At 46.8% G+C, this 63,735-nt stretch overlaps 1 protein-coding gene across 1 annotated transcript; it reads right to left on the bottom strand.

The window, feature by feature from the left end:
* Window positions 1–5,139: 5,139 nt before the first annotated feature.
* TFAP2E (transcription factor AP-2 epsilon) lies at window positions 5,140–50,313 on the bottom strand. The gene is made up of 7 exons (XM_065421746.1): window positions 50,287–50,313; window positions 49,346–49,792; window positions 47,210–47,261; window positions 13,706–13,934; window positions 11,041–11,159; window positions 6,363–6,504; window positions 5,140–5,428 (listed from the first exon to the last, which is right to left on the bottom strand). Exons 1-7 carry the CDS (start codon window positions 50,311–50,313, stop codon window positions 5,140–5,142), a joined length of 1,305 nt encoding a protein of 434 aa, XP_065277818.1.
* Window positions 50,314–63,735: the final 13,422 nt, after the last annotated feature.

A 63,735-nucleotide genomic window follows, 5' to 3' on the forward strand; every position in this document is an offset into this window, starting at 1 on the left:
AACTTGAGATGCTGCAACAGAATTGGCTGAAGTCTATCTAATACGCATGGAATAATGAGCAGGAGCACACACGTCAGCTGAAATTTTGGACATGGAAAAAAATTGGCAGAGAAGCCATTCTATCTGTTTGCAGAATATGGGTCCCTAGACAACTGAATCATGGCAAGAAAACTTTGCCTCTTGAAGATTCCCAAGTCAGTTTCAGACTGTGCAGTAGATGGTACGCTGGGCACACTCCAGTTGTTACCTGTTTGATTTGGAGCAATACTTTGATCTCATTTGACCTCCGCCCTACCATCAAAAGGGAGTGGATAGTTATCTGCATTCAAACAGGCCTTTTTGTATGATGTCTGCTATGCCCTATGCTGCTAAACTGAACGTCATTTTTAAGGGCACACTTCTATATTCCAGGATATGTCTTCAGACTCCTGCTTGCTAGGAAAGATCGAGCAGAAATATCCTGGAGGCATCAGAATAAATACGCTAAGGCTCAGTTTACAGCAAGGAGCTATCAGCTTCATTGAACACCTCCACCCTGGTTGTATGTCTGTGTACCACTAAGTGGCTCACTGGCTCTTTCAGGGCCAGAGGTTGTCGGTTCAAATGTGGGGGATGCCCTACTAGTGGGGGATAAAGTCTAGGGGTTGGTTTAAAGATATTATTCTCACTTCCAGCACCAAGAGTCCCTGGTGCCCCAAGTGATAATGTTTGTGGTATGTAGGAAGTCAAACTAGATGATCATAACGGTGCGTCCTGGCTTTAAAATCTATTAAATCGAACTAAACTTCCCCAAAGAGTCCTGATCCTGTGTAGTAAAGGATGAATTCTTCAGGTTTGGTTCTCCAAAAATCTGGGTCAGGAACAAATACAACTGGGGTGGGACTGTGTCTAGGACATTGTGCTGTCTAGGCCACTTCCTCCAATTACTTTCCCCCTGAGTTTATTGGTTATATTTGTTTATTTTGTTACCACTGGAAGGAGATTTTGGTCCTGCAATTTCACCACATGGATTTGAAGGTGATTCACTCCCCCCCCCCCCCCCCATGTCTGATTCAAATCCCATTAAAGTCAACAGAAAGACTCCCATTGATTACTGACTGTCTGACTCCTTTGTGCTCTATCTGTTAAATTGGAACTTTAAAGACTCTCTTGTAAATGAAAGAACACACCAGGCACAAGTCAGCAACTTGCAAAAGTCTATTTATTGTGTTGTTGTACTACAGAATGAGATTACCATCCTGTCATGTTTGAGGTATCCTATTAAGGTGAATTATTCATTCTATTCAAAGCCATGCAGAATAGCAACACATAACTACCGCCTCTTCTTTATGTTAATGATAAAATACAGAGTTGCAGTTCAATGTTAACCATAGTTAACCCGTGAGATATCTCAGTATTAGGGAACTTCGAGTCTTAGTCTACATGTCACTTTCGCTTTTCATGTCAGGGACTGTCTTGTGGTTTCCCTAGATTTGTTGTTTGTACAAAATTAATTCAAACAAGATTTTAGATTGAAATTCCAAAGTGTCCCATAACGGGTAGAAATCATGAGCCGGAATCTATTTTGAAATACGCTTTGCCAACAGTAATGTCACATATTTTCCCACGATGATATATGTAGTCAGCGTGGGAACTTATACAAGGGGAGGTCCTGGATTGTGGAAAGGACCCTCATGGCTTCTCATGATGGGAAGGTGGAGAAAATAACTAGGAGCCCTACAGGACAGGAGTCCTGGCAGGTGAATTCTAGCACTAATGGGATACTGAATAAATAGCATCCTCCTTACAAACACTTATCTTTTGGCAAAGAGAACAGGAGTACTTGTGGCACCCTAGAGACTAACAAATTTATTAGAGCATAAGCTTTCGTGGGCTACAACCCATCCGAAGAAGTGGGTTGTAGCCCACGAAAGCTTATGCTCTAATAAATTTGTTAGTCTCTAAGGTGCCACAAGTACTCCTGTTCTTTTTGCGGATACAGACTAACACGGCTGCTACTCTGAAACTTATCTTTTGGATTGCTCTGATTTGCTGCACTTGCCTGGGAAAGACATGCAGATGGAGTGAAGCAAAAAGAGAGAAGCCAACAATAAGCACCCAACTGTCACATGTTTTGGGGTGAACACCTTGATTTTATTAGCAAGGTTTAATAGCATAAGGGAGAGGCATCTTTCTCTGTTCTGTGGAGATCAATGAGTTAAAACAGTATTTTCTGTATATCTAGATATTTATATGGCCCCATCACCAAGTATTTATGGGTTTATCCTCACCCCCCACTTCACCCCCAAAGAGGCTGAGAGGTATTATTACACCCAGTTTCCTGATGTGCCACTGAAGCGCAGAAATATTACAAGCCAGTTTTTTCAGAGGCGTTGAGCGCCCACCTGTCCCATTGATTTCTGCTGCAATTGTGGGACTCAGGCCTGACTTTTCACAAGTGGTTACTGATTTTAGGTGCCTCCATTTCTGGGTGCCCAACTTGAGGCCATCTTAGGGGCCCTATTTGAAGACTGTGCTGGACACCTGCCTTTTATAAACCTGGCTCTTTTTTGGGTGTCAAGCTGGGCACCCAAAATCACTAGTCCCTTTTAAAAATGTAGGTCTGGGTGCTTCTGAAAACCAGACCTTTACCCAAAGGCAGCCAGGAAGTCTGGGGCAGAGCCCACAACCTCCCACCCACTTCACAAAGAAGCAGTTCCCACCTGAGACATTAGGGAGCCAGGCTTTGGCTCATGAAACTTTCAGGGGACTTACCAGCAGCCCAAAGGGGAAAACAGTGGGGGAGGTAGTTTTTCTCCCTGACAAATTGAATAATTACTGTACATTATACCCTGATGTTCATGCTGTCTAATGTGTCTCTCGGTTGCATTTCAAGAACACACCAGAATTAGTTGGTCTATGCAAAGAGTGGCCTATTCATGCAAGCAACCCCTGTATAACTTATGACTATGAAATGACTTCTCACTCCCCCTATACTCGCCTTTTCATGTTTATAGATTATAATTATATATCAGCATCCATATTATATTGTTCTGATACCATGCAGCACATGTGCCTCCAGTACCCCCAACCAGGTCTTGTATATAAGTCTCTCTCTTAACATGGGCAAGATGATGCTAAGAATGGGGCAAAGTCAGGACTCTTTTGGTTTTGCAAAGCATTGTCATTTAGGGATTAGTTTTGCAAACTACAAACTCAGTGCTGTTTCTTCTCCAGTTTCCATTTGATATGAATGCCGAACGTTTTGGAGGGATGAGGATTTGGATAAATGGTTCCAGTTTTGGCCCATCTCTAGAGGATTTCAATATAAAAAAATTCACGTTTCCTTTTAAATTGCCAAACATCTCCCTTTCAAGGGCGTTTATGTTGGGATCATTTGAGGGTTTCCCTACGCTTTCCATCAGCCTCTGCTCTACTCCTAAGGGAAAACTATATCTACAAAGCAGACATAGGCCTGAACCAAGACACCTGAGCCAAAACTCCAGATCTGAACACCCTAGAATTTTGCAAGTGTGTGCGTAAACTCTGAACCCCAATTCCAGTCTGAATTTCACAATGGTCTTTGTCTCCTGAATCCAAAACCTGGCTCCAAACACCCCAGAACTTTGAGGGGTTCTGGATCCAGATCCTCATTTTGTGAACCCATCTCTGCTCTATTGTCTTCAGTAAAATCAGAGACTTCAGTCCTGCAACTGGCTCTGTGCTCTTTGCTATTTGCAGGATCAGGGCATTAATCCTAACTCCAGTAACTCTCAGCTCATTTCTATTAATCCATAGCTTATTTCAGTCAAATGTCAGCTACACAAACAAAACAAAAGGGGGTGGGGGACTTCCCCCCACCCCCCGCCCCGGATTTGTAGAACTTTTCCTTCTGGCAGCCACAGAAACAGAAGAATCCGAGTGTCACAGAGAACATGAAGGTGTTTTCTTCAAATAAAAAGAGGTTTATTAAGATAATGAGAATGACACTGTGGTGTGTTGTACATCGATTGCAGCTTTCAGAGAAACAACAGCAAGTACAAAACCCTGCAGAACTTCTATAGTCATTATCATCACAGCCTGTTGCCCATGCTACAGTTTTGTGACTCCAAAACTTCATTCCCATTTCTAATGGCAGAAAATCCAAAGACTTTCCTCTTTCCAAAAAAAAAAAAAAAAAAAAAAAAATCCCAATTCAATTAGATATAAATAACTTGCACTGGACATTTTAAAACTTTCAGATTTAATTACACATAAATAAATATGTACAGATTTAGAACAGTTCAGTTCAATTTGGCCTGGTTCAAGTTCTGCTCCTTGTGCTTTATTAATTATTATTAATTTTATAAACCTGTGTGCTGTTATTTGTAGATCGTGGCGTTTTATTTAGTCCCAGGTGTAACTTAACCTGCTTGACCCCATTGGCTTGCATGTAACATTCCAGAAGGTTCTCGTTGATCAATTCCCATCTTGGAAAGAAGTCTGAGTGTAAGATTGTTCTCCTGACATGGCTCAGGGTTCCATAGGCCCTAGAGAAAATCTGTAGTGAGTGTCAGTTTGTTGCAAACTGTAAACAAAGTCTTGAAACCTCTTGAAAATCAAGGCAGGAACGCTGGTGATTTTCCTCTTGTCTTGGGCATAGGACTATTGTGTAGGTGGCATCATTGGAAGATTCCCTGTCTGCCTGTTGAAGGCAGGTTATACATCCAGATCTGCCCGCAATACAAAAAATCCCACCTGACTTACTTCTGCCTCAGTTTCAAAAACATCTTGAGTGGCTGAGGCCTTTCCTCTCTATTGATTTTTCGGTGTTTCAGTTTGAACAGACTCCTGGAGCACTTCAGTATTTCGTTGTGGGTTAAAAAAACAAAATAAAATTGCACATGACTTGGCTTCCTGCATCCACAATTAAAATAAACAAAAGCCATCAACCTGTCTTATTCTCTCGATCTCAGTGATGTCCATTAAGGTTCTTTTCTTCTTCTTCTTCTTTCTTTAAATCTTCTTATTTGTTTGCTTTAAGAGTTGCGTCCCAAGTTCAAACATCGGAAAACATGTTGCACTGGGTCTTAATATTTTTTTTCCAAAACCAATAAGATCAGACCTCCTATCATGAGCTGGGAAGAGCTCCCCCCAGGGGAGGGGTAGGGAGACAGCATGTTATTTCCGATGCTTCACTTCTTTCTCTGACGCTTTAGAGTCTCCGGCTGCATGCCCATTCCCTGTGCTGTTCATGAACATTTTATCCAACCCCTTGAGGGACTCCACCAGGTAGTTCTGGAAGGCTGTGAGTGCTGCACAGATAGCTGGGCCCCCGAAGCCGTGGGTTATCAGGCTGAAGTGAGTCAAGCAGCTTTGGACACCTGGCTCTAAGATGAGAGACGGGCGGCTGTTCCCAAGCGGAGAACGATCCTGGGCCATCAAGTCTGCAAACTCTTTACAAATTTGCCTACAAGAGAAAGGAAGCCATTATGTTTTTAAAGAGCTGGAAATCTATGGTCCTACATTTCTGTTTGTGCTCTGTTTCTGTAATTCATTTAATCTGTTATCACTGGGGGGACTGGCTGAGCCAAGAGACTCAAAGTGTTTCCCTTCCAGGACACTGATCTGAATTCAGCCCTGAGCTGGTGGGGATTGAAGGTCATTTCCATTGGATAGCTGTTTGCTAGCCTGGATGAGATGAGTTTGATGGGTCTCTGATTCGATTCCCTGTGCATCATTATGAAGCCCCAATAAGAATCATGTTTGCACAGGTGTCACTGAGGGCATGATTTGAAGGCAGTGGGGTTGCACAGGTATTACTTAGGGCATAATTTAGCCTGCAGAATCTTTATGATTGGTGATGATGTCCGAGAAGGAAAGAACCTGGCTCAAAGCTCAGATCCCAGGATGAGTTTGCAGGACTGGCAGTTAAATAAAACCCTCTTTTACTTGTAAACTAAGTGAAATGATCTGAAAGTCTCTGAGGCCCAAGAAGCAAGGAACCCCATGCAGCTATTTTTAAGGAATCACTGTTCAGAGCAGAACACCACTTGAAAACAGTTAGCTTAAAACAATCCAACAACAAACAATCAGAGGAAAGTGTTCGGTGAAGTGATGCATTATCCCCATGGGAGATGTCATGAAAGGCAAACATAAGCCAAAAGCGTGCAGTGTCAATGAGCATGTCCTTTGAATGTTCATGTTCGTCCTTCCAATGTGAGTGCCTGAGGCATTTCTCTGTGTTGTGTGTCCGTTGGATATGAGCGTGTGCAGCACATTCCCGTGAGTGTGTCCTCCGTGCGGGACTGAGAGCTCTTTGGGGCAGGGACTCTCTCTCCGTGATACATATATGCAGTGCCTAGCATGAGGGGGCCTCGATGCTGCTGGGGGTGCATACTCACTTGGTAGCCAGAAGCATGTTTTTCCGGGTGTGGAGTTCGCTGGGATCGGAGTGCTGACGGCACAGGTATTCCGCTGCTGCCTTCGCTGGGAACTCCGTTTCACACACGTAACCAAAATCCCGGGCGAGGTGAACGGCTTCGCCTAGATGAAGGACAAATGAATGAGCTGGGTCTGTACTTGTGTAACAACAAGGGAGCATTTTCTGCAGAAATCTCCACATATCTTATTGGGAAGCCTTGCTCATTTCTGTTGGGGCTGGATGCCCTTTTCCTCAGATCTCGAGGCAAGGGGAGGAAAACTCTGGACTCTCCATGGTTGGCTCTAGCATTCCGGGGGTAGCTGTGTCACAGGGTGGCTAACCCCTGTGAAGTAGGTCCAGCTCTCCTGTGCCAGGACAAGTGCTCCCATTTTGCCAGTTAAGAGGACAGGGCACCACTGGGGGCTATAAAGGACCAGGGAGGATCAGAGCCAGGAGGAGAGTGAGGGATGCTCCCCTGGTAAAGGTGATCTCCCAGCAGAGAGGCTGTGGGGCCCCTGCTGGGAAGAGTGGAGCTGTTCTCTGGATGTGGAAGGGCTGGGCTGGCTGTCGTGGTCCAAGGACAGGCGAGGACTGGGCTGGAGAGCTGGGGCATGAGGAGGGATGCTAGGACAGTACGCTGTGGGTACTGTTTTGGATTATGCTGGGGAAGTTCTAGACTAAGGTTGTGGCACTTGGTCAAAGTTTACATGCATGGGACTTCTGTAATAAATGGAACCCACAAGGGCTATGTTTATACTTGGGAAGATGCTTTGGACTCTTTCTGGAGATGCTCCAGGAGGGAAACTGAGGCAGACAGGCCTGTCGTGTTGCACCTGCCACAGGGGGGCCCTTCTGGAGGTGCTGCGCTAGGTCAAGCTCCCACCGAAAGCAATGGGAGTTTCTCGTACCCTGCTGTGGGAGAATCATGCCCCAGGAGTCCTGATTGACAGTGCCTGGCTCTAAGAACAAAATCCCTCCCTCCCTCCCTCCTTTGCTGGCTCATAAAATAACACACCAAAGTCAATGTGGCTGAAGTTACATCTGGGTGGAATTTGGCCCATTGTGCTGTGTTCTTGCAGGAGGAAGAGTAACAGAGACATCTCTGTCCCTCCCACCTCTCCCATCATCTCTCTCTTTCTCTCACCTGTTTTCTCCTCCTATCTTTTCCTACTAGCCCTCCTATTTCAGAATCAGAGTATGATCCCATTGCGTTAGGCAACCATGCTGCCTTACCACAAACCCAGACTATCCAAGGGGACTGACTTCTTTTTTGGCGGGGGGACCCCCTAAGATGGTGATTTACTCCAGAACAGGGGAAGGGGGGAAGCACAGGAGGAATAGAAGGAAGATCGGTTCTTGTTTGTATCCTTCCTCGCTGAACAGAAAGGCCTAAGGGGAGAGTGCTTAGCCTGGGTATCCATCATTCCAGGGAACTGCCCTCTCATTGATGAAATTGATCCATCTTCAGGCATCCCCATGGAAATAATCAGAGCTGATGGCAATTGATCATGCCCAAACCCCCGGTTAGGCAGACAGAGCTCATTTGACTTGCCCCCCGCTGTTCATACGTATTAGGCCATCCATCCTAATAGCATTAACCTAGTTCCCATCGCTGCCACCCCAGCTCCGAGAATCGTGCGTGTGAAGCCACTTTTGGGCAGAGTGTTTGGCTTCCCGTATGAAGCTTCTCAATTTCCTTTCCCTCCTCACTCCCACGGCCATAACTATATAATGAAATACTAGACAATTAGAGTTGGGGCAATTTTGTGTGTGGGGGCGCATGTGCGCAATATGAATGAAAATATAGTCACTGCTGTGGAACAGGGAGACGGTGGCTATAAAAGTGGGGTTACAGCAAAGGACTGGAAGTTGGGACTTCTTGGCTCTGTCCTGGGTGCTTGGTGGAAGCATGTGCTAGTGGCTAAAGCTAAGCGTTTTGAAGGTGACTAGTGATTTGGGTGCCCAACTTGAGATATTGTAAAGGGGCTTGACTCGAGGGTCAGTACTCATAACATTCTTAACATGTTCTTAAAGTGCTTTGCTGAATCAGGGCCTGGTGGAGCAGGGGTTTCCTTACCTGCTGTAATGAAATAGATTGGGGCACCAGCAGGCCAGTGTGGCACAGGAGGGCACATGGCAGAGATGGCCATGAAGGAGAGCTGTCAAGTGACTTTATACAGGTAATGCCCTAATTCAGCCGACATTTCACCCCACGTGTTTCTTTAAGCGCCTGAGCAATCCCAGTAAAGTCTTTGGGCCAGAAGCCTACATTAGCCACATTCTTTTCACACATCTCTTTTCTGGAGTGTTTTGAAAGTTGGAACGTAACCTGGTATCTTGTGCAGAATTAAGGCCAAATTCATCCCTGGTGTAACCCCAGTGAAACCTGCACCCAACATGCCAGGGAGCAGACCGCCAAAAATCCCATGAAAAATTCCAAACACAAATTTCTATTTCTGCTGATTTGCCCATGTGACTCTCTTAGATATTTCCAACGTGTCTATCATTGCAGTATCTAAATACTGTCATTGGGATTTGCATAGTATATTCATGGAGGACATGACGGTAGCTTCTGCTCTTCCCTTCCCCCTGGTTCTAGCATGCCTTGCTTCCTTTTTATAAGAAGATAATGAGACTGGCACATGAGAATCAAAAGAGACAAATCTTAGACTCAAAACTGGCTGAACCTTAGCACAGGAGAAGCAGCGGGTGAGTTCTTCTGGAAGCAAAGCTCTGGAAGCAAGCAAATTGTCCACTAAGCACAGGAGACATCCCTCTAGTACAGCCTTATGTGTTTAATGTTCTTCTTTTGCTATTTTAGGTGATGCTTTTTATTCCCCTGTCTCATTTACCCACGGACACCGGTTCTCCCTCCATCTATATTTATGAACAGCTGTGCATCAATATAAAAATATAATTAACGCTAAAAAACACCCAGTAATAAATAAAAAAATGAATAAATAAAAAGTACAGAGGTTGAAGAGGCAGAGGGGAGCAAACAGATTAAAATAAGACAGCAAATGTCCAAGCAAAAAGGGCCTGAGGCATAGCAGGGCAACCTAGTTTCTGTCTGCTGAAAAATGGCAAAGCAATAGCACCTTCCCCTGGGTGAACCATCTTCCAAGACCATAACACTGCGTTGCAAGAGGAAATCGTACCCATCAAGCACACATGGGGCCACTCTTTTATTTACTATGAGCCGTTAAGCAGTAACCAAAAAGTCAGCAGCCTCATGAAATCAAAATGTATATTTCTTCCTTTCTTTCATTCTTTTCTTTCTTTTCTTTTAATGGAAATCAGCCTGTCATTCAGCACGCACCGACGGCCCTTGGTAACAACCTCCGCCTAATGAAGCGGGTCATTTAATTTGCTGGCAACAATGGAGACGATTTTCTATTCAAAAACTGCAGGCAGCTGCCTCCAACACGCTGGGCGCAAATACAATGGATTCCGAAGCTGGAAGGGAGTTGAAGCCACCATTTCATTTGTCTCCTTCCTGTGTCCTTTGGTCCATAGATGCGGTAGCGACATCATCATTTCCACAGTGTGAAGGCTGGGAGGAGAACTACTAAACATGCAGCTTTAAGCAAGGGGACTTCATGCTTAAAGGGCAAGTTATATGTTGACTATGGAGGCCCTACATAGCATGTTTCCCATAGCCTCACTCAGCACCCACCACCACGCTCAAAGATCAGCCACTACAGACTATCTCCCTCTACACTCCCTTGAAGGCTGTGTTTCCCCCAGTTTCTCTTTTGGGAATTGAACCTTTCTGTCCCACGTGGCAGTGCCACTGAGCCAACCTCAAGCATATTTTTACGGAGTGTGCAGAGCACTAGTGTATCACGGATCCAGACATGGGGGCAGCTAGGATTGGAAGTGCATTTGACCTATTTCAAAGGCAAGACAAGGGAACGTGTGGAGATCTACACAAGTCTGAGTCCCAACAAAACAGGTCTGTTTGGGCCAAGGACACAACATTTTCAGTAATCCAGTAAATTTGCAATAGAAGTGAGTGCATATTTGTGAATAGGTTGGTGAATATTTGTGATAATTTCTTAATGAGTTTGCTTTGGCCGTGTTCCTGCTCCTTTTGTGTTTGCTTTCTGTGAATCTTCATGTGACTGAGTTTTACTTGTAGTCATTCACAAAAGTGAATTTTAAGCTCGAATAGTCGTTGATAGCACATTTCAAACTTGTGCCACAAATTTGATCAGGAGAGTTAAGCTCATGCAGTGAGGGAGCAGAAAGAATAAAATGTGACTTATGTGAACCAGACATAGCTAAGCAACACAGGTTGGGTTTCAATTTTCAGTGGTTCTAAATTCTAGATCCCATGATGTTCTAAGGGACCCCAAAAGCATTGGTTGCCACGTGTAAACACTGCTACATTTGGTCTGACAGGTCTGCAGCTACCTCGTTCCAATTGTGAGGACTTTCTCCAAACTGTGCTCTTGTTAGCCCAGCAGAAATCTGTTAGTTCAGAAGACGTGCTTGGGTGAAGATGGAGAATTACATGCAGACCCCACTCTGGATTAATGATGGCTGCTGCTTAATCTGTTCTGTTTTAGGCCCTCTGACAAATTGCAAATGGAGGACTTAGACTGGGCAAAGATTGGGCACCCCAGTGTGATGTTAAATCACAGAACGACTCTTACCTTCCACCAACGACGTCAGCAAAGTGACATTGGCAGCTTTACGCCTTCCTGCAGGTAGATTTAAGCCTATTTTCTCTAATCTTTCCCTTAAACACCTTCCACCATTTTTTGATTTTGCCCTGCAAGAGGGAAACAAGGAGGGAAAAAATTTTAGTTGAAAGGAAAGAAAAAGAAACACACAAACTGCTGTTTCCCAGCCTGTTGTAACTGAGTAGTCTCTTGATCTGGCATAAAATATACAATGAGCTTCACGAATCTCAATTGTAAGGACTACTGATAACAGAATATAAAGTGTGCTAAAATCAATTTCTATATTCCAAACGACATGGTAGTCCTGGATTCTTTTATAGTCATGAAAAGAACTGCTGTTCAGTGAATGAAACAGATATGAGAATAAAAAGAACCTTCATCCCATCACTAGTTTTATTGTTTCAAATTCTCAACAATAGCAATCCTCAGTGATGCCTTTGTTCCAACAAACAGCAGCTCATCTAAGTTTGTGCAGGACACTCGCAGATTCATTAACAAAGAAGCATTTGGGCTGCAAGCTTGTAGGAACTTGCAAAGCGATGCGCTGTATTGCAAAAATACCCATGTGCCCAGGAGCGCACAGAGACCTGTTGGGCTTTAATGTTGTTCTTAGAAAAAAGAACAGGAGTACTTGTGGCACCTTAGAGACTAACAAATTTATTAGAGCATAAGCTTTCGTGGGGTACAACTCACTTCTTCGGATGCATATAGAGTGAAACATATATTGAGGAGATATATATACACACATACAGAGAGCATGAACAGGTGGGAGTTGTCTTACCAACTCTGAGAGGCCAATTAAGTAAGAGAAAAAAAACTTTTGAAGTGTTCTGTGACAGAACAGTGTTCTGTTATTTTCTTTATTTTCTTGTACAAGACAGGCCCAACAAAGAAAATAACAGAACACCACTAGCTGTCACCTTCAGCCCCCAACTAAAACCTCTCCAGCGCATCATCAGAGATCTACAACCTATCCTGAAAGATGATCCTTTACTCTCACAGATCTTGGGAGACAGACCTGTCCTCGCTTACAGACAACCCCCCAACCTAAAGCAAATACTCACCAGCAACCACACATCACTGAACAAAAACACTGACCCAGGAACCTATCCTTGTAACAAAGCCCGATGCCAACTCTGTCCACATATCTATTCAAGTGACATCATCATAGGGCCTAATCACATCAGCCATACCATCAGGGGCTCGTTCACCTGCACATCTACCAATGTGATATATGCCATCATGTGCCAGCAATGCCCCTCTGCCATGTACATTGGCCAAACCGGACAGTCTCTACGCAAAAGAATTAATGGACACAAATCTGACATCAGGAATCATAATACTCAAAAACCAGTGGGAGAACACTTTAACCTGTCTGGCCATTCTATGACAGACCTGCGGGTGGCTATCTTAAAACAGAAAAACTTCAAAAACAGACTCCAACGAGAGACTGCTGAGCTGGAATTGATATGCAAACTAGACACAATCAACTCAGGATTAAATAAAGACTGGGAATGGCTGAGCCATTACAAACATTGAATCTATCTCCCCTTGTAAGTATTTTCACACTTGCTTCTTATCAAACTGTCTGTACTGAGCTATCTTGATTATCACTTCAAAAGTTTTTTTTCTCTTACTTAATTGGCCTCTCAGAGTTGGTAAGACAACTCCCACCTGTTCATGCTCTCTGTATGTGTGTATATATATCTCCTCAATATATGTTTCACTCTATATGCATCCGAATAAGTGGGTTGTAGCCCACGAAAGCTTATGCTCTAATAAATTTGTTAGTCTCTAAGGTGCCACAAGTACTCCTGTTCTTTTTGCGGATACAGACTAACACGGCTGCTACTCTGAAACCTGTTGTTCTTAGAGAGTCCCACCTCCAAAAGGTGGGTCTTACTGGAGTGACAATAGCAACAGCCAACCAGTAAGCTTCCTATGCAGAAAACATCATTGCAGGTTTGGGGCAGAATCTCTGTGAAAAGTAATAAAATTGACTATCACCCAGAGCAGCAGCAAAACACGTGGCCTGTTACTGGAATAATTTAATCCAACACCTTTGCAGCCTTTGCTATTCTGAGATAAAAAGAGTCCTGGACTGGGACTTCTCTATCCGATGACAAGGTATAAGAATAACCACTTGGTAGAGCTGAACAAAGCACTCGCAGTGGATCCCAGAACTAGGGCACAAGCTGCAAAATTCATACTTGGATCCAGATATTGAGCACCCCTGAAGTTTGGCAAGGTGTTTGGGACAGGGCTTTGGCTTGGCCTGTTATAGACTTAGGGGGCAGTTGCACAATGTGGATCAGGAGATGTGAACTTTTCCAGATTCAGATCTAGGGTGTTGAAATTGTAACCAGACCTGTACATCACCCCAAATCGGAAGGACCCGCAGGTGCCGCCTGAAGTCAGTGGGACAGTCTCAAGGGCATTCCCTAGACTGTAAGCTGTTTGGGGCAGGGTTTAGCTTTTTGTTCTGTGTTTGACTGGGGCGCCTAGGCTCTACTGCATGCAAATAATTAATAATGACCGGCCAGCGTTCATCACTGGAAATAGCTCAGACACTTTGACCTGAAGGAAGCAGAGGAGAGACAAAATCAGAGGAAGATAAGTATGGTGTGATGCTTACCTCCTGAGGACTCCCCCGAGAAGAGAGGCATTGAGACACTCTGGTGGGGAAAGCCTTCTCTGCACCTCCCCGACGGTCACCTTGTACTTAGAGGTGGAGCTGAGAAGGGAGAGCCGGCCAGGCACGGAGCAGAAGACCTCGTTGGGATTTGTCACCCCCCCAATCAAACTGTCTTTGTTCATCGACAGTGCAGAGATGGTGGTGCCGTTCGCCTTCGAGGGGATGGGCACTGGAAGGAAAAGCAGCAAGAGAGAAAGAATGTCACTGGAAAGGGTCTAAAGCAGAGGAAACAGAAACTTGGTGACGCTCGGGGCCCCTCAGGCAGCATTCCAGGAGCTCAATGCACAGGCATTTCCATCGTAAGAAGTAAACAGACATGACCATGGGGTTTTCCTTGGTCTTGTATGTTTCTTAATGGAGAAAGAGAAACTGCCTGAGGGGTGGTTTGAAAACCAGGCAAAATGCAGATCTGTAACTTATCCCTCCAAATTCAGGGGTGCTAGGACCTGGGGTTCTTGTTTGGCCTCTAGGAAAGGACCAGGTGCATAATTTTGACCAGATCCCCAATCCCGCCTTCCTCTGTCTGCCTTAGGGGTGCTTAGGGATCCAAGATTTTGGTTTGGCCTGTCACAGAGAAAGGGGCCATTTGCAAAACTCAGATCTGGATCCTGTTTCAAGATTTCCAGTACTGCTGATTTTTGGAGGGGTTTTGGATTTGGGATTTTCATTGGGGCCCATGTTCACACAGCACCATTAAGGAGGAACAGAAGACCTGGACTCTGTCCCTAGCACCTCCGTTATCTGAGACTCAGCAAACCCCAGGGGAGCTAAGGGCTGTGTGTGTGGACATGGGAAGACTTCCATTTACTTCATCTGGCTTTGGATCAGGCCCACAGCAAGCGGGAGCCCCGCACTTGGGTCACCCTGGTCTAAAGTTAACTGAAAAGATCAGTTCACCAAACAACCCAGAACAAGCTGCCTTGTACTTAATGGGGAAAATGCCAATTAAAAGCAGAAAGGCAGACGGATGGTGGTGAACAGCAGACACCACACAGGGCCCATGGCCTTACACCAAGAGTGAAACTGGCCTATTTTCCCCAGACATCACTTCAGTAAGAAACCTCTTTAGACACAATAAAGGTTTCTCGGTTAGAGCCATGGCAGAGGCTTGTGCCAAGTGACTTTGGGTTTTATATTTTAAATTAATACCCAATTTAACTCTGAATCCACTGTTTTCAAAGACTCCACAGCTAACTGCAAATGCAATCACTCCAGATTGTTTAAACCCTGGCATTCTTTGTGGTTACTGAGTAATGGTCACTCCATGATGTACATTCAAACAGTACACATGCCTAATACTTAGAGCAACAAATAACAGGGTGAGATCCAGGTTTATAAAGGAAATACACATGCCCAAAATGAAACAGCAAACCCGAAATTTAATCGGAAAGGGCAAGTACACTAAGCCCATTAAGGGGGCCTTACAATCAGCATATTGTAAATACAGCTCAACAACTTGTTAGCATGGCAATAAAAGAGCAGCACATGTTACATAAAACTGGCTAATGTTTTAGGGCTAAAAGATGAATGGAAATAAGCTAAGGTCTATTAAGTTCCCTCTCAGTGTGAAACTCCGACAGCGTCGGGGGACTGAAGGACAGGTTGCATGGGGTTTCCCTTCGGAACTGACTAGCAAAGGGTAAAGTTCTGACAGTTGTGACACTTGGGATTGTGGCTGATTAAGCAGTTCTAAGGGAAGAACAGAGGCTAAAAGATTCAAGAACATCACCGTATGGGCTAGGAAAGCAGAGCTGCTTCCAGACAGCAGCGACGTCAGGGCTTTCTTTCACATTCCCAGGATGGTTAATATTTATCCCTTGGCACATTCCTAAAATAAAAAGCCAGAGCATGTTTTAAAAATGTCCACGTATCACTGCAAAGATGTGTCTCACTGCAGATCCATGCATTCCTACGTTTTTGGACTTCATTGAGACATGCATCATCATGCATCCATGCAGTCCCATGCATCCCTGGAGAGTTGTGTATGTCTTGTGGTTTCATGTGTTTTGTGCATCACTGTGTATCCATGTGTTTCCATGCATTCATGTGTCCGCGAAGAGCTGTGCATTACTTGTAGGTTCATACTTCATCACGCATTTGGGCATCCCTGTGGATTCATGCATCAATGTGTATTCATGCTTCCACGCACCACTTGGCACCTACGTATCTGTGTGTCTGTCTACATAACCATGCAGCCCGGTAGAACCATGCAGCACCACTCATCCACATGTCACAGCATTTGTTTTCCCCTGGTCCTGGATGAGAGGGCGAATCCATTTGGACTTGGGGCGGTGTAATGCTGGACGCTATTGGAAAGCTCACCTTGCAGAGCAAAAAGGTAAAATGCAGACGTGTGTTTGGGAGGCATTCCATGCCGTGACAGAGTGCTGGGCAGCAACGCCGGGCGCTGCGGTGCATAGCAGCAGAGTGATGGGCGGATGAACAGGGCATGATGAGGCACTGACACATGATGTGTCACTATCACAGTTTTAAAACATGTGCTGACTTTTTTTTAGGAATATGCACACTGCAGAAAACCAATCCACCTAGAGAAGACTAAACTAGTCCCTGCCACTCCCACAGCCACAGTCCAGAACCAGTTAGGCAGTCTCTGTTACATGCAATGACTTTCTGAATTGTATAGGCGCTGTGACAAGGAGAACCCATAGGAGACAATTAATTTGAATAATGATCTGGATTTCAGTAGTGCCTAGAAACCCCAACTGAGACCAGGGCCCCATTGTGCTAGGTGCTGTATATACACAGAAGGAGAGAGAGTCCTGTCCCAAAGTGTTTGCAATCTAAATAGACAAGAAGGTGGAAGGGGAAACAGAGGCACAGAGAGGGGAAGTAACTTGTCCAAGGTCACAGAGCAGGCCATTGGTAGCACTGGGAATAGACTCCAAATCTCCTGACTCCAAGATCACTACCCTATCCACTAGACCAGGCTTCCTCAATCCAATCAGACAGTCAAACATAACTACATGAACTATTTTCTTTTTGGCATCGCTTTCTGTTTGCCTGGTCTGATCTGCAGCTTTTTTTACCAATAAACCTGCTGCAGGTGAGAGACAAAACTACCATCAGAGACTGGAAGTTTGGTTTCTTTGGCTTTTTCGGAACCAAAATTGGCTCTTGTCACAAGCAAACCAAAATGTCCCCCGATCTGCAGAACAGCTGCTTTCCTGTTCCCTCAAGACGCAGGTGATCAGAACACCTGAGCCAGCCTGCAGACAAGAAGGAAGCACACGACTATCGGAGGTTTGCCCAATACTCAGCAGGCAAAACGAAACCCTCACTGCGCTAGCGCTGGGTTCGCTTTGTTTCCGATGCAGTTTGAAAGAGCAGAGTCTCACTTGCCAAGCCAGGTTGGTGCTTCCAGACGACTGACCCTCTGAGAGTCATAGAATCATAGAATATCAGGGTTGGAAGGGACCTCAGGAGGTCATCTAGTCCAACCCCCTGCTCAAAGGAGGACCAATTCCCAACTAAATCAGTGCTGAGTTGGTCTAAGCAAAGAACATTTCTGAGATTTAGACCTGGGCCCCAGTGCAGCAGGAGGAACCACTGTAACAAGATTTAAAATTACATACGGGGACAAGGTTTTCATGGCAAAATGGCTGGGCTTCAGGCCATTGGATGGTTCTCACCAGGAAACGTTCCGTTACACCATGTGCTAAGCAGAGGCGGCACTGGGAAGGGATGCATGGTTTGGATACAAGTCTAGATCGGAACATTCCCAGTGTTCAGGGGTGTTTGCCTCCAGCGTTATGGCTGTGATATAAAAATTAAGCAGGCTGCATTGTACTGGGGCTTTCTCCTCTAAAGTCTCCTTGGTTTAGACCACCTGAGATGTCCTGTCTGGGGTTTGATCCACCTTTGAACACTGGGGGTATTGCCTTCCCATCAGTGGGCTTATTCTTCCATTAGACTCGATGAGAAATAGGTGTGTATCAGGGCTGCTCAGAGGGGGGGCAAGTGGGGCAATTTGCCCCGGGCCCCACAGGGACCCCCACAAGAATATAGTATTCTATAGTATTGCAACTTTTTTTTATGGAAGGGGCCCCCAAAATTGCTTTGCCCCAGGCCCCCTGAATCCTCTGGGCAGCCCTGGTGTGTCTATCAAAGGATGAATTGACCCCACTGCAGATGGATAACCCTAGAAATATAGGACCCTAGTTAGGAATTTTGGTGAGCTGAGCCATCTGTCCTTGTATTATACAGAGACTGTATTGCCAGCGTGAATGTTACAGGGACACGCCCAAGGTACTGCTCCTCTGTGTAACGGTGAATATAAACCCAGTCACTGGGTGGCAAGGAAGGAGTTAAAATGCTCTCCTGGACACAGAACTCACCCCAGGTGTTTCTCTCCTCACTGAGGGATTGCCAGACAGCCAGGCTTGGGAGGAGAGGTAATTGGATAGGGCTCAGCTGGAGGGAGTTACTCCAGGAGGACGGCTACAAAGGGATGCAGCAGCGGTAGATTTCTCTTTCTCTCTGTTTGTGTTGAGCTGAGCTAGGGGACTGGCAATGGATCTGATTTAAGTTAGTGAGCATCGCCTCTACCTGCCAGAGCATCCAAAGCTACCAAACTCAATGGGATGGGGAGAATAGGGAAGATGATAAAATATGGCTAGGTGGCACTGTCTGCTTAGCTTAGCTTGGCTTCTATGGATTTAAGCCCCTCCCCAGTCATGTTGAAAGTGATACTTTTATTGTGTGTTTGTAGTAACTGCCTGGAAAACTTGAAACCTGTTTCTTTCCTGATGCTTTCTGCTTCACTATGCACAATTATTCTTACTTAATTATTTCTATGGAAACAGTTACTCAGATTAGAGACCCATTTAGCTCCAGTGTTGAAAGACAGCCCCTGCCCCAGAGAGTTTACAGACTATGCAACAGCTGAATAATCAGCTCAGACAAGGGGAGGACCTGGTAGCGTTGGAGATGGGGCTGGGGGGGTGTTCCCAGAGACCTGCCATTGCAGGGAGCCCACAGCCCAGGCGGTGCTAGAAGACAGGGCTTTGCAAAGCAAAGGTGGGGTTTAAGGAGGGATTTAAAAGGTGTGGCTTGTGTGCTGGGTGACTGGCACTGGTTTACTTTTGAGCAAGGAACATTAAGTTCCCATTTTGGGGGGGAAACTCATGGAGTCTGCAGACAGTTTTAGGCAGACGGATAGATTGTGTTTTGGAGCTACCTATCTTTAGCTGTGTCCCTTTGGAAATCCCAAGTTAAACCAGGGGCTTACAGACTATAAATGGCAGCGTGTCATTAATGAATAGCATTTACTTGTATTCTGGTTGTGCCGAAAGGCCCCGATTGAGAAGAGGGGCCCATAGTACTGAGCGCTGAACAGACACATCGCGAGAGGCAGTCCCTGCCCCAAGGAAATTACAGCGTAAATAGACAAGGAGTATTATCATCTCTATTTCATAGATGGAGAACCAAGGCCCAGATTCACAAAGGTACTTAGACATCTAGCGCCTACTGAAATAAATGGGAGTCAGGTGAATCTAGCCCTACAGACTTGCCCACTGAAATGCTTTGAACTTGCTTTGAACTGACGTTGTCCTGAAATATCAGGGGGGATTTTCTCACACGGTCTGATCTGTTATCCTCTCTCGTATAATAAATTTAGCCATTAAAAATACTGCAGTGTCAGTAATAAATGTGCAAGTAGTGGGCGGATGTTGGAAGGGAATTTGCCTCTGTGTTTCTGCAATATCATGTTGCCAGGTACATTTCCATCAGGCAGAGCTCAGGATCTCACTGTCTGGTTTACTCTCCCAAGGGAGGCACTGGTTGCTACATGTTACACGTTTTGTGTGTGCCGAACAGCAGTGTAAATGGTGAGCTAAAATCCCCTGTGAGCATCCAGCCATGGTGCTAGAGGGCACATGCCATTTTGTCTTCCCTTTGAACGAGAGAAACTTGTGATTTCCAGCCAGAAATGCCGTGTGTGTGTGCGCGCACGTGCGCGCTGACTTGGATCTCTTTGGTCCGCTGCACACACCTTGGGCGTAGCTGTCTGAGATGGTGAAACTCACACGTTGAGACAGAACTCAATTAATCTGAGACAGGGACTTTCACACAAGGGCAGAGAGAGATTTCAAAATGTGTCCCAGGTTCTAAGACCAGACAGCCACGTGGCGGTTCTGTGTACCTTCCCTCACAGCTTTCAACAGGGTTGGGCTAGCTTTTATCACCCCACGCTCCTCATGCTGGGTCACGGAGTGGAGCTGCTGTAAACCCACAAATGCTGCGGGGTGCCCAAGTGGTAAGAGCTGGGAGTCAGGACTCCGGGTGCTAGTCCAGCTCTGCCCTGGACATACATTGTGTCATTTCTCTCTGTGTGCCTGGGTTTCACCATCTGCAAAATGGGGATAAAGATACCTTGGAGGAAGGTTGTGATGTTTAATTAAAGCTTGTCGAGTGCTTTGAGATCCTTGGATGAAAGATCCCGTAGGTGGAAGTGCTGGGATGGTAGATGTAGCCAGGGGGAGTAGATACAGTGCCTAGATACGAGACTGATTGATGCTTTGTAGATAGACAGAAGGGAGCTGAAAGACCAACCTGTGAAGGGCCCGGCATTTCCAGTGAGATGCTGCAGTTTTCTCAAAACATAATGGGAGGCAGGAGCCTGGATTCTGTGCTGCGTCTCAGGTGATACAGCCCAGGATGGTGAGGGGAAAGGTGGCTTTAAGCCATCTCTGTACCTCCTGGATTCTGGGTTCAGGGGGGGGCTGCCCAGCCCCCTGTTTAAGTTAAGTCCAAGGGGTGTTCTAACTTGTGGCCATTCTACAGCCCAGAATAACTGGAGTGCAGAGCTCCCTGGCCACATCCCCTCCTCCCATCAGGATGCCCTGGTGCTCAGGGAGACTGCACAGAGTCCTTTTGCCAGCTCTATGCTGGCTGGGGAGGCCCCCTGCTTTGAGGGCGTCAACACAAGGCCATCTTTGCCTGCTACCTACCCCCCACCTCATATTACTAACACAGCCCCAGCCAAAGCAGAGGGAAATGAGAGCTCCACTAGATCCACTTTTGCCTACAGTTTGCTGGGGAAAAAATCTTTACACATTTACTCCGGTATCAAAATCCTTCCTTGCAAAGCATCTGCACCCAGCACTTGACTTTCCCCAAGCAGCTGCCTCAGCCCCCCGTAATAAATGGTACATCACACTCCCTGCAACTGAGAGCTTTAATTGTCACCTTACAATCTGTAAACTGATTATTCCCTGCAACGCCGGGAGCTTGGCTGGAGGAGGGTTTCTCTTTTGCTCCCTTGGAAGAATAATGCATTGGCTGCTGCCAATGGCTCTGATTCTGATCTCGCTTATCCTGGGAACTCCATGGGCTTCACTGCAGTCCCCTCTGACTCGCTCAGGGTGCCTGAGAGCAGGGCCAAGGTTTGTAAAATGTGCAGATTGGTGTTTACAAAATGTAGCAGAAGAAAGGAAGCTTGGAGTTTGGGTTTGGTTCTGGTTTGGGGAAGCATCCAAACTCCTGGTCATTTATCTGAATGTCTTGCGCCTGGTTCTCACCGACAATTGACACCAGGGTAAATCAGGAGTCACTCCACTGAGCCAATGGAACTAGATGGGTGTAAAACCAGTGCCAGGGAGAACAGAGTAAGGCCTGTTTCTGTAGAATTGGGCTGGAGATCTCCCAAGACTAGGAAGCTTAAGCACAAGGTTTCTAGCACGTTTGCTCCTGGTCCCAGCTAGGAGTCCCCTGCGCACAGAAGCCTTTGCTTTGGATTCAGTTTCCAGGTGCAGAGAGAAACCAGAAAGGGAAGGGGAAATGTATCCAAGAAGTTCCTCTCAAAAAGTGAGAAAGGGCTTGGGGAGTTTCCTATTTGTCCCAGTCCGGTTTGTCCCATCCCACGCCAACCTCAGTGTCTGTTAGAAAGCAGACATCTCTCTATCCCCAGCTCCCACTGTACAGCAAGCAGAATAAGCTTTCATCTGTCAGGAATGGGTTAGGATTGCAGCACTGACAGATTTGTAACCCTGTGGTGCTGTTGCCTCTGGAGATACCCTCCATCCTTTGTCCTGAGGGTTTGGTGCTTTGGTGGCAATGACATTCCACCTCCAGGCATCCAGGGTGCTGTCTGTCTTTGCAACAAGTGGATATTCGAGCTTGTGAATGTATAAAAACTCCTTGCAGTGCTGGGATCTCAAAATTCTATTGTCGGACCAGATACTGCCCTTAGAGACTAGTCAATTGATTCCTGATGTACATTTGAAAATGGTGACTCTCTTCCCTGTCTTTCATTTGAAAATTGCATTCTTAGCCCCGGCACACACCAGTATGGAGCAAAGAGAGCTTTACAAGGAAATTGGACTGGATGGAGGGAGTCTTGTAGCCTTGGCTTTGGTATTTCTTAGGCTTAAATGTTTCATCTTGTTCCCTGTAGCTGCCTTTATTCCCACTGACATGCCATCCTGATGAGGAAGGATTAAGAATCACTGAATTTTGCTAGAAGAAGTTTCAAACACAATCTGGATGTAAATCAGGAAAGGAGCCTTCTGCAAATCTTCATTTGAATTCAAAAGTGAATTTCAGTTCTGCTGTGTTTGCAGTATGCTTGCGTCTGCTTCCCACAAACATCTGAGCCTTCAAGCTTCAGTAGGTGACTTGTAAACAGCAATTTTTAAGCAGGAACATTCACCACAAGCAAATTTTGAAGCTTCTATTTAATTGACAAATTAGCAGTGTGCACAGTGGTGGTCAGGTTGTGTACATACGGCATCCAATCAAATTACAGGAAAAATACCACGTGATTTTGGTAGCTAGCCACCAGCCACTCAGATATCATGATGTGGAGCATGATGGACACATTTTGAGGTTCAAATATTGGCTCTTTGCAGTGAACTGTTCTTACAGGAGAAAATATTTTACAACAAAAATGTGCACGTGCTTTTTCATTTGAGAAATGTTTGTCCGTCTTGAAAACAATTTGTGGGCCGAAAAAGTGGCAACATTTGACGACTAAATTGTTTATTTGCAAATTACTTGCTCAGCTTTATTTCCAACTCAATCACTGGGCATGGTGAAGAAGAAACAAGTCCACAGGGAGTATGTAGATCAATAAACTTCACCCTTCCTACCAGCCTGTTTTCGCCTTCTCTCTGACACATGCCTATCAAACCCTAGACCCCAGCTACACCAAACCTCTGTGTAATGCAGCTGTTATAGCAACAGCTCTTCAGGAAGTCTGAATGTTAACACTTGGACGGGTGTTTTAAAGAGGTATTCAGTGAAACCTGTATAGGAGACCAACCCTATAAAACAGTCTCTAGTCTTAAGATACAGCCCCCAGAAGTATCCTTAGACACACTGGTCCTGGTTCTTTCTCCTCTCACTGGTTACACACTAGTGTCAGCTCCACTGAGTTTAATGGAGTTACTCTAGATTTACAGCCGTGAGAGTAAAGTTCTGCTCCACCTTTAAAAGGACACCTGCACGGAGTAATCTATTTTTATCAGTCCTTTGAGAGGTTGCTAAAGACAAGTTTCACTGTGTGTGACAGAATTCTAGATGCTAGCACAAAGGAACCTTTTGTGTAAGCTAGTCCAGCCCCTTGCATCGGAAACAGCAATGCCTAGTGATTAGAGCAGGGGACAGGGAATCAAAATTCCTGGATTCGATTCCTTGGCACAAAGTGGGACGTTGGGTATATCACTTAAGCTCTCTCTGCCTCATTTTGCCCACTGGTAAGATGTATTTATGTAGACAGGGTTGAGAAGCTTTAGTTAATTAATGTTTGTAAACATTAAGAAGGGCAAAGGATTATCATCATCCATCAAGGAGGACTAATCTAACCTCAGTTTGAATGTCTCCAGTTGTAAATAACATACTATAGATACACAGATATACAAGAAGTGTCTGCGTGTGGGTGTGAGAGAGGCAGTGGCTCCTATTGTACCTTTGAAAGCCCTTCTTTTCAATCAGACGGTACTTTGGAGTTCAGATTGTTCAATTTCCTGGTGTTTCAGCAGGGAGGTATTTATTGATGGTCCTGAGAAGGAGGTCAGTGCCATCAGCTATATTTCAAACCTGCAGTCTGTAATTATCCTTTCTTCCCAGAGGGGATTTTACAGGTATTTTCTTTATCTTGAATGCACAACCTGAACCAAGTCCCCATGTCAAAGAGCCTCTCTAGGAAATGCTGCAATCTGCTTGCAGGCCTTTTCAAATGGAAGGATCGAAAGAATCTTGTTTTTATCTTTCGGCTTTCAAGATTCCTGGGTGCTGATCGGTAAATGGAACTTAGAATCTCAAAGGAAAAATGGAGTACAGGGCAGAAGCCTCCAAACTGTTCCCACGAGATCGCTAACACGAAGAGACCCTGTGCTTAGGCAAGATCTTTATACTAACATTTTCTTTCCAAATGCAAATCAATACAGTAGATTATGCCCCCAAAGCTGACCAGTTAAATATATTTGACCAAAGTCATATTGGAGTAGTTTGAAGGAATTCCTCTCACTTGAGGTTTTTAAGAACAGGTTAGACAACACCTGTCAGGTATATACTTAGTCTTGCCTCAGCCCAGGGGGCTGGACTACATGACCTTGCAAAGACCCTGCCAGCCCTATATTTCTATGCAATTCTATATTCAACCTACTTATATTTCCCCTGTGATTTCAGTTGAATACAGATTCTTCTTTACTTCCCGCTCAAACTGTTGTCTACTGTTGCTGTGCACTGTTAAACATACCCTGTGTTTAATCCCAGAGGTAGCTAAATGTCTGTGGTGGGTTTCATGATCAGCTTGTAACATTTATGAGAGCAGTTGAGTATTCTTTGGACTGAAAGGTGCTAGTTAAGTTAAAGATGAAACCTGAATACTGTATTGTCTGCTTAAGAAAACAGACAATCAATAGGATAACAAAAACTATTCAAACACATGAGCATAAAGTCTTTTCATCTTCAGGTTTGGGAAACAGAGGTGAGCAAGTAATTTGCAATTAATAGTTGTATTGAATTAATTTTTCCTTCTTTAATGTTCATGAATTGTCTACAAAAGGATCACAAAATGCTCAAATGTATTTGTTATTCAGAATCATTCATGCATTTCTGCAGCTAATTCACAAACAATTCATTGTGAATATTCACAGTATGCACAGTCTTGGTTAGTTTCATAAGTCACATGGAATTGTTTCAGTTCTCTGATTGGATGACTTAGGTAACAGCCTGAATTGCAAATTGTGCAATTCAAAATTAGCAAATATTCAAGGTTAAAATTCACTCTTTGCTATTGAAACTCAAATGATCACAGAAAGTGAATACAAAAGGGTCACAGACACAGTCCCTTAGAAATGTGCTTTCGAATTTCAATTAATATTTCTGATAATTTTTTCCACCGGTCACTCAGCTCTAGAAATAACTATCCAAGTAAAGCTCTCCACAATGCTATCTGCTGTCTATAGTGAACAATGTTGCAATTTTTATTTTCACCTGTATATCTCTGTTGAAAAGGTAGAGTTTATTACAACAATTTAGCGCCTTCAATTTTTCCTTACTAATTAAATATAATCTTCCTTTAAGTCATGAAACTGAACCCCTTCTTCATGCCTATATTATCAAAAATAAAATAAAATATAACAATAAATAAAATCCTTAATTCAATTATTACCAGCTCACTATAATTCAATAGCTACTATCCCTTTTCATAAATACTGTTTTTGCTTCACATTAATTTTGAAAAATATAGATATTTGGAAGGGTGTGTAAAGGAAAATAAAATGGACAGTGGAAAAGAATGAAAAGATAAATGAAGGTTTGAGCGTTTCCTAAAGTTTAAATGAAAGGAATTTGAAACTGGAGTTCGCTGCCAATGACAAAGAAAGTTTCTTAATGTCAAACTAGATCAGCCCAGTTTCAGATGTGTAACACAGTAGCAAACTCTTTCTCTCTCTCTCTCTCTCACACACACACACACACACACACACACACACACACACACACACACACACACGCCGCCATTCTGCCCTGTAGCATTAAGCATCACAGGTTTATTCATTTAGCAGCACAAACTCCCATTACTTTTTGGCAACGGGTATATGGGATCTTTCTGTGTTTAAACAGTATAATCCATTTTACAGTAATATGCTTGAGAGGTTTTCACTGTATTTCCTATAGAAGCGCCTGAATTTGTGTGGCTTGGATCTACATAATCTAAAAGGAGAGAACAAAGATGCAGTGTCTTTTAGAAATGGCTGTGGATCCTATATAAGCCATGTTAATGTTGCTATCAATTTGTTAAAATGTATTTAGATTATAGAAGGGCGAAAGACCCTTCAGCAAAGATTAGACTGGAATAGTAATACAAAAAAATATTTCTCTTCATGTAGAACTTGCTGCCAATCCACAGAACACTTGGGGAGGGCTTTAATTTGAGCTTCAAACCACAGTCATGTAAATATGCCAGTCCACCTGCCATTTTGGAGTTGGTGGATAGCTTGAAGATACCTCTAGGGGAAAGACACCAGTACCACTGATCTCCATCAGACGCCAGTGTCACAATGGAAAGAGCCCTGTTTTTTCTAGTTCAAAAGCCTGCACACTGGCAAAGTCACATGGGATGCCAGGCATTTTTCAGTATAATTGAAACCTTACTTAAAAGAGCAATGGGCGTTCTCTACAGGGCTATGAAGCTGCCACGGTTTTCATGGGTGGGATTCTAGACATCTCATGGAAATGGACACACTGCAAAAATCTTTCATCGCAGGCCCACCGTGCTTTAGAAACTGCTTTAAGATGAACCCCTTATAAGATCCTGATTCTGGATCTCTGCGCCCATGCAGGGGTCCTTGTTGGACTGGGGTCTTGCTCCAGACAAGGGGGGAGTTGGCAGATCTGTGTGTAATACTGACATGTGTTAAGATAAATTGTTTTGCCAAACAACCGATCTCAAGAAATTGATTCCTCCTGGTGTTTTTGGTGGCAATTATTAATCAATTAGAACTGATTGAAAAATGTCCATCCACGTGTTTTTTCAGTATAAAATGGCTTTTCAGCAAAACAGGAATGTTCATAGAAAAAAATCCATTTTCATCAACATTTTTTACAGGAGAAAAAAAATCCCAACCAGCTCTAATCATAAGTGTCAGATTGAATCCAATGATCCACATGGAACGGGGAGTTATCCTTATGAAAGAGTTATTTTAATTGCAGCTGTTAACGTAGCTATACATTCTTGTTACTTTTATAATTGTTCCGATCACTGCGTGATTTGAATGGCCCTTCCTGTTTGTGACGACGAGTTGTGCGCTTAGAGCAATCCTGAATATTTTCGGGAAAAGACAGGCAGTGTCTCCTGCTAATACCACATCAAACAAAACAAACAAACAAAGTTCCGCTTTCTCTCACTTGTTGCATGCAGCGTTGTCAAAATCTCTGCCTTTGGTATCTGCCAAGCACAGAAAATGTAGCAGGGATTTTTATGCATCTGATTACTGTCTATCTGTAATGAGCCTGCAGGGAGTCAATGGTGTCTAGTGGTTAGAGGAGGGGACTGCAGATCAGGAGGCCTGGGTTCTCTTGCTAGCTGTCATTGGCTCACTGAATGACTTTGAGCAATTCTCTTAACCAGCTACTTTACTCTCCATCTATGCTACCTATGTGGCCCCAACAACACATAAGCGCCTCCCAGTCTTTAATGGATTTATCCTCACAACACTCCTCTAAGGCAGGGAAGTGTTGTTATTCTCATTGCACAGATGGGAAACTGAGGCACAGAGAGACTAGGGCCCGGATCCACAAAGGTATTTAGGCCCCTAGTTTCCATTGATTTCAGTGGGAGTTAGGAGCCTAAATACCCTTGAGGATCTGGCCCTAAGTGACTCGCTCAAGGTTAGAGAGTAAGTCTGGCAGAGTTGGGAATTAAACGCACATCTCCCAAGTCCCAGGCTAGTGCCCTAACCTGTCCTCTCTGTGCCTCTGTTTTCCCATCTGTAAAGTTGGGACTTTCTGATCTTTTGCAAACCCCATGGAGCTCACTGGATGAGACGAGATCTTTGTCTGCCATGTATTGTTCTCATTTATACGCATTTCATCATAAGCAATTTTTGCTTTTGTTTTTAGAGGATAGTGTGCTAAAGAAAACCAGTGTGAGCTTTTAGCCAGACATGAAAAGATCCCTCTGGTCACTGCTCAGAAAGGAAATCAGTTCAGTCCAATACTGAAGCGGTCCAGAACAAGCCAAGAGAAAATGTATCTGAGTTGTGCGGGGGGGGGGGGGGGGGGTGTCTGATCACGGCTAGTGGAGACTGTGGAACATGAAGCACCAGAGAGATGAGAATTGTCTGGGAGGATGTGTCTCCATCTAGTCAGCTCCCATTTGGAGACAGAGCTCCTGCAGCTCAGGACCCGTCCAGTTCGTCCAGATGGAACAAGGACTGACCGGATCCTTCATAACCCAGTCCCTAAGTACTTTGGGGACTGAGGCTAGATAAATAGCTGAGATAGAGCAGGGGAGGATTCAAACCAAGCCAGAATTCCAAGCAAGCTGGATGTTGGATACGTCTGGCAATGAATTGAAGCTGCGGAGTTCAGCTCCAGGGCTGACTCCTCATGCACCCCACCATCCAGCAATAGACCTGACCCCTCAGGAACTCCGACATCCTGCTCTAGACTTGCCGTCAGTTACAGGGATTTCATTTGGATTCATCTCTAGCAGTTATTGTGCTTCTCCGCTCTGGGCTAGCCCCAGGGACATGTCAACTGGCAGCTGCTTGGTCAAAGCCTCTTCCCAGTGGGCATGTATGACCCCTCTCACCATAGAGAGTGAACCTGGGGCTCAAACCGCCCCAGACCTCCAGTGACTGATCCCCCTCCCCACACACCCCTAAACCTGCCCAGCTGCCAACTTCTCCCTTGCTCTACCGGTTCCCAAAGCCTCTGCCTGAGGCCCTTTCACCTCTCACCTATTTCAGGGCCCTGCAAGGGTCAGTCTGGCTACACGTCCTGGTTTTGTCTTGGGGCTGCAAAGCCCAAATAGCCTGGGAGAGGCTCTTTAAAGTATGTCCAGCTGAGCCCAGGTGTTCTCAAGAGCCCTCCAGCCCAGCTGTGCAGGTCCTGGCAATACAGAGGAGTATCCTGGCTTTTTGGAGTTTCACTGAACTGAACCTTATGGGCAAATGTAGAGCTGGTCCTATTCAAATCATTAGGTATTAGAGAAGGGTTCCTGTCCCCAAAGATCAAGAGTGTCTGGCATCAGGGCATTGATTTGGTCCGCTCTGCACAGCAGGTCATGAAGCCAGACACTGAGAGGAAAGAACCTTTGCAAATCTACTCAAGCATGTGGATTCTTTTTCCAGCAGGAACACTCTCTCTGTGACTCAGAGCCGCTATTTGATCCATTTGAGCCAACAGTGGTACCCAGATGCCGCAGGGATTGGGGTGGTAAAAGAATCTGAATAGAGTAGAATTTAGCACAGAGCATCTCCAAAGCATTTTACCCACTTTGGCTAATTAATCACCATTTTAAAGAGGAAAAAAAACCTGAGGTACAGAAAAATCAAGGCCCGCATCCTCAAAGGCATTTAGGCTCCTAACTTCCATTGATTTCCTTTGATTTCAGTGGGAGTTAGGAGTCTAAATACCTTTGAGGATCTGGGCCTAAGTGACCTGCCAAAGGTCGAAGAGGAGGGATGGGCCAGCGGTTAGGGAACAATCTGTGACTCAGAGACCTGGGATCTTTAGGTAATTAAGGTTTTGTACATTTTCATCTGAGACTGGGGATCTTGGATTATCACTTAGCAAGCAAGCGATGAAGGAGGAAGGATGGTCTAGAGGTTAGGGAGATTTGGGATGTGGAGACCTGGGTTTGATTCCCAGCTCTGCCAAAGATGTCCTGTGTGACCTTGGGTAAGTAACGTAGCCTCACCATGCCTCAGTTCTCCATCTGTACAATGGGGATAACAGCAATACCTGGGCAGTATGAAGAGAATACGTTAAATATCGTGAGGCACTCTAATACCTACAGTAAGGGGGCCAGGCCAGTACCTAGTTCAAAAGCAAGTCAGTAGCTGAGCCAGGAATAGAACCTGGGATTTCTTGGCTCCCTCTGTTAGATGTAGCTGCCTGTCTGCTGAGAAAGAGCAACATTTTGCTTCAAGGCTCTGAGTGCTAATGTCAGTAGAGCTGGGCGGTTTTGGGAGGTTAAATGACTCGTTGTGAAACAAAGCCAAGCATGCAGGGCAAGGTGACGCTTGGAGTAGGCAAATCCGGCCTGTTGTAGCTGAGGAAGTTTCCCAGGCATGTGTGTTTCCAGATAAGTATCATTTCTGAGCTGAGTGCCAGCGTCCTGGGCATTTGCAGCACGAGGACGTTACTGAGCTCCCCAGGTTTATGACTGTGCAGATATGCTGATAATCTCATTATGTTCCAGTTGGGGCGGCAGCTTCTTAGAGCACATAGCAAGGGGCTATTACACCAGAAATATACCGTGGCGAGAGCTTGTGCTAGGTAAAACAAGTGCTCCTGGCAGTGAGGACATGCCTGACCTGAGAGCACCCAGCCTGCTGCCTAGAGCGTAATGGGATGCTGGGGTTTGTTAAACTGCATTTCAGTACTCGGAATACTCTGCCAGTCCCCTGCTGCTGGGGTCAGAGCTCTGCTGGGAACAGGCTGAAAAGCCAGCACTGGGGGGAACTCTCTTGCATTTAGCCTCTGGCCAGGTATGGAGGGTGAGACATACATACAGAAAACTGTAATGCAGAAGTTGGTTCTGCAGAGCGTGTGGATTTGAATGGCGGTTCTTAAGCATTTTCATAGATTCCAAGGCCAGAAGGGACCACTGTGATCATCTAGTCTGACCTCCTGTATAACACAGGCCAGAGAACTTCCCAAATTAATTCCCAGAGCAGATCTGTTAGAAACACAGCCCATCTTGATTTAAAAATTGTCAGTGATGGAGACTCCAGCAGGACCCTTGATAAATTGTTCCGATGGTTAATGACTCTCTCTGTTAAAAATGTGCGCCTTATTTCCAATCTGAATTTGTCTAGCTTCAACTTGCAGCCATTGGATCATGTTGTACCTTTCTCTGCTAGACTGAAGGGCCCTTTATTAAATATTTGTTCTCCATAGATTGTACTCATATCACCCCTTAACCTTCTCTTTATTAAGGTAAATAGATTGAGCTCCTTGAGTCTATCATTATAAAGCAGGTTTTCTAATCCTGTCATCATTCTGTGGCTCTTCTCTGAATCTTCTCCAATTGATCAACATCCTTCTTGAATTGTGGGCACCAGAACTGGACACAGAATTCCAGCAGTGGTTGCACCAGTGCTAAATATAGAGGGAAAATAACCTCCTTGCTCCTACTTGAGATTCCCCCGTTTATGTTTATTTTGGGTGTCTTACTCATGAATAGGAATAGCCAGACTGGATCAGATCATTGCTCTTGGTAGTCCAGTATCCTGTCTCCAGCAGTGACCAAAACCGGTTACTTCAGCGAAAAGTGCAAGACACCTCACAATAAAATAAGCTGCCTATAGGGGAAGTTTCCTCCTACACCCAGGCAGGTAGCAGTTGGCTTATGCCCTGAAGTGTAAGAGCGTTTATAACCCACATATTTCTATCCTGTATAATGTAACTCTGGTTGTTCTCATTAGCCATGTAAGCATCTGTTCCTTTTTTGAATCCTGATAAACTCTTGGAATCAAAGCTATCTAGTGGCAATGAGATCCACAGGTTGACTATGTGCTATGTTAAAAAAAAAAGCTTTTAATTGGTTTAAAATTTGCTGCCTATTAGTCCCCTTGAGAAAGGGTAAATACAGCCTGATTTATGTTCTCTATATCATCCATTATTTTGTAAACTTCTCTCATATCTCCTCTTATTTGTCTCCTCTCTGACCAGTCCCAGTCTTTTCAGTCTCTCCTCATAAGGGAGTCTTTCCATGTCTCTAATAATTTTCCCTACCCATCTCTGCACCCCTCTATTGTGGCTGTATCCTTTTTTGGAGATGGAGCGACCAGACCTGGACTCCAGGTGAAAACACCCAACTGAGTCCCAGAATGGTGTTAGAATGTTCTCCACCCCGTTCCTTGTGCATCCTAACGTTTGGCTTGCTTTGGGGGCTGCTGTTGGGCTGTTCATGGAGGTTTTCATGGAGTTGCCCAGGACACCACTCAAGTCATTTTAGGTTTTTGTTCATGCCCTTGTCCCATTGGAATGTGGATACGTTTGTGGAGGGGGGATGCGGTTTATCAATGAGTTTGTTATTAAAACTGCATTTAATTTAAGCTCGTCTAAGCAGATCCCCACTGCTGCCAGCACTTCACAGGCAGAATTCACAATGGAGTAACAGATGGGCTGGGTGCAGACTGTCAGCATGTTCAGGCAACTCTAATGAACTAACCTCAAATCCTGCCCTCTCCTCCATGACCAGAGAGGGCCTTGGACACAGTGGGACTTGTGGGGCTGAACTGCACCAGGAGCAGAGGCAGGACCAGGGGGGAGGCAGGAAGCCCCTGCATGCCACCAAACCCAGCTCCTTGGGGCAACCTTCCCAACCACCACTGGGGGACCATAGAGGGGATCTTGTGGTCAGAGGAAAAGCTTGTGGATTCTTGGCTATAAAGATCTGTCAACCATTCTCCCTTGACAAAGGGATGTGCCTCTGCGCTGGAGGCTAGTGCAAGGATAAGGTGGCAGTAGCCCCCACTGAGCGCATCACATCCTAGAGCAGGGACATTCTGTATCCTATCTTATCCCTACCAAGCTCAGTTACTCAGAGGGAGGATCTGTGCCCCATAAGCAATGAAGTTTTGCCTTGTTAGCTCCGTGCAAGGCACTTAAAGAAGAGTTTGTCATTAGTAAGAATAGTCAATTAACAGCATAAATGTGTTAATAAATTAATTTTTTTAAAAGCTTGTGTCAGGTTCATGTTGCTGCTGTGAACTGAGCTTGCCTGGTGGCTTTATTGGTTTGTTTAGATTTATACACACACACACACACACACACAGAGTCCCCGCTCCATGGGCTGTGGGAGCCCCTTGACGTAACTAGAACTGCAATCTTTAATTCAAAATTTGTTTTTGATGAAAAATGGCCTTTGTTAAAAAAAAAACAAGAAAATTGTTTGGGTTTTTTTAAAATATTTTTTTCCAGTTTTTGGATAGAAAAAACTAGATCAGAAAAGTTTTGAGTTTTCAATTGTCCCTCCTTTCGCTCCAATTTCCAGTCCCTTCTCCCCACCCCTCTTCAGGGACAAATAATAAAAAGGAGAAGGGGGGGGGGGGAAACCAAAATCCAAACATTTTCAGGTTTTCGGGGTTGATGGGGGGTGTTAAAATCTGAACATTGTGACAAGAATTTTAAAGAAAATGAAAATTTTAAAAACATTCGCAAAATATAATTAGTCTTTTTGGACCAGCTCTAGGCATAACTCCAATCCGACATCACGGACGCCCAAACAGAACACCGGGGCAGCAGCACAATGCAATAGAATTCGGCAGCAGCCAGCTAGGCCACGCAAAAGCTCAACTCGCCCAGCTCTGCAACAAACATCTGTAGAAAAAAAGGGCGTCTATCTATCGAGATATGCGGGAGAGTGGCACCCTGGGTTCTGTCGGCCAGTGCTCTGGCTAAGCGATGTGCAATGGGACAACTCAGAGCAAAAGAAGGGGAAGTTGGAGGTTCCTTTAGAATCTATAAATTGGGCCTGACCCACTCCCAATCTTACCCTCTCTCCATCTCCTATTCCTGGGTTGGTGCCTTCTGTCATCCTTGAAACAGCCTCCCATCCTCCTCTCAATCCCTGTTTCACACTCTTGTCCCATAGAGTCTCCCACACACATCTCCTCTCCTTTAAAGAGCATTTGTATGTGATCTGGTATGTAACTGCTTGAGTTACAGCTCCAGTAAGTGCAGTGACTTGACCAAGGCAGTAGACAGTGACGGAACCTGAAACAGAACCCAGGGGGCCTGATGCCAAATCTACTCTAATCCTGGGATCATGTGTGATGATGGCTGCTGTCTTGGCCAATACCAGAGACTGAACTGGAGACTTCCAGAGCTGAAAGCATGAATCCCAACAGCTTGAACTAAAAAGCCAAGCTCTGCAGCTTGGCTGCGGACTGGACTCAGGAGGGCACCCCTAACATACACTGCCAGTGGGTCATGTACACCCTCTCCAAGGCATCAACTCATGAGAAACAATCCACATTCCGAATTCACATCTCCCCAAAAGGAAGGCCCTGTCAGTGTAACTTTTAAAGAACACACCCAAGGAGCAGCCCAGCAACCTTCTCTGAACCTGGCTTTTAAAAAGAGCTTTTCCACTTCCAACAAAGGGAAAAGAATTCATTTAAAAACATCTAATTAAGCAGTAAGTCATGACAAGGTGCGTGAAACTCAGAGATAACACATGCCTAGGAGGCGTTCTGAAGGCTGAGACAAAAAACAAGGCCTTCCACCGTGCCTGCCGTATGTTATCTCACATTAACACACACCTTGATGTATCCTGCTGCAGTTAGAAGACATTAAAAATATCATTTTAATGAAGGGATGTCTATGCAGGCAAGGGTCAGAGTAAAAAACTTTCTTTTAATCTGTGTGTGTGTGTGTGTGTGTGTTTACACACTGGAGGAAACAACACCTCACCCAGATACTGGATTCAGCCTTACAACTACAGGTCTTTGTAGCCTTGTATTTTACAGACTGACACCACATCTTCCCTTTCTCATTGCAGGATATGATGTTACACTAATCGCTGATGAATATACTTAATTCATTAACTGGTTTTTTCCCCTGCCATATCAGGCTTCATGTTGTATTAATTACAACTGAATGCTTACATATACCAAAATTAACAAAAAATAAAATCACTCCCCTACCACCAACAACATAAAACTCTACCAAGGCCCCGTCCTACCACTGTCCTACACACGAAACTCCCACTGAAAATTCCACGTGTGAATCAGGGCTTTTAATTTTGCGGTAGGATTATTTTTTATCTCGAAACCTGAAAATGGTGCGCAGGACTAGTCTGTGTAATTACCTATTTCTCATTCTCCCTCCTTCATTCCATCCATTAGTTTGTTACACCACTTGTTGCATTTAGACTTTAAGCTCTTTGGGGTGTGAACTCTTGGTTACTATGGGTCTGCAAAGCGCACTGGGGTCTTGAGCCTGATTGGAGCTAGGACACTACCACTATCGACCGCAAAATATCCTCAGCGGACAAATCAAAATACATGAATAAAGACAGCAAGAGCCTGATCCTGCTGCCTCTGAAATCAAAGGAAGATTTGCCACTTCCTTCAGAGCAAGCAGGATTGGGCCCTAAGTCTGTAAATGCATTGGATCCAAATTGCTATTTACATTCGGTGCATGTTTTATTTTGCTGATACTTAAGAATTAGGAAGCACTGAAGCCAAACTATTTATTTATAGGGTTGCCTTGTAGACATCTAATCCATCGCTCTCTTTCTAGGTACTCATCTGATCCTCACATCTAAGCACCCACTGCCATACCATCATGACCATGCAGGAGATTTTGGGGCAGACATGCCCTCTGCTGCTGTCACAATGAATATGGGTCTTAAAGGCACGAAGGTACCTAAGAGATTTTTGTTTTCTTTTGAACAAAAAGGCTTTATCAGAAAGTTTCAAACATTCCAGAAAGGGCGTGAATGCCACAATCAAATAAACCTCCTTATTTCTGAGATCAAACTGCGGCCATTCAATGTAAAACTCAATGGCACCATTCTCAATTTCACATACAGAAGAAAACTTCCCTCCACCTTCTAAAAGCCAGCAAAGTGAGGACGCTTTAAGCTACCCCATTTTGAGCTCCAGCTGATTGTTTTTGGAAATGTGTTGTTATAGCTGTTTGTCTGAAGATGCTTTTTAATGTCAGAGTGTGAGCAGCTGTCTCACGCCTCAAAGACACGACGACAGCAGGTGAAAGAGAGCAGAAAATGCCATTTAGCAGAATCTATCAGGACAGCCAAGCCCTAAACTGAATTTTCACTGTGAGCTCAGAGGCATTGTTTGACTGTTCTGGTTAAATTATGGTGTTGAGAAAAATATATTCCCCTTTCAGTTAAGGCTTGATCTGAAAAATAGTTATGGAAAAGAGGCATTTCTAAAGCACTTTCCAACAGGAGAATGAATAAACAGGTTTGTGTGGTGGGTGGGTGTGCGTGTGGGATAGTCACAATATCTGTCTCACCCAGCTTTAGCTGTTTAAGATTTTATACATTTTCTTCTGAAACTAACAATTTCTAATCACTTACCATGTTAGTAATGGGGAGGACGGATGGTCCAGTGGTTAGGTCACTAGCCTGCGACTCAGAAGACCCAGCTTTAATTCCCGTCACAGGCTCCCTGTGTGACCTTGGGCAAGTCTGTCTACACTGCAAATCAAGGTGTGACTGCAGCAGGGGTTGACAGACTTCAGTCTAGCTGGTGTAGGGAACAGTGGTGGATGCAGCTTTGGCATAGGCTAGCCATCGCAGTACAAGCCTGCTGGGGACTGTGGGTACATACCCAGGGTTTGTGCTGCCGTATCCTCATTGGTATTGTTACCCGTGCTGGCTAGATTAAAGCTAGAGTGGGTATGCTGCAATGACACCTTCGTTTGCAGTGTAGATGTACCTGTAATCTCTCTGCCTCGGAGCTAAAGCCCATTGAAGTCAGGCAATGCCAGCACCTATATTAGGATTCAGCAAATGCCTCACAATGTTCTCTGGATATTCACAGGGTTATAAAACACAGGGTTTTGTTAGCTTATGTTCGTCCTCCATCCCACAAAGATTCTAGCAAATGTGTTTACTGGGACAAATGTTCAGGGAAACAGTGAATTTAAGCCAATTATAAGAATATTTGTGGAAAGTGAATTATGAATGCATATTTGCAACCGAAAACTGGCTAAGAGTTATGCTCATCCAATCAGGGAATAGAAACAATCCTATATGATCTTATAGGACCCATCAAAACTAACCTACACAGCAACTTCTGAATAGTCACAACAACAAAGTGCTCTTGAACAATCTACAGACCAAGAATTATCCATAGAAATTACCCAGGGAATAATAACAAATACAGGATAAATCTGAGAGCACTGTAAATTGCTCAGAGATGATTTGTAAAAAACAAAGAGGCTCCTCCGTTCACTGAATAAATTGTTCATTCTGCACAAACAGTGGAACCTTCTTGCAGGCGCAAACCCCCAGCCTGCTGCCATGCTTAAGGAGCTGGATAAGAACAAAATCTGGCCCTAAATTCTCTAGCCCTGACTGTCTGTGCTACATACTGGTGCACATTGATATGTCATTGAAAGAAATCGTGTTGTTTTGCTTTATGTATACTGCACCTTTAAATGTAAAGGGGTCTCCCTGTCTGCTGCTTGGCCGCTGTCATTTTGTGTTTCCTTTCAGATGCAGAATGTTAGGAGTGAGTCACACACTCTGGACTGATTCCCCCCCGCCCCCTTTCCACTCTGTGCAATCCATTAAATCTGTGCAAAGTGTGTGCAATTGGGTGTAGGAAATGCCACCAAATCAAACAGCAGTGTTTGATACCTGCTGTGCACGGGGTAAATGACTACACAAGGGGCAGGGCTATTGGGATTCAGGCTCATTTCCCCCCCCTCTCCCCCCGATACTTAATATTTGCTTGTTCTTTGCTGCTTTTCTTAATCTTAAATAAAAGCCACTTAGAAGGCGCCGTGTTTAGCTCTGTGAGTCTGGGAAAACACAACAGAGACATATCAAACCACCTACGTCATCTCTTAAAGCTACATAGAAATGATCTATGATGACACTAGCTACCAAAACTACTGACGTTAAAAAACCAACCAAATATTTTGGCAATAAACCCTCAGACTAAATGAAATCTCCTCGGTTGTGACCATACCTGCTGTTGCAAGTATCTGAACAAGATGTCTGCAATATTGAATAACCGCCCTCTGCTGCAGCTTTGAAACTGTTTTACTTCATTGCCAAACAGATTGCATTAAATCTCAGTCACTCAATGTTAGTATCAATTTGTGCAAAGGGAATATGGATCTGCTCCAGCCAGATCTATAATTACAGTCGCTGTACTAAAGAGACGAGGCATAATGCGCCCTAGGGACTCCCAAGGTGACAGACCATACAGGCACAGCTACTGTTTACAGGCATCAGAGGTCTTTGTTAGGAAAGTTATAGAGGTCTCTTAATATTTTGCTGCCATTTTTTGGCTCAAGTTTTCTGTAGTTGGCTTCAGTAAAATGATTTCATAGCTTGGGACATGAGAATCTTTCAGATAAAGATGGGAAAAGGTCAGTTTAGAGTTTATGGGGTGAATGATGGAAGTTTGTTTGACCAAGTGAGTTAGCCATATCTCAGCACTTAGGAGTTTTTTTCCCCTTTTCACCTGCAAAGATTTATATTAGATTTGTGTCAGGGAGATGCACTGTGAGGAAGTTATGGATTAAACTTGCCTGATGCATTAAGATTAAAGTGCGATTTATTGTAATACTGGGTGCTTTTTACATTTACCCATTACATCTAGTAGAGAGAAATATACTCAGAAATCCCCACTATAAATCGGCTCATCTCAATTTACTCCCTGACTGTAAATTGTTTAGAATTTGCCTATGCGGATTGTTTTGGGGGTTTTCTTTTAATTGAAATTCGTTCTTTCGGTGATGCCAGGGCAGGGAGGATGGATCCCTCAGAGAAAATGCAACAATACGTGCCTGGGTGTCTAGTGAATAAAAATAGCAACCCCAGTCTGGAGCAAATCCTGAGGGTCCTTATTCGCTTCTCACTCAGTGCTTACTTAGGTAAAACTCCCAGTTAAGTCTATGGGAGCCAGGACTTCCAGATTTGACCCTGAAGTAAGCAGAGGTGAGTGAAGAAAGAATGATGCAATATCACATCAAAATAAATAAGGTTGCAAGGTAATTAATTCTGCCTACTTCCAGTTAAAGGCTCCACTGTTTATTTACTATTGACTAGCAACTCCTGGCTTACAATGCAAAAACATACCTTCCCTTCAGACATGCAGAGCAGAATGGCCAGTGATTTGAGGATTAACATACCATTAACCATTGCTATAGATATAAACTCTGGACACCTTTAAGGGCCTGATCGGCTCCCACTGATGAGAATGAGACCTTGGCCACTGACTTTAGTCAGAGAAGGATCAGGCCCTAGTTTCTTTTTCAGTCAAAATATGCCCACTCTTATAGGTATTGCAGAGTTGTTAATTAAAAAAGGGGAAACAGACATTATGGAAATATGACTCACAGGCCTCCTGTGACCAACTAGGAGTTACTGAGCCCAAGCCACCAAGTGTAAAGGGACCGAGTACCAAGAGAAAAGTGTAGGGTCTCATCCTGTAAACATTAACTAGGGAGCATAACACATAGTACTGTCAGAAACCCCATTGGCTAGTCATGGTAAAGCACTACACTCTATAGTAAGGGGTTTCAAGATCTGGCCCGTATGGTGACCTCAACCCCAGAGCAGGATGCACAGGCACCATTTAAGGCCCATAGGCCTCTTGCTGGCCGTCTGCACCGGAGGGAATTCCACCCTCACTACCTTAAAAATGAGGGACACCTTTCTGTGGTTTAAACTTGCCCATGAAACATGCCATGGGCCCGATCCTGGGGCTCTTGCTCTGGCAGAACTCTGTTTTGCTAAGGAAGGCAGGATTGGGCCCCAGGTTTAGAAGGCTGGTTGAGATTCTTTCTCAGTAGAAAAATGTGGTTCCTGGGCAGAAGTAAAGCTCCCTATTAGATTAGGGACATGGAGGAGAGCTGGGGATTATTTTGTTTTTGTTTCCACAAAGTAGATCTTTTTCAGATACACGTTTGCAGCTATTGCTCATGTAAAAGTTTCCCCAACTGCCTCCTTTCATCATAACGCAACAATTTGGACTGTGTTATTGCTGAGCCACCAAACTGTTGTGGAATGCATGGTTAGAGATGGTCTGTTTCGTTTGCACACGCCGCACGCTCATTTACTAACTTCACAAGCTTCTCCAACACAATCAGATTCTGCGTGCACATACGGAGAGAGCTGGAAATTGTGTGCAAGGCTTTAAAGATACTACACTGGGGAAAACAAAAAAATCGGATTACTCTCCAAAACATATTGTGCATCTTTATTCTAAACGTAGCAGTTTGCTCTAAGAGAAACCTGATTGGAAATTGTCTACGGGCACTGAGGTTGCAGAAGACTTGTATCTACTTGCCTCTGCTTTTCAGACTTTTTTTCCCCCCTTGAGACACTGCTAAATCTTCAGGATGCAAGCCTGGCTTTGTAACAATAATGATAATTCCAATTTGGGAGGCAGAGATTTTCTAAATAATCATAAATTTTGACAAGGGAAGAGGGGAACACCCTCCCTTCACACACTGTAATTACACCCAAACTTTCCAGACTTGTATTCTCATTGAAGCATATTTTAAAACTGTTATCTCTGATGCTTTTGGCACACACAAAAAAGCAAATGTACAGCAAACACTTATGTGTAATGAGGGCGCAAACACACACTGGAGCCTGTTGTAACGATTTCTCATGCAATGGTATTTAATGAAATGCCTCTTATGTGTTCTAATTAAAGCTAAAATAATTATGGTTGTTAATGCTTCACTGAAATGCCTTCTGTAATGAAATTTTATTCTTGGAATAACAATTTTCCTGTAAAGGGTACTGTAATGTACCACGGTTTTTTCTTTTCCTTTTTTTTACTATGTAATGACTACCATCAGTGCACCATTGATGTGATTGGAGCTTTGCCTGGATAAAGATTGCAAGATTAGACCCAGTAAGAAAGGATTCTGATCGCTGCTAATTTCAGTGAGTTACTCTAGGTTTCAACTGGTGAAATTAAGATCAGAAGTTGGGTCCAAGAGGTTTACCCCCACCCCTCACACCCTTTCTTCTTAAAACCAGTATAAATAATAGAGGCCCGATTTCTCTATTGCTCTGTGCCTTGTATAATATAATCATTTTCACCAGTGCAAAGTTAGTGCAAGATACTAACACTCTGATTTCGTAGAGGTGTACACACCCACTTTGCACTAGTGCAAATGATTGTACAAAGTGGAGGGCAATAGTGAAGCAGGCCCCAATTCTGCAATCTTTACTCGGGCAAAACGCTGCTTGACTTTCCTGGTGTTTTGGTTGAGCAGGAGAGCCAGGGCTCTCGTTATTAACCCCGTTCACGTGTCACTCAGGTGTTATCAGGGATAGTTATCTCAGAAGCCTTTGCCTCCATCTGAACGTCAGAAACCTGAAACTGCCCATATTAACCGTCACCACGAAACCTTTAAAGAGGTCTGTGGTTTTGTCGCTGGGCTTGTGTTTAATGGCTACACTTATCAGTGGTTAAACAGCTCTTTCTATCTGCATGTTTGCGCTCTTCAAAACCTGAAGGGAAGCCAAGAGCAGGGTTTGAATATTTCATACAAGTTATTATCCCAGGCAGCCGCATAAATCGATCATGGTCTTACCGCGCTCAACAATACTCCGATGGAGTTTTTATTAGAAAAATATTTTACAGAGTTGAGCTATTTTAACCACGGGGCTTTGTTTTCAAGCAGATGGGGCGTTTAACAGGTAGAGGAGAATCAGTCGTAAATTATGAAAGACACTCTCCGTGACACCAGAGACTGTCAGCTGCGTGTGTGTGCCTGTGTGTACACATACTTTGTGCTGGGCTGTATTTATGGCTCCAGTTTATTTGACTCTCATTATTTCAATCCGTTTTCCTGAACATCAAAAATAGGGAATAAACTAAAGAAAAAATGTCGGGTTACCATTGCGGGCGTTATTAATCTGCGGGTTACACGCCGCTGTCAGTCATTAGGATTTACACTGGTGAAATTGTGTTGAAAATCGGTGGCCTTGATTTGCACTGGTGTAAGGAAGAGCACAATTTGGCGGTATTTTTGGACAGGGTTCACCTAGGAGGCTGGTTTTGATTCTTTGCTTTAACTGGGGGAAGGTAGTCATGACTTGTCTTTAAACGCTTAGGGGAATAAAGGGATCTTGAGTAGAAGCGGGCAGTAGAAATATTTTGCACAGAATGAGATGAATGCGACTTCCACTGTTTCATAAAAAAGTGTTTTCGGAGAGAGACACCCCAGGATGATCAGTAAATACATTGAGTTCTAAACAAAACCCCCTTAGCGTTCAGACGCTGTTTTATCTCCCGGGTCTCGGGGCATATTTCAAAAGTGACTGTTTAACATTTGAAACAACCTGCTGTTAACCTCCCCCTAAATGCTCAGCCTGTTTGATTTGGAGTCGAATTTAGTTTGGGAAGGTTAAAAATAATCCGCTCAGGTGGGGCTCCCAAATTATCTTCAGCCCTCGTTAGGATCAAATGAGCTCAGCTGAGATCAACGCCATTTCCCTGACATCAGCTCGCTTCGCTTTTCCGATTTCTCCCCAACAGGGGTTTGTTTTTTACAGGGTCAGGGAGCGACCGGAGTCTGGGACAAGGAAGCAAATTCTGCATTTGCTTTCTCTGCTTATTATTCATTCGGATGTCGGGACCGATCCTGAACCCTTTGTCGAATTAAAATCAAAACAAACTTGAAATCGGGGCAGGATTTGGCCCTTGGCTTTTGTAAGGTTACAGAGAAATGCATTCCGAAATGGGAAAGCAGCATCCGAATCCGTGAGAAGCGATGGCGGGGAAAGGAGGTCAGGATCCGAATCAAGGGTGTGAAATGGCTGAGATCAGACTCTAGAGCCCCTGAGAGAAACCAGCGGGAATGGGTTGTAAGCGCCGAGGGGAGCAGCAGTGACACCCCTCCAAGCCTCAGTTTCCCCTGACCTGATCTTTAATCCCAGGCTCTGGGAATAATACGGAGTTTACAAAGCGCCTTTAAATCGTTTAAAAATCAAGTCTAACGTAAGAGCGTCAATGGATAAATATCTCCGGGCCCATCAAGGTCCGTGGGATTTCTATTGAAAACCTCCCGGCTTTTTGCGGCCTTCTCTCTCCAGAAAAGCTGGCAGTCTGGCCAGGTTTACAGACGCGCAGTTAATTCGCAGATGAGCGAAGTGACACCAGTCCCCCCAGGAGGGAGGGTTTGTGTTTCCTTTGAACTGTTCTCTGGGATCGGGACTTGCCTGGCGAGCTCTTCCCCGGCCGGCCAGAGGCACAACAGCCTGGCGCGGCCTCTTGGGCTTTTTTGTTTTGCAAAACAAGATGAGAAAATAGTCTCGAAGCTGCATTTTATTAGAGCCCTTTGCGGGGGGGCGTCCCGCCCTCTCCTCCCCTCCCCTCCCAGTCCCCCTGGGAGAAGAAAATCCAGGTGACATATTTATCCCTCACTGTCTTCTACTGACCGGGGCGGCGGGCAATAAAGCAAAGACAGGGACAACTTGAAACATGACCGGAGCCGTTTGAAACGCACCGCGCCATGGCTGGGGGTCCCCAGAACAGCCGGCCCGGCCGAGTGGGGACCGGCGGCTCCTGCCTGCCCGGGGAACTTCCTCGCAAACAACCTCTGCTTTTTCCCCTTTGCGCCGGCCACGGAACGGGCTCGGTTTATGGCTGATCAATTCCTACGAGCGGCTGCGCCCCCACTTCAAGTGGATGAACGAGCGGGAATTCCCCGTGTCCTGCAGCCCCCCGAAACCCGCAGAGGATGCCCCCCCCCGCAGTCAGCGGGGGAGATTGAAAGCGACTCCTAACGCAGCTGGGAGGGCTGATCCTTCATACCGACATTCAGTCACATCCTTTTCTGCCCCCTGATATTAACACTATTCGTCACATTTCACTCCGAGCCCTTTTTGCTGGGGGATTCTCAGCCTGTTACCTGTTTGCGTTTCTCTCTCTCTCTTTCTTATTTTTTTTAAGTGGCCCAGTCTAACCCAAAGCAGTGTTGCTGCAAACAGTCCAAAAAACCTCTCTTTGTGTTGCCTTGCTCTGGTGTAAAGCACATGCCTGGATCATTTCATGAACAAGAGAAACTATTTCCTAGTCTTGAAAAAACAACACCACACGGTTCTGCGTGTAACACATTCATTCTCCTGGGTCTCTCTCCGCATTACCACCTTTCTAGTCTAAACTCCTCTTTAGTCCGAAATCAACATCAACTCTCCCATACCAGTGTTCTGCTCCAGACTGGGACTTGGCATAACTAGGTCAGATTTTTAAAGAGTAAGTTTACAACAACCACCACCACAAAAAGAAAAGCCAATGCATTCGGTGCTGCATAAGGGATTCAAGTTTTAAAAGCCGACCGAAGAAGTCTGCCGTCTAAAATCAAAGCAGGGCACTTTGCAGTCACAGTTGCAAATGCCTTTTATTTTGCGTTAGTCGGGAAAGGCTCCTTCCAAAATACAGCGCGGTAATTAATTGTCTCTGGTCTTTGTTTGTTTGTTTTGTATTCAAATTGCTTCCCGGGAATTCCTCCCGCTTTTGTCCCCACTTTAAGCTGGTTTGATGGGGGTGCGCGGGAGGAGAGGGGAGTTGTGTGGAGTGTGACCCAGATGATGTGGGCTGGAAATCAATTGCTCTGCGTTCGGGGGGTAACTTTTGACAGCAAACTTTGTTAGGCCTCCTGGCTGCGCAGCGCCATCAGCGCGCAGTGAATATTTGAAAATGTGCACTGACTTTTTAGGAACCTGCCCAGCGATTTTGAAGCCAACCCCTGAAGTTCCCAGTGTCGCTGCTGGAACCAGCGTTTTGCTGCCTATTACTGTGCAGTGACTTTTGGGGAGATCGTTGCTGTTTTGGGCGGGGCGAGGGATGTAGACTCGGAACTTTATTTCGAAAAGTGGTTAACCCCAGGTTTGCCCATTTCTCCATAACCCCTCGGAGCTGTTACGGTCCATTGGGTAAATGCAGTTTCCAAAATGGGAACACAGACCGAGCTCTCCTATTTGGAAATGCTGCTCCGGAGATATTCTAGTCTGCGGGATAAATAACCTGTGAGATCACTGCTTGGCTCTAATGAGAGCGGCTCTCTACAGCACCAGCCGCGGGTCGGGGCTCAAGAGAGGGACACGTTCCCGGAACGCGCCCCGTCCTGCATGTCTCTACCCCCGCGAGCAAGTCTGTACCGGGCCGGGCCTGAGCCTGCATTTCCTGGCCACGCAAAGCTGGGGGGTGACTGAGCAATGCGGGGTTGGCTAGCACCTCTGCACGGGTGGCTCCTCTGAGGCAGGCTCTCCTAGGCCAGGCTTCCTGCCGGTTCAATAGCAGAGCCAGCCAGCCTGCAGGGAACTCACACACCCCCTCGGCCCCTGGACAAAACGGCTTGGCTTTGATTTTCTGTCTCTTTACAAAGCTACATCGCAATGACCTGGGGGGTTTGCCACCCACCCCCGGCTGGGATTCCAGGCTCAGGGCTGGTTTCCCGTCCCCAGCCCAGCGAGGGGGGTGTAGTGACATTGGCCATACTGCCCTCAGCCCATGGGGGCGACCCTGCCCAGAATCCATGAGCCAGACTGATCGAGCGACAGCCCACCTGCCATCCGCGGTGTACAGCGATGATTGGCCCAGGAGGGTCGCCCCAAGTCTGAACAGGCACGTTTCAATGGGCCGTGGCCTGCCCTGGATTCCTGTGCTGAGCGAGCTGGGACGTTGTATGGGGGGGGGGGGGATTTACTCCGGGGTGGGGGATGCAGTGACTTGCTCTGGTGTCTGGGTCCCATCCTGGCTGCGCCTCTGAGCTGCTACTTGCCCTAGGGTCAGGCCCCAGATCCAAAGCGCCCAGGGGCCAGCAGCCCCGGTAAGGCAGGGATCCGCTTCACCTGGCCACGCGCTGTGCATTAGTCAGCGCTAGGGAAGAAGGTTTGGGGCAGGTGAAGGACAATGCGACATAATGCCACTGGTCAAAGCCCTCTCCCCAGAGACGCGTCTCCCCCTCTTCCTCCCCGGAAATCGGTTTATCCGACGGGTTCGTCTGCGCTGTGCGGGAGTTTTACTGCTCGCTCCCCGGGCCCAGCGATGACACGTGTCGCTCTGTATGGCGGGCGCCTTGGCCACAGCCGCCGGTATGACCCACGGGCCGTTTTCATATGAACAGCCCTGACCCAACAGCGGGGTCTTTCTATCTCTTGTTCCTCTCTCCTTTGCCCCCCGGCGCTTTCAACCCCGCAGGGCTCGTTTAAAAAACAAACAAACTATTTTTGACCGTTGCTGATGTTATTTTACTGACCCACCGCAAACGGGGCATTTTGAGTCTATGGGTGACTTTAAAAAAAAAAAGGCCAATGTAATTTTGTCTGCGACGAGCACAGATTGTAAGACCCCTCCCAGCCCCAGCCCGGCAGCGAACCCAAGGACTTTCCATTGCGGAGCAGCTAGCCCTGATGGGATCCCAACCAAAGTCAGATTCTATTTTTAAAAATATTTTCCTAATTATATTTACTCTCCTGGGGAGGGGGCCGGAGAGAGACTCTCCCCCCGCCCCCCAGCTTCGGGAACTCGCAACGATTTCACTTAGCCAATCAATCGGGCGAAGTGCAATCGATCGGGAGCTGCCGGCCAGGACAGTAAATAATCAATAGTAGATAATCACCCCCGAACTCTCCCGCTTTCTGCAGGATCGCGGCTGCTCTTACGAGGAGCTGGGATTGGTGCATAGTTTAAAAACACCCCCCCCCCTCCACACTGGTTTATTGTGCCACTCCTGTTCCCGGCTGCTGAAGGCGCCGATCCAAAGCCAACTGAAATCCATGGAAGTCTTTCCATTGGCTTCCTTCGGCTTTGGATCAGGCCCCCTGTCCACAAGCTTGAGGCCTGTCCGGAGAGGGCTGTAGAGACGTTTTTTGGTCTCCCCGCCCCCTCCAAGCACCCTTGTGTAGGCAGCAAGAGACCCAGTCAGTCCCCAGGCGCCCCCGACACGTCAGCCCCAGCCGGCCCGGATCTGGAGCAACTGCGGATCGCTGCGAAATAGCCCCAAGGCCAGGACTGAGCCGTAGAGTCCATCCTTGGGCCGTACGGGTTTGGTGGGGTGGGGGGATTCCAGTTAATCAGTGCCCTCCCCGCCCCCCTGCGTTTCTCCGGCCCCTCTGAGCTCTGACATTGTTAGTGCTTTATGAGGCAGTAAATATCCCGAGGCAGGGAGGATGCATTTGAACGCCGGGCAGGCCCCTAAGTCATTACTTTTAATAGGGAAAAAAAACCGAGGGTCTCTGCGAGAAACCGGAGATTGGATCAGGCCCTGAGTCCGGAAATTGGAGCAGGCAGCCCGGATTGGCAGCTCGGCTCTGGGCCGGTGTGCAATGTGGTTAGGGGATTAGTGAAAACGAAGAAATGCGTGGACCGGACCCCATAAAGAGGAGAGGGACCCGGAACCGGTGTTCGGAGCAAGCCGCGGGGCAGCGCCAGAGACTGCGCCCCCCCCCCCTTCCCAGTGGGAACTGGAGTCCCAGTGCAGCGTCCCAGTCCCCAGAGGTGACTGGGCTATAATAAAGGATTTCCTTGCAGCCCCTGTTTTCAGAGGAGATCTCCTTACCTTTCTTGATCACCGACTGATCCAGTAAATTCAGCCCAGCATCGTCCACAGCCTGAAAACACGCAAGGCACAAATATTAGGGTGCAGAACTGGGGGGGGGGGGACGCAGTGGAGATCTCTCCGTTTTAAATTGGGCCACATCAACACACACATCAACAGCAGAGATCTAGGCTTCCCAGGGCTTGTATTTAAATAAAGATCGAATGAGATAAATTAGATCCTAAAAATAATGGGTTTGCAAATGGATTCGTGCAGCTCCTCTGAACAGTCACCCCAGGTTATTTCATCAGATAGCTTTAAACCTACTTTATGATTAAATTTGTACAGAGGGCAAAAACCTAGAGTTGTTCTTTCTTGTTAGCAACGCACAGACTTTCGTGTTCGAATTTCTAGCCTCAGTCGCTTGGGGGGTGGGGAGTCGTTCCAGTTAACTCCTGAACTAATTCCTGTTGGGGGGGGGGGGGGTTGGTTTGCAATTGCATCCAAGCGGCAAACAAAAATATTCCGAGATTTGAGAGGACAGAGGAATAGGTTGTTCGCAGTGTGATTCTAGCCGTTGGTCCCAGGATATGGAGAGAGACCAGAAAGGCGAGGAAATATTTTTTATTGGAACAACTTCTGTTAATGGAATAGATTTTTCCTTAAAATGGAAAAAAAAGATTGTTTGAGCTGGGGATTAAATATTGTTCCGGGTGCTTTTTTATTCTTTGCGCATAATGTTTCTTGCTCCGTATTTCCTTTGCTAGAGAGTTGACAAATCCGGAATAAAAAGCACATGCACGTTAACAAAACACGACAAGGGTTTTTGTAAGTCATTGAAGTTCTCTACAAAACTCCTGCCCCTCTGCTAGCCACTGTCTTCACGTGGTAAATAAATCAAATGATACGAAAATACAAATAGAACTTGAACTAATTCGATACACTTGGGAGTGTCGAATAAAACACCAATACAAATTCTGGTCCTGAGCTCTTTGTTAACAGTTTGTGTGTTTGATGGCTCCGATAAAAGCATCGCTGGAATATAATTGAATCAAACTCAAAGGAAAGTCTCGATTTCTGTCCTTTAGAACGAGGATCCTATTTTGCTCCTTCTTTTAAAACAGTTAAATGATGTTTTGTAAATATCTCTGCGCTCCCTTTCCCCTGGGTCCTTCTGCGGCTAATGTCACGATAGAAAATGAAAACAAGAGAGGAGACAACTCGTGGCTAGAAAGTTATCAAACATTTCACATTCGGGGCGGGTTGGATCGCAAAGGAAATCTAGTTGCTTGACGGGACAAGAGAGGAAAGGATCTGAACGGACGCGCAAATTGGGGAAAAGCGATTTGGAAGGAGAGTCTTGAATTTGCAGCAAATCCAGAATTTACCGCAAAGATCCAACCAATAAAATTGCACATTTGTAAAACAACAAAATGACTATATCTAGCGGACCGTTTTGAAATGGAAATGTCTCCCTCGATCCTCCCCGACACCAAAAAACCCCAACCAGTTCAAGTCCAATCTTCCCACCCTGATCCTTGTCATGTTCTTATTTGATTTTTTAAATGAAGTACCGTCGAAAACGAACGAGTTAAGGAGAAAAAAAGAGTTGCACTTTCAGAAGCGAACCCGGCCTTTTGGAAAATGAACCATCTCCACAGCCTGAGTGCGAAGGTCCCAACTCTCCCCAGTCTGTGCAAAGCCGGTTCCCCGGAGCCAGGGGCTTTTCGGCTCTGAAAGACCAGCCGGGCATGTTCGGGATCACTTTTTGGTTTCACTCTCGGGATGGAGCAGCGAGGGGCCGTTTTATGATTAACTGCCCCCATTGAACAGCGTCTCTCAAACCAAGGGCTCCCCCTTTAGTCCCCCCCCCACACTTTAAAATAACCCCCTTCCCATTTAAAATAACCCCCTTCCCATTTAAACCGCTTTGTTCCACCCACCCCCCCCGTTCCGAAGGACTGGACACAGCACGGGCCTACGCGGGGGGATCCCTCCAGAAATGCAAACAGGACGAGGGGCTCCGGGCTTTGCGCCCCCAGGGCAGTCCGCTGGGATCTGGGCACCGGGGGAACCGAGCGACCCCGTCCGTCCCCCGCCTGGCTGGCCTTGTGCCATTACACAGCCCCCCGCCCCCCAAGGGAGCCCGCCAGGTACCTGGATGTCCTCGAGGCTGGGATGTCCGAGTCCGTGGAGGCCCAGCGGCCCGTCTCCAAGCCCGTGGCCCCCATCGGCCAGCCCGTGCAGCAGGCGGGGGACCCCCGGGTAGTCCCGGCGGGGATCCAGGCTCAGCGCCCGGTGGGTCTGTGAGAGCAGCCCCGCTTCCTCCTGTCGGGCCCGCTGCGAGTGCCAGCCGGGCTGCTGGTGCTGGTGGATGGGGTTAATGGTGCTGTACGGGTCCCCGAGGTGCGGGTAGCCGGCCTCCTGGCTCTGCGAGTAGGGCATGGGGGGCTGCGGGTAGGGCGGCGGGAAGTAGGGCGGCTGGAAGTCCGAGGCCGGTGTATGGCAGAGCGGGGGAGCCGAGGAGTAAGCCGCCTGGTTCAGGGAGGAGAGCTGGGAGAGGCGGCCGCCGGTGGAGGTCCCATTCAGCCCATCGGGACGGTCCTGCGGAGGCAGAGAGAGAAGAAAGACGCCGGTCAGGCGGAGCTGGGGGCCCGGCTCCCTCGCCTCCCCCGCGGGCGCCCGGCTCCCAGCGGCGCAGGGAAAGTCACCAAGCCCTGGGCAAAGCCCCCAGCCTGACAGGGCGCTGCCCCCCAGCTCCAGCGCCTGACACAGCCTGGCCACCTCCCCCGCCACGGGGCTAGGAATCCGCTTTGCCCCCTGGCTCTGCGTCCCCTCTGCAGGGCGAGGTCAGCGCTCCAGCCTGCAAACACCTTCCTACCTGCACTTCCCTCCTCCCCTGGGATCCCCCCAAGGAGAAAACAAAGCGTTAGCTGGGAACACCCCGAGCTCTGACATCTGGCCAAAATCAGAGGGTGAAATCCCTGTTCATTTGGAGGGATAAGGTTGCCTTAATTAAATTTCTCTGGGGTGCTCCTTAGAAAAAGTGGCTCGCGAGGGTGGCCCCCTATGAGTCTCCCCCCCCCAAAAAAACTTACCATGGCTGAATAAGTGTGAACTAACATCTGTGCAGAAGGGGGGGGGCCCTACAGGAAGGTGCCAAAGCAGAGATGTGGAGGAATAAAAGAAACCCCGGTAACAATCCTTTAAAATCGGGTGCAGCCCAGCAGCTCCATGGAGGAAAATCCCAGATCCAGTGGGGGAGAGTTACGCGGATGGCTTTGTTCCTTCAATTACAAAATAGTTCAGTTTCAAAGTATTTCAGATGGTTCCCATCTCCCACTCCTTCTCCCTCTGAGCCCAAACCAACTCCATGCACTCCAGTTATAGAGCCGGGGGCGCGCAGGCAGCGCCGGGAGCGCGCGTTAAAGAGACAGAGCCCGACTCTCGCCTTTTTTTATTATTATTATTTAATGGCTAGGGGAGAGGTTTGTGTCTCTTTCTGGGGAGGGTTTTTTTCTTTTTAAACAACCACTACATTCAGGGAAAGAATCTTTAAAAAAAATCCATGTAAATCCGTTTACATTTAAAGGATTCTGGATTTTAAAAAAACCACACAAATATTTAGAGAGAGAGAAACCGTTTGGCAAAAATCAAATTTGTTCTTAGGATTTTTCTTAGTGGTTTCTTTAAGACCAGATTGGTCTCTTTTCTGCTGAATACGGATGAGGCATCAAAGGGGGGGTTGATTCCGCTCCCACGGAAAATTCAGAGGGAATTTTAACTCGCGAGACCTCATTAACTATCCCCCTAATCTGGATTTGGAAAAATTGTGTTTTCTCCTGCTCTGCTTTGCTGGATTTTTGTGCTTTTCTGCGGGGGGGGGCACCGCTTTCTAGGGGGTCCATTTCTTGCATTTTTGTTTCATTCTTGCATTTTTGTGTCGAGCACAGACTCATTTAAGAAGAAAAGTCCTCCCCTTCACAAACCGACCCAAGCCCGCATTTTGGGGTGGGAGCCGGTAAATCCCAACCGTTGCAGCTTCCAAGCAGGCTGCAAAAATCTTTGGAAATTCCGGGTTCCACCCCCCCACACACACACACCCCCTCCAAGGCCGCTGGTGTCGGCTCTGTGTCCCGCGGGCTGGTGGGCGGTTGCTGGCGCAAAGAACACTTTCAAATGGCTGAGTAGTGGCTGGGCTGGGGGAGGGAAGATGGGGGTGGATGGGGATCGCGGTTTAAAGGAAACGTTTGTGTTGCTCTAAGGTTTCCGTTTATTAGCCTGAGCAAGGTGTTAATTTTTCTCTTGTAAGAAAAGCGAAATTCCCAGTAGCAGCCTCGGAAATCAATCGATCTCCCCCCCCCCCCCTTAACCTAGCGCAAAGCGGCTCCCTCTGCGCCCAGCAGGGACCCGCGGGGCTTATTCTGAAATTTACGAATTAACTCTCGAAATGGCAAGAATAAAAACAAGCAGGAAACTTCAGAGCAGCAGCCAGAGACTCCAAATCCCTTCGCCCCCCGTGGTAAAACCCGGCAGGGGGAAAGAAACCTCCTGCTGCTGAAACCCGCCTAGGGGCAGGAGCCCGGCCGGGGGTCGCCAGTCGCGAACAAACCCCGGTTATTATTTTAGACAATGATCTCCAGGCTCATCGATGCATTTTTGTTTTTAAATCCCCCAGCCCCTCTGGATCCCGATCGGATGGGCCGGCGGGCGGGCGGGCCGGGCCCAGGCAGGCTCGGGAGCTCTGGGGAGCCTGCCCCGGGCACGTTTCACCAGGTCAGCGGGGTCTCTGCCCGGGGCTCAGGGCGAGGATGGAGGCCGGCCCGCTCCCGCCTGCCCCCAGCCCGCTCCGCAGGTATTTTGTGGTTCCGACCCCCGGCCAGCGCTGGGGAGGGGCGGGGGGAGTTTCTGTGTGAATTAAAAACAACGAAATCACAGTGTGAACCCCCACCCCCCCACCCCAATGCGGAATCCAACACTAAGCTGCGATCCCGGCCTGAACCTGCGGCCCCTGCACTCCAGAATCCGTCAGCAAATCCGGAGCGATAAAGTCAGGAGACTTGGAGTTCGAGTCTCGGATAGGTGCCACTTTAGCGCAGGCACCACAAGCGCTTCTGTACAAACCCCACCCCAACAGATGTGCACACACGTATCAGCACACGCATGCACACACACACAAGCGTATCTGTACAAAAACCACACCAACGGATCTACACACACACACACACGACCAGTCACACACACGAACAAATAGATCTCTAGAGCGCCACACGGACTTTTATAACTACTCAGAAGTCAATCTAGCGACACAAACCAAGATCTCGTTAACTGTCCACGGACACACACATCTCTCTCTAGAGCTGGGCACACAAGTACGCTTCTGTCTTTAGAATTATCCACCCACCGAAAGATAATTACACAGCCACCATAGCAATGCCCAGACGTCTATTAACACCTGCATCACACACCAGGCCATTGTCAAGGAATGGCTGCACACACCCCGTTAGCTGTAAGCTAATATTGTGTGCATCCCGGACACACACGCTGCCATGCCTTGACCAATACCTACAGACGGACACAGATCCCGGGAGCGCACACGCAAACACGCCGAGAAATACACATCTGAGGGGGCACCCGGGCTTGCACCCACAGCCCTCTGAAATAACACAACACTGGGCACCGCGGAGATTGCTCCCAATTTACTTGTTTGGAGAAACCGGATCAACTTTGCTCAACACCCGTGAGCCAGCCCTAGACAGCCGGTCCGCAGCACAGAGCCCCTTCCCCTGACATCCCCGCCCCAGGACCAGACGGAGCTCCCCGAGCAAACCCGACCTTTGCAATTCTTCCACCTCCTGCAGAACATCGCCTGGGCAGAGCAGAACAACACACAGGAGACGTACAAAGATTGTCCCGAAGGAAGGCACCAAGTCGGAAAGTGGCGAATTAAGCTGTTTATTGCTGAGTGGAAAATAATAACAATCAAGTAATCGACGAATTTCCCTGACAATAAAGATATTATGGATTTGTAAAAAAAATATGTTAAACACTGAAGGGGAAAATCAAGTTCCTTAGATTGCTGGTGAAATGAATTTATTGTATATACAGATGCGCCGGCTACTTTTCTCCCTTCACAGCCACTACCTGCAGGAAACGGACTGAATGATCGATCGCCCCTTTTCTGTTAGTGCTTCAAAGGCAGAGCCCAGCGCCCCACTCCATCGCTGTGCGCCCCCCAAGAGAGGGGCAGAGAGCCAGGGGGCAAAGTCGGATTTTAAACAAAGTTTAATCCCTCACTTTCCTTAGCAAATTCCTCGCCTCAGTCGCTCCTGAAATGCTGAGACTCTCTCTCTCTCTCTCTCTCTCTCTCTCTCACACACACACACACACAGAATATTCCCCCTTGGGAGAAAAAGACCGAGGAATCTGTTGCTGTTGTTGTTACACAACCGACTTGAAGGGACATCCAGAAAACAAGACTATTTCGGGTTCTTCTTTCTCCCTCCCTGCTGTGGCTAGTCCCACAGTCCAAAGCCTTATTCTACCGGTCCAATAAATCATTTCCCAGCCTCAGGACAAAGCCATGTGGCATTTCCCGGTACCGGGGGCAAATCACCCGTCCTGCCAGGTAGGAAATAAAACGAGGCGAAGGGAGACTCACCCACCCCTTTACAGTTGCGAGGCTACCGCAGAAAAAGGTTTGAACGCCAGAGCGTGGCCAGCCTGTAGCCGACGGGCGGTATTTTCAGACCCCATCAATCCCCAGCACCGAGAATAATCGTTCTCATCCCCCCGCTCCTTACCTGCAGGTACAAATGTTCTTCCTTCACGTTCTCGGCTTTCCAATGCATTGCGGGGCAGAAGGGAACTCACGGCGCTTTTGTAAAGAAATGGAACAAACAATCAAAGAACATCGGACTAGCCAAATTCTTCTCCGGCTCCCTCCCTTCTCCCGGGGCCCCTTTTCCTGCCCAGCCGGGGGCTCGCCTTCGGGGCGGGGGGATTCCAGCCCTAGTGCCGGTTGCAGGAAACCCGCCGCCCCCCGGAGGAGCCCGTGCCCCTGGCCCGGCGCAGGTTTAATTTCCAGCCCGAGCACGATCCTGGGGCAGGCGCAGTCGGGTGGATTTGAAGATTGCGCGGCAGGGAGGCTGCTCCGTATTAGAATAATTGAATCCGGGATCTCCGAGTTCAGCTGAAACTGTCCGGGGACGCGCCAGGGCTGAGTCCCGGGAGGGGGCGAGAGGAGCCGTGTCAGGAACCGAACTAAAGGCAAATACCCCCCCGGTGTCAGGTAAATCCGCTCCCCGCCTGGGACTGGCCGGTGCCTGCCGGGCAGCGGGAATCGAGCGCGTCTGGACCCAGGCGAGGGCAGAATTAGTTTGACAAAACTTTCATTTCATTCTTTGGGTGACTGTGTGTCGGGGTGTGTGTGGGGGGGCGAGGGTTGGGGTGGGGGGTGAGTGTGTGTTGGGGTGTGTGGGGTGAGTGTGGGGGGGTGAGTGTGTGGGGGAGTGTGAGTGTGTGTCGGGGGTGTGGGGGGGCGAGGGTTGGGGTGGGGGTGTGAGTGTGTGTTGGGGTGTGGGGGTGAGTGTGTGTCGGGGTGTGTGTGGGGGGGTGAGTGTTGGGGGGGTGAGTGTGTGTCGGGGTGTGGGGGTTGAGTGTGTGTCGGGGGGTGTCTAGGAGGAGAACTCAATTAAAGCTGCACCCAGCGCATCATGTAAACCAACCCAGTCCCTAGAAAGAGGCGTGAGGTCCTTCCCGTGGGGACGTGCCTGCAGCAGGGTGGATGGGGCGCACCCAGCCGCTTTCTTTACCAAATCCTTCCCCTTCTCCTGCTGTCTTCTATTTGTTCGCTTGTTAGCCCCGTCTTCCATTTCCCTTCTGCCTTCCAGAGCCCAGCCTGCGCCCCGAGATGCGGAGGAGGAGGAGGCAGAGGAAGGCCTTAGTGGCAGACAATTGGAGGTGCGGGGCTCTCCCTCCTCCAGCTCGGTTTATTCAGTGAGATGTCTCTGCAGAACGGTTTGGGAACTGAGCAACCTCTTCCCCACACCCCACACTAAAGATTCTTTTTATTTTCCTTCCCTCCAAGCCACCGAAGGCCAGTGGGTAGAGCCCTGGCCCAGGACACCTGGGTTCTATTCCCAGCTCTGTCACAGCCCTGGGGCAAGCCACCGCCCTGCTCTGTGCCTCAGTTTCCTCTCCCACCCTTTGTCTTTTTAGATGGTCAGTGCTTCAGCCTGCCTCCTGGTCTGTGTTTGTGCAGCACCTGGCACAATGGGGCCTTGATCCCCTTTGGTCTGACTGTCATATCCATAATAAACAGCCAGAAAGTCTTTGCTAGGACCAGACTGTCCATTGTTGTGCAGAAGTTTCCATTCCTGGCAGGGTGTAATTTGTGCATGAGCAGAGAAGAAACACTTTAGCCTAAACTGTAATACACTGTGATGTGTGATAGACATTAACAAACAGAATCCCACATTACATTTAATTTAATTCCACTCTTCCTGCCCCGAGCTACAGCTCCCTTCATTTTCATTTTCCCTCTGAATTCCCACAACTCAGTCCTCTTTGATTTCCAGGTTTAATTAACAATGCTCATTAAGTGAATTTTTATTCCTTTCTTTTAATATTACTCCGCCACCTGTCTTTAGGAGGCAAAGGCTGATCATTTATTCTAATTTATTTCTATTAAAGATGGCATTTAAGGGAGGGAGGGGGGATGTGCAGAGGTGTAAAGGGCTGATCTCTGCAGATGCTCTTCAATTCCTCTCCCTGCTCTCCTTCCAAAAATGCTTTTCAAGGACACTGCCCCTGAAAGTTATTTGGAGCTGTATTGATTTGCTGCCAGATCCGTTTCATTTGCTAAGAAAAATTGGATTGGCCACGCTGTATTTTGCAGTTATGTTCCAGTTCATTCTTCCAGCCCCTCGCCCGTCTAGTCCGTATAATGTTGATTCTTTATTCATCTGAAAGAGGCGCAACTGTGCAAAATGCTAGTGGTAAACACAGCTAACTCGCTTGCCACAGGATCGCAACACGATGGGGGAGGCTGGGATCTCAGCTGAGAGCATCAGAGAGGAAGCTGTGGTTCCACTGGAAAAAAACAAAAAAGCACAAAGCTACCACACTGGTACCAAATAGTCCTGGTGAACTTGTTTGGTGACAAATCCCTATGGGCACCTGGGAGAATAATTCTCAGCAGAGCGGCTCTCCGCTCTCCTCTGCATGGAGGTGGAGGAGGGTAGGAATTGCCGGGCTGGATAGACCCGGGGCCCATCCAGCACAGGATCCTGTCTCTGACAGTGGCCAGCACCAGCTGCTTCAGAGGAAGGTGCAATACATTTAGAAAGTGTGAGTGTATGTTGGTGCTTTGGGGATTGTGTGTTTGTGAGACTGTGTCTGTCTGCCTCAGTGAAGGAACCCACCACCCATTGTCTCCCACAGCAGGGCCCAGCTCTCAAAGATGAGAGGTTCTCCCTCCACCAAACCCCCTTTTGCTGGGGATTCAACTCTCCCTCGCTTGTTCTCACCTCATGACCAGGGCCCAAGCCGGCTCCCATTGAAGCCAAGAGGAATTTTGCCATTGACTTCGACAGAGGTAGGATGAGGCCCTTGCTTCCTTGCTGCAGTGATCAGGGTCAGTCTATGAGTTTGCTTTCTCATGAGCGCCTACAACTTCCAGTCATGCGCTAGGTGCTGTACAAACAGAACAAAAAGACAGTCCCCAACCAGCTTACAATTTAAGTACGAGAGACAGGCAGATGGGGAGTTCCAGGAAACAACGAGACAGCATTGTCTAAGTAGACAAGACAGACACAAGACGAAGGGACAGGACACATAATTTCATTCACACCTTTCTTCCAGGTTAGGACTGTCAAAGCAGGAACATGCCGAGGTACCTCTTCCTCATCTGCTGTGCCTAGGTGACCAGCTCACCAGGCTTTGTCCAGCCCCTCACTGGCGCCTCCGAGAAGCCACTGCGTATGGAAGCAGCGAGAACCCTCTCCCTCCGGCTGGAGTTTCCCTATCACTGGAATTGCAAGCTGCACATTCCATTCCCTTCCAGCCTACTGCACTGTCCAGGCACTTCCATTGCTGCACTGGCGTCACACCACTTCCCAGGGCGCTCTGAGGAGGTTACACAGAACTTACACAACGTGCAAGACTTGTAAGAGTTCCCATCGACCCATCAGGACTGCAGATTTATTGAGAGCATTTTCCAACAGCCATTGAAGTGCATCATTTAAACCAAACTTTAGAAACCGTTTGCTGCCCCACAGGCAACAGCCAGATTTCAAAATGTTGATGGAGATTATTATTTATGACTTATACTATTGTGGAGTCCAGAAACCCCAGTCAGGGTGATGGCCCCATTGTGGTAAGTGCTGCACAACACACATGGAAACCCAGGACTTGCCCCAACGAGATCACAATTGAATATGCTTCATTTTATAACTGGTTCAGACTGCCAAAAGCAATAGGACAGTATCATTTCAAATATCTCTGTAATCTAACTGCGGGTGTATACATTTCAGTTACACAACAAAGAGCCACATGTGTGTGTGCGCGTACACACACACACACACACACACACACACACACACACACACACACACACATACTGTAGTAATTTTTGCATTGGAAAATTTCCCTATAAGCAAAGGGTTCACTAATAAACAAAACTGCAATGTGCACGTTGTGATACATTGAACCAGCTGGGACTTTGATCCTATCAGTTCCAAATTCACTGTACAAATGGATTCATGGATACATGAGTGAAAATGTGTCATCCTCTGCTGAGACCACCATTTACCAAGGGTGAAACCCTGGCCCCACTGAAGTCAACTGGAATCTTGTTCACTTGTGAATATTGGCATCCAAATTAGCAATCCCTGAAAAACTGGTCACATAGTGGAGGTGACAGAAAGTTATCCCCAGCCAGGTCTGTTTACCCCTTGATGATGTATCACCATTTATACAGCACCATGCATGTGTGTGGTGCTTTATGCAGTCTCTGCTATAGGGCGTTTGCAGCCTAAGTTCAGACATGTCATCACCAGTGAAAACAGCTGGCTGAAATTGGGGGTTGGGGCACATAAATAAGACTATATGGTCGCTTGGCTTTTCCTACAAAACGATGAGCTGATTCAGCCGACATTGATTCTCTGCCATTAGGAATCCTGTCCCAGCTCTCATCAAATACGGGGGTGAGTCATGGGCTGTTCCCACAGTGTCCATTTCAAAGAAATATAGAGAATAAACAAAGCTAAATAATGACAAAGTTCATATGGGGCTTGAGAGGACTGAAAAGGATTCAGATGAGAGGCACTTGCTTATCATGAGAGCTACCCCTAGAGGTGAGCTGGAATCAGTGCAACTCCTGGCACCACTGAGCCTAGCAAAACTAACCAACTTCATCACATTTTGCAGCAAGCCATTTGAACAAATGCCCTGGATGATTTCTGAGGCAGTGCAGCCAGCAAATAGCAACCTTATGAAATATTTAGTTTAATCCCCAGTGCTTTTAGGGTGAGATGAGTTGCTATGAGTAAGCACTGTCGGATAACGTATGTTACTGCAGAACTGGCGCTGCACCTTAAGCTATAAACATAAAACAAAACAAAACATGCAGCAGCTCACTTGAGACCTTACCCCGTGTGATGGGGCCTTTAGAGTGCTCCTATCATACAAAGATACCCGACTCCGCCCCCTGTGCTGTAACCACTAGGAAACACCCCCTTTGCATCATCAGAGCACACTGGGCCAGGGAAGAAAAGAGCGACCTTTAAAGGCGTATTGCATCCAAACCCGTGCTATAGAAAGCCAGATCCCGGGATGGGGTTGCAATAGTATTTCACAGGCAGCCTAGTTGCTTATGCAATGTGTTTGCCCTGTGAAATAAGTCACTGTCAGGCATTTAGCCCCACCTACTTCTAACCCCTAAATGACTACCGGGGATAGCTCTCTTTGCCTGTCGGCTCATGGAAAGCCAGGGGGGTATATTCACTCTTACGCATACGTGAAGAAACATGTATCTTTTAAGCAAACTGGGGACTGCCAATGGCTTGAGCTACCACCCCCCTCTTTCCAGCAATGGACATTCATTCCCACATCCTGCCAGAGCAACAGTGTGCCTTCCCTGGGCTGCGGAGTACAGGAATCAGGAGTTTAGGGGACTCAGACACGGAGTTTAGGGGACTACTTCTAATCTAACGGGACTGATAGTTCCCCAAAGTCATTGCCCTTGGATGGAGCAGTTAAAGGGCTGGTCTGAATGGAGACTGTGGCTCTTAGTATTTTTCCAGGTGGCACAAGTGTTCATATCACAGACATCACCATTGCCGCTAGCTACTGCCCTGGTTGGCATGAAAGGTCAAGGATCAAATGGGTCACAGGGACTGGATACCCCTCCCCCTCTTAGAAGGGAATCCCACTAGCACCCAGCCAGGGCTCTGTCCAGGCACTGTGCGTGGGAAGTTTCCAGTCTCTGGGGTCATCAGGCTGGCACTGCTCAGGAGTGGGGAAGCGGAGAATTCTAGTGCTGAGCCGAGGGGTCCAGTCTGCTGTGGGTGCAGGCACATATCTCCTATTGACGATATCCTCTGCTAATGGGTGATCCAGGCCTAGTGACCAGAGGTGGAATAGCACATGGAATATGGAGCAGGAGCCACCTTTATTAAATCATTTGGCAGGTTTTGATGATCTGAAATGCATTTTAAAATATTTCAATTCCTTTTGCCGGTCCCCTTGTTTGCCGAGGGCCAGGCTTTCCTGGCAGGATGGAGAGCTTCACCTAATCAGCAGGAAGGGTGCTGACGGGCCCATGCTAACACAGTGATGTATCGTCTTTAACCCTGGCAGATTCATCCGCTTGCTTGGCTTGGACGATCATTCCTAGCGCTGCTTGCCTTTGTTTTGACTTGCATTCGGTTCCAAGCTAGGGAGATCAGAAAGATACGCCTCTGAACGGCAGGCGACTCCAGGCAGCAGACGCCATTGCTCTGATTATGAAAGCAAATGCCTTACATAAGACTGAGAGTTTGAAAAAAACAATCCAGCTAAGACCTTCGTCCAAGGAAGCTCCTCTCTTCTCGTCCTCTCTATCCCAGGAATCTGACAGTGTTTTCAGGGCACAGCCACCCTGAACAGTTTGTTCTCTCCTCTTTGAGAGTGGCAAACGCTAGCCGAAGAACTTTTTTTGTTAAAAGCTCTTAGGGTGACCCCTGGTGGTCATGCTTCAGAGTAGCTGGCTGGCTCCTGAACAGAGAGCTCATCTTCACTAGTGAATTTTCTTTGGATAAAATTGGATTTAGCTGGTCCATCTAGGCTATAGGTTTTTTATCCCTGGACTGATATGGTTATATCAGGTTAAGCAGAAGCATGGACTAGTCTAACAGTAACAGCACAGAACCGAGCATCAGGAGAGCTGTGCTGTACTCCTGGCTCTTCCATAGCCTTACCTTGCTTCTGTGCGCCTTAGTTTCCACTTCTGTAAAATGGGTACAATACATTCCTCACCTCATAGGGAAGCCCTGAGGCTAAATTCACTGACATCTATAAAGTTCTTTGAAATCTGTATCCAGGGGGAGCAACAGAAGGATAAAGGACTTGCTGGTCCGAGAGCCCTTCCCTTAGCGTGGAGAGAAAAGATCCCATCATCACAGATATTTAGATGGTGCCAAACAAATAGCACACTCTCCTGCCTGTGAGTAGCATTGGGGTTTTATAGGGAGAGCCTACGTGATGGCATAGGGTGCAATCAAGGGTTTATTGGCAGGAGTTTGGGACAACGTTAGTCACGAGCCATGAAGCTGTGAATTATGCAAGTCACCTGACAGGGTGTCTATAAACCCTTTGTCCTGCTTCACAGCAGCAGGGATTTGGTTTGTGTCACATTAGAGAGAAAAGTTATGAAGATTTTTGAGTTTTAAAAAAACTTTTGTCATTCCTAGTTTTCATCTCCTTCCGCCCATAAGGTCAAATCACCTCAGTAACATGTACAGGCCCTGGAGCTACAGAAACACGAGGACATGTTTAAACAGACTTCTCAATGTGGGAAGCTATTTTAGGTGGGCTGAATGTTTTTGAGTGTGAGGTCTGCTATTGAGCTTTGCTAGTTACAAATAACACCCCTCTCCTCCCTCCCCGCCCCGAAGCCCCTTTTTCCGTAAGGCTAGAGCAGGTGGTTTTATCATATCAGCCTTTAAAAGTCACTGGTCCAGCACTGGTGCTTGTGTGTGTGTGTGTGTGGGGGGGAAGTTTCAATATTTGATGGGGAAGGAAACTTTCCTGTGGTATCAGAAGTGCAGCTATCTGAAATAGGACCAGGATGTCAGAAGCAGCACTAGCAGAGACGGATCAGAGGGCAGATGAGCCGGCAAAACAAATAGAACTTATCTCATGGCTGCAGAAATATCGTAGAAGCATTTGTCCCATAAATATCATTATCACGGGGTGACATAAAAACCACACACACACACACACACACGCCTTCCACCTCTTAATTCAGCCTTGAGTAAATTTGATCATCTAATTTTATCAAACAGTCAGGAACCAAATCATTTGAACTAACAGTCACACCACTCCCACTCTTCACCTTGATCACTTTTGAACAGCATTGTTGGATCGGTCAGTTACTACCAGGCGTTTCATTACTCAGGGGCCAATATACTGCATGAGACAGAACGAAGAAAAGATACACAGGGAGCTTCATGTTAGTAAAAACCCCACCTGCGCACTGGGCTATTCATGCTGTTATTAGCAGTCTTGTCTGCTATGAAGTTGTGCTCTGCACCCTAGTGGATAAAAAGAGCAGCTGCTTATTTCAATGAAGCCAGAGGAATAGGTGAAACTGACGGAGACCCACAGTACTGTACTAGCTGTTAAGGGAACCCCCACATAGAACATGAAACACGCAGTAATAAAGAGATTATTTATTAGTTCAGAGAAGCAGCTCTGCCCCGCTGTGGATATACGGCTAGATTGTGTCGAGGGTTTCTGGGGATAAATGGATCTTAAGGCCAGAAAGGACCATTCCAATCATCTCATGCGGCCACCAACAGAACACAGGTCAGAGAATTTCACCCGGTGATTCCTGCATCCAGCCCACAACTTCTGGCTGAGATAGACTGCGTCTTTCAGAAAGTCATCCAGCTCTGGATTTAAGACGCCACACGATGGAGAATCCACCATATGCCCTAGATAAGTTGTTCCAATGACTAATTACTCTCAGGGTTAAAAATAGGCTCCTTTTACAGGCCCCAATGTGGTAAGAAGCTCTGGGTGGCATAGGCGTCCATCAGCATAATGGCCCTTGCAAGATTGGGTCCATACTTGGTTAGGCAGCCTGGTGAGGTCATCAGAGCCTTGGAAATGTTCGGGGGGTAAAGGGTGGGCGATCTTTGGGGCCCCCTAGCCTTACTCATCTTTGGAGCTCTCCAGTCCGCTTTCTGATCTGCTGCTGTAATCACACGCATGGTGACTTTAGGAGGCCCGGCAAAGTGAGTTCAAAGGAGAAAGGACGAGAGAAGCTCACGCACTTTCATAGAATTAAATCTCATTAGCAAAGGGCTTTGCAAACTGAAGCAACAAACAAATTCTTCTGTTGCAATTGGGCTTTTATTAAAACACTTTATTTAATATTTGAAATGCCAACAGAATGAGAGAAGGTCAAGCTCTTCCTTGGTTCTTTTGGAAAGGGCAAAGCCATCCCGCACATGGGAACACAGGGTTTATAGGCTGCATTCAAGAGCCCAGGGAGAGACAAATAAAAATCGTTTGGTCAAGATGAGAAAATATAAAATCAACATCCTGGGAAGTTGAAATCCCAGGATTCCATCTATCCATGGCCTGGGGGTGCTCTCCAGTGCAGTGCCTGGTTTAATGGGGAGATAAACTTCCATTCTTATAACAACGAAAGAGACCTGCCAACAATGACAGACCAAAATTAACTGCAGCTTTGACCCTTTTGAAACAAAAGCTCAGCTGCACGATGTACAATCACGCTGCTTGATCTGAGAGCGTGCAGTCATTTCACCGCCACTCCCAGTGCAAGGCAGGCTCAGGTCACAAGGGAACTGACTTCTGGCAGTCTCGGATCTGGGCCCCAGTGGAATTTTGCTCATATTGCATCATGGCACCATCAGACAATTTGACACAGGGGTGTCCCTGTTGCTCAGCTGAGACCTCAGGACTAGAATAGCAGGTCAGGACTGAGAGGGGGGCTTCATTTTAGGGATGAGGTGCATTGGTAGGGGAGCCCCAGCCTGGCAGATCAGGGGAGGGCTGCAGTTCAGGATGGAGGTATGTTAAGAGAGCTGCGTGAGAGCCCAGATTTGACCAGCAGGGGGTGCTGCTGGTCACAGGAGAGGTAAAGCCGTGCGGCGGCCCAGGACTGGAAAGCTGTAGGCCTGCACTGACGTGTGCTAGCAGAGCTCTGCAGAGCAAGCTTGCTCAGTTCCTGGCTCAGGCTTGAGAGAAGCTTTCATTGGCCTTATACACAAACCTCCTTGGAAACCACCCCCAGAACATGGAATCCAGGGAGAGTT

Source organism: Emys orbicularis, chromosome 23, assembly GCF_028017835.1.
Source record: "Emys orbicularis isolate rEmyOrb1 chromosome 23, rEmyOrb1.hap1, whole genome shotgun sequence".
NCBI classification, from domain to species: Eukaryota; Metazoa; Chordata; order Testudines; family Emydidae; genus Emys; species Emys orbicularis.

What these genes read in the sequence shown, in the direction of transcription:
- TFAP2E (XM_065421746.1), bottom strand. Translation starts at nt 50,313, where the DNA reads ATGTTAGTTCACACTTATTCAGCCATG. An exon ending in GCTGACGTCGTTGGTGGAAG is followed by an intron (nt 6,505 to 11,040) that starts GTAAGAGTCGTT and finishes TCCTTCATCTAG; the next exon opens with GCGAAGCCGTTCACCTCGCC. An exon ending in AACATGCTTCTGGCTACCAA is followed by an intron (nt 5,429 to 6,362) that starts GTGAGTATGCAC and finishes TTTCTCTTGTAG; the next exon opens with GCAAATTTGTAAAGAGTTTG.